The following is a 69,486-nucleotide window of genomic DNA, read 5'->3' on the forward strand; positions in this document are numbered from 1 at the left end:
CAACAGAATTTATCAATAAATTTCATCTGCCGCATTTGTTGTGGTCGGTACATTTTTTTTTTTTACTTCGTATGTTCCAGGGGAAATTATGAAATAAAAAATACTGGCGACAAATGAGGTAAGTATTGGAGATAATGCATTTAGCAAAACAACTCTAGGTCATCATCCATGGATTTTATAGACTTTATGGAACAAGCCCCATGCAATAACTGAACGCTTTAAAAGGATCTAAGGCTTCCTGCGATTTAGTTTGATGATATGAACCGTCTTCCTGTTCAATGACACCTTCATGCCTATTTAGTTATTACTTCATGCTCGGAGACAAGGCCATAGATTTCCTGTAGCAACCAACAACAGTTTATCTTTGTTGACCTGTGGGAGTTTAAAAATCGCCCCCGTAGAGTTTTCTATTGAGAATTTCAACTTTTTTTCGTTGATAGCCAATGAAAAAAATAAGTTTTGACAAAGCACTTTTCAATGCATTATTCTCAGCTGTGATTGGATTGCGTTACCCTTCGTAACGCAATCCAAACGATTAGGATATAACCAAGCTCTGCCGCTCGAGAGACGAAGACTCGTGCTGATGGAACTGCGATTTGTGGCCTATGATGGCCTACGGCAGGACCTGCTAGAGCGCCGTCTAATCCATGGCGAATGTTTTCGGTTGCTAATCCAGTTATGATCTTGAATACAACTGGAATAGTGACAGGAGACGCGACGACTACGTGGCTAAGAAAAATTAATATTAAGACTACAGTTCATAAGTAAATGCTTCATAAGCCCCTTTATTTTTGAACGAGGACATGGACGAAGTGCGTAAAACTTGATTATAAAAAATAGGCTTAACACTAAATGCACTATAAGCGCAAATTACCTGTAGTGTAAACCCAGCTTTTTCAGATTAGCAAACGCGAATTGTTAATAAAATCTCTCGAATTCCATTGGTTCTTGTTAATTAGCGAAGGCCCACCTAAAGAAGTGCACGGATCGATCACGACTTTGATGACAGCCTGGCTGCCAAATCGTCTCATTTGGAATGCCCTGATAGTTTATTGATCGTTATTTCAATACACATTTTTTCTTCGCCATCCACAATCTAGATTATTTGTTACATTCGCCAAACTTTAAGCAAACAGAGCCAAAAACAGGCGGGGTACGTAAATAGCAATTATGTATCCCGAGAGGAACGCTGTATCTCCTTCAAGATAATGAACTAACACGGCACTGACCACTTCCTGTGGTTTAATCCAATTTCCTTTGAGGAAAATTCTACTCGCGTTTCCTGTGATTGATTGCAGAAGTTATGCCCACCTTAATGACGATTTGCACTAGAAATTTAAAATATTTCAAACAGGCTTTGTTTACCTAAAAAAGTAACATATCGAATTTGAATATTCAAAGTCGCCGGTTGAAAGAGAACTTTTTAGATTAACAAATTACTCTTTGAAATGAAGCCAGAAAAATAAATGCAAAGTTGCACACTAATAAAAGTTACATCACCTTTTTCACTGCAGCTTTGGAAAACGACCTTCGATGGGAAGCTGATGCGAAGGAAAAACCCAGCCTAGTAGAACTCCTCCGACCCACGTTTCCCTCCTTCCCTTTCATTCTTCTGCTAACCTTCTTGTCGATCAAGCCCTTGTCCTTGCTCCATTTTCGTTTTCCCGGTTTTTTCTCATTAACGATACATATCATAACTTCTCTTGTTTTAAACCGACAAGGTACATTATCTCACCGAAATCAATCAAAAATAACATTTTAACAGAGGATGAACTTGAAACACAACGAAGAAATAAGTCAGAGAACAAACAATTCAAGGTGTGAGCACTGTTTCCTGCAAAAACTTCCCTTGCCGCCGTTCTTCGTTGCGTTACGAGACCAAACAATGCTGTACAGAAGACCAGGGGCCCGTTTCTCGAAATTCCCGGTAACTTAACGGGCCAGTAAAGCTGTTCTGTTTTGACTCAAGATGGGGATTTCAAAAGTGTTGAAAATGATACAATAAACCTATCAGCTAAAGAAACAAAAAGGATCGGTTTGGGTGCCAGAACCTGCTATCCTTTCCTTTAAATTTTGACTTTGAAACATGGTTTCGGGTGCGTTAAGTTACCAAGACTTTCGAGAAACGGGCCCCTATCTCCTTAGTAAGGACATTTGTCCCACAATCCACAGCCGGGTGAAGCGCGGGAGACTGGTCTCCCACTGGCGCGCGGGAACAATAGGGGTATCGAATGGTCCAATTCAATTTAAAAGTGCTCGCAAAATTTGGCCTTTGCTCGAATTGCTCGCAAAAATTACACGGGTGCTCGCTTGCTCGTGCTAACAAAATTTTTGCAACTGCTCGCATGCTCGCATTCTCGTTGACATGTGCTCGATTGCTCGAAATTTCGTCGGATCCTGCTTTGTAGTTATTTTTTATACATATATAAACGATAATTCAGTTATGGTATGGTTAAAACAAAAAGGTTGAAACATCCCTACCTCTGGCTTCAGTCTTTCTTCAACAGTTCAGCCTGTAACTGTTTTGGAGGCACGGTATGTATTATTCGGTCTAACAAGCATTCCGGGCTTCAGTTTCGATGATTGACTGAAAAAGATTCAACGCAATGGAGCTTTATTTATTTGGAGGCGTCTAGAATCTAACCAGTGAAAGCCGTACAGATGTGACAAGCTCTAGTAGTAGCTCTGAAGGTCAAATAGTACTGGTAATAATATTATTTCTCTAGATTACTTTCTACCTTCGCGGGTGCCTTTCGAGAAGAGTTCTTTCGTGTTTCCGCGAGATATGGAGACATAGTTTAGAGATATGTCTTTCGTTTGGCTTGGCCTTTAGTTTCTGATCAAAACAATTTCAGCAACATTTCACCGGAGAATTTCCCTATGCCGGTGAAACCCAAACGATCGAGGGTTGTTATTAATACGTATGATGCACGTTCCTCGCAGCAGATAGCGCTATTTATGCAATAGCAAAAATCAGACCTGAAAAAAATCAGGCCTGTACGGGATTCGAACCGCTGACCTCTGCGATACTAGTGCAGCGCTCTACCAATTGAGCTAACAAGCCAACTGGGAGCAGGCCGTTAAGTTGATTCGTAATAAACCCGTGAAAGTGATAAATCAGATACAATGAATATATGAAGTTCATATATTTTGAACTGCGGTATTAGATACGTATGATGCACGATCCTCTCAGTAGCGCTATCTACTGCGAGGATCGTGCATGATACGTATCTAATACCGCAGTTCAAAATATATGAACTTCATATATTCATTGTATCTGTTGTTATTAATGTTGTTTTGTTTAATCGGGTTTCATATGCCACCGTTTGGCATCAGATTATAATAGTTATTACTACTACTTAGGGTCCATTTTATTTCTGACTGCTCACTGGAAAATCCATCCTATCAACAAACCCTGATAATTTACTCAAATAAATGGGAATTCACTGGATCAACAAAGGTTCGCAAGTAATGTTGTCTCCACAGGGAATTATGCCACCTTCCGTCATATCGAACTTCCTCTTAACTATATCAGAGTTTTAATGTTTGAAATGCGGAACTGTACCTCTATTAATATTATTACCAGTACTATTTGACCTTCGGAGCTACTACTAGAGCTTGTCACATCTGTACGGCTTTCACTGGTTAGATTCTAGACGCCTCCAAATAAATAAAGCTCCATTGCGTTGAATCTTTTTCAGTCAATCATCGAAACTGAAGCCCGGAATGCTTGTTAGACCGAATTCCACGTTATTTACATTTTATAAGAACCATACGACCGAAAAAAAAAAAAAAACAAACCTTCCATTTTAGCGTCGGGTTAGAAAGAGATGGAAACTTACATCTTCTTGAGAGCTCTTGAAGTTCTTGAGCGTCCCTCTTGACTGACCCACGTGAAGCTACACGACGTAATTTGGCATCAAGCAGGGCACAGTTGGCTGTAAGATGCTGGGACTGGTTGAACCGCCTTAGCTTTGCACCTATAGTTCTGTTTTGTAGTTAGCTGTTACTTGGCGCAAAACAACGTATCTTATTAATAGAAGAGAGACTCCGGCTAGCGGAAAATTTACGAAGTACTCGAAGTGCTCGCTGCTCGCCATCTGTATTTTCTAAAGTTCTCGCTACTCGCAAGAAAAATTTGACAACTGCTCGTGCTCGCAAAACTGAAACGCACTGCTCGCAAGCTCGTAAATACTCGCAAATGCTTGCAAAGACCATTCGATACCGCTAACAATGGTTCCTCAGAGCACAGGAAGACTGATTCAACAGTGGCATGTAGGAATCTGGACCTAAAGGGACTTAGATTATTTATCTCATTACGATTTGAGACAAATACGCGATGCTGGTCACTATTTGCAGATAAAAGAACCCTAACTTAAAACACCAATTAAGCTATATCTCAGCTGGAATAATGAAGTCCTTATGGCCTCACATGATAAAATTCTGTATTCGGAAATTTGAAATAAATTGTGTTACAGGAAGTTCTTCAAATAAATCCCACACTTAACGTTTATGATGTTAAGGGATTGCGCTTCCCTAAGGCTGCATGCAAAACGGACGTTCCCTGTTTTTCTTCAGAATCCGGTTTCCAAAAAGGAATTGAAAGATACCACTCCCACTGGCTAGAATTCCATCCGAAAAACCACGGGTTCCGATTAACAACAGAGCAATGTTTTTTGCTTTTGTCGAAGACAAAAAAAAAATTGTCAAAAGATTATGAACAGGTTGAATTCTCTTGCTAGTGTTTAACGTTTGAAGATCTTTTTTTATTTTGAAAAAAGTACGGAACCTATACGACTTCTTGGGAAATTCACGCATAAAATTCAAACTAACTTTGATTTTACTTAATGTGCATCAAGAACACTCCTACACTTGTTTAAGCAGTAGTTTCTCCGAAAGAAAAGAAAAAAGAATAAGTCGCAAATCGTATAGCAGCTTATAGCATATAATTACACTGGTGTTTTAATTCGATCTAAATCTATATTGAGATAAAATGAAATATATGAAGCTCATATATTTTGAACTGCGGTATTAGATACATATGATGTACGATCCTCGCAGTAGATAGCGCTATTTAAATAATAGCGCAAATCAGACCTGAAAAAAATCAGGCCTGTACGGGATTCGAACCACTGACCTCTGCGATACTAGTGCAGCGCTCTACCAATTGAGCTAACAAGCCAACTGGGAGCCGGCCGTTAAGTTGATTCGTAATAAACCCGTGAAAGTGATAAATGAGATACAATGAAATATATGAAGCTCACATATTTTGAACTGCGGTATTAGATACATATGATGTACGATCCTCGCAGTAGATAGCGCTATTTAAATAATAGCGAAAATCAGACCTGAAAAAAATCAGGCCTGTACGGGATTCGAACCACTGACCTCTGCGATACTAGTGCAGCGCTCTACCAATTGAGCAGTTCAAAATATACGAGCTTCATATATTTCATTGTATCTCATTTATCACTTTCACGGGTTTATTACGAATCAACTAAACGGCCGGCTCCCAGTTGGCTTGTTAGCTCAATTGGTAGAGCGCTGCATTAGTATCGCAGAGGTCAGTGGTTCGAATCCCGTACAGGCCTGATTTTTTTCAGGTCTGATTTGCGCTATTATTTAAATAGCGCTATCTACCGCGAGGATCGTACATCATATGTAAATCTATATTGTACAACAATATCCTTCTTTAATCAAATAGTAAATGAATGAAACACACACACACACACAAATAAAAGCTGAATAAAGGCCGTTGAAAGCCAAACGACACTTTCAGTTACGTTCCTGCCGGCGGTGACGAAAACATCCAATGATGATCCTTGCCATCTGATTGGCTCTCATCGGACCGATTAACTCACCGATCGCACCATTTGATGCTCTACATTGCATTTTTTTCCTCAGCCAATGAGACAGCTCTACTAAAGCACATTAACCAATCAGATTACAAGGCTTGTTTTAAAAACCCTGTTTGTGATTTTCAATTAGAAGCAATAAAGTAGTAATTGACCTCGGGTTGGGCAATTTTGGTCTCAAATCATACTTGCGAAATTTCTGCTTCTGACGAGATGACCTCTGGTTTTAATGCTGATGTAAAATCGTTCACAACGTTCAGGCAAGGGAGTCGTAGTGTTTTTTTTTTTTTTTTTTCCGAATTTGTTTTCTTTCCATAGTTTAACTTTTTAAAAATTTTGCAAAAATTGGCAAACTACCAACACTGCGCATGCGTAACCTGTTGCCAACTTCTTTGTGACAGAAGAAGGGGTCGTTCCTGAGCTTTGAAAATGAAGCTTTCGTATCAATTGCTCCAATAATGATTTATGGGAAAGTTTCAGAAGATAAAGAGTTGGAATGACTCTTTTTTGCCATTGAGTTCCCCTTTCATGTGGCTTCTTATCTTACAAGTCCTGCAGTCAGCTGGTGCCAAAATCATTCTCTTGTTTGGGAGTATGACAAAAGTTAAACCAGGAATGAAAAAGTTTCAATCTACGTCAAGTTCCTTTAGGTCTGGCACTATTACGTACTCATTCGGCTGTACAACATAGGTCGGTCGAAGTGAACGGATGTTGTGTCGGCTTTGCATCGTTGCGGACGAGCTCGCTCGGGATTTCTTCACCTGCCAATAACAGAGACCGCAAGCTATGATCAACAGAACGATCACACCCACTGACACTGCGATTACAGCCGCCGGGTACCGAATCTTACTAGTCCAACCCATTTACTTTTGTACAACTGTATCACCTTCAGAACTGATGGATGTCGGGTTAAAAGTAAAACCTATAAAAGAATGAGCCAAATATTTTATCTCTCTATCTTGACTGAATTCCCTTCAAGCCCCTCCCACTCACTACCACCTCAAAAAACATATTTAAACCTCCTTCTTAAATTAAAGATAAATAATTGGCCCCAGAAACGACTAGAAAATGTCGAAATAGACTTTACAACCCGACTGCAATTAAAGTCAACGCACAAATGGAAGTCTCAATATTTCAGGGTTCGACGTACCAAATACAGGCTACTGCTGAGCAACTGAACTACAATTCGGGAGGGGTACGAATTTTGATAGCTTCGTTGTTTAACGTAAAGGATTCTGACCACCAATAGTAGATTTGAAATAACTAAAAGTTTGATATAAGGGGGACGAGAGAGCAAATAACGAATGGATCACCACAGGTTATTGGTAATTGAAGTCATTACAACAAAATAGAGTGATTTGAAGTAATATCGGTGTTGTCTGTCATTTTGGGGAAAGACACCCTTTCGATACTTCTTTGATACTTCTTTCTTCTGTTCAGTCAGAAAAATACTAACGAGAAGGTGTCTTGATAGCATCCCAATCATGAGTTTAGATAACAGTTTCCATTGCATGTTAAAATGGAGAAAATCTGTTCACGTTTGGAATTTTTTCTTTGGTGTTGCTTTGTCTGTTTGGCCGGAAAGCAGGAAAGAATCCCTGAAGGAAGAAATCCTTAAGTACAAGGTGAATCCAACGAAAATAATGTCACCCTTAATTGCAGCAGCCATCAGTCAAGATCAGTCAAGGATCTTTTCTACTTAGTGCGCGCGTAATGTATCGCGTGGCGTGTGCATAATTAACACATGGCACACTTTGTAAAAATACGAACCTAGAAAGTAAGAAAGAAAGAAAGTCTTAAGCCCTCTAAACAACAAACGTGTCTAGTTACAATGATAAGGTTGAGATCGAACGTCAGCATTATCAGGCGCCTCTGGCAGCCGCTTCAGTCCATGTAACGATCTCACCTTCCCTCCCATCCCACCCCAGGGGAGGACATCCACCACACAGTAATCTCGTGCGTGGGAAGTTAACGTCTCCTACCCCTAACCCTGCAGGAGACAAGGCCTACGGTTAATTCGTCCTTATCCGAGAAGACTAGAATATCTATCCATTTCTTGATATTATAGAAAGGTAGAAAATTCTCTTCACTTATTTTAAGACCATGAGTATTGGTCGGCCGGGGCTCGAACCCTCGACCTCCCGCACAACACAATCCGGCGTTCTAACCAATTGAGCTAACCGGGAGGGCGTTAAACCTGTAATGGGCAAGAAGGTGCATCATTTATTTCTGATATTGAAAAATACGAAATAACATTTTGAAAAATGAATCATACCAGTTTTTGCAGTTATGCTTACCATGTGTGGCACTTTCGATGTTCTGAGGTTCAGTTGGTTTTTCTTCATCTGCACGAAACAAAATATTGAGTTAGACTCTGATGGAAACAATTTTTTTTAGCCAATGATCATCAATCATAAAGCAGTCATTTTCTTAATCGCCGGTGTTTTATCTATGAACACCCAAATGGAAATAACTGAATAGCGACACATGCACTATAACTGACTGCTGTCAAAACCAAATCAAAGCAAACGGAACGACCACAGGCCACTCAGTGGTGCTAGCTTTTTCAAGCAAACAGCAACGCAGTCAAGAAAAAATCAACCCTCTGTGATTTCCCGGGACAAAGGAGACTATCAAGAAAAGAAAGCTGTTTCATTACCGGGGATTCACTGACGGTGAATCACACATAACAGATTAACGGATCGATTTCATATTGCCAAGCGTGTGTTCAGTAAGAGATGACAGATGACGTCAAATGTAGTAAGTGTAAAAAAGTGGCCGGAAAAAAAGCGTCACTCACTGATGTTCCCATTACACTTTAACGTCTACTGTGATCTTGATCTGTTAGTGAAGAGACCCATGGCAACATGGAATCTATTAGTTTGAAGTACCAAATGAAAGAAACAATTGTCAATGGTGACGTCTTCTATGCATGCGCATGTCCTCCAATACATCATAAGTAAGAACCGATGGAGTCTATTATGTGTTTACTAGAAAGACGCAAGAAAAAACGCCTTGGAAATAGGAACCTTAAACTCTCGGAAAAATTTGATGATAACAATAATGATAATAATATTAATAATAATAATAATAATGATAATCACTATAGTATCAGTAGAGGTAATACCAAATTTGATAATTATAAGGATGAAGATAGAAACTGCTCGGAAAAACTTACGAAGTACAGTCGAACCTAGATTATCCGGATTTCTCGATTATCCGCACTGTCTCGCCGGTCCCAATTTTGTCGTGAATATTTATTAGTGACGAGCAAGATCCGCAGCCATATTCTTTACAGACTACAGCGTTGAAAAGTGGAGTAAGGGCGAGCTTGTTTCGCTTTAAAGCAAAAGCAGCGCTCGCACGCGTCGTTACTAATGAAGAACATTCGAATGAGGTCTGATTGGACAAGAGTTGTATTGTTGCTGAGTAAGATTCCACGCTACACAGTAACTGCTCGAGTGAGAAAGATGAAACCAGTGACAGTGATTACTGTGGGTATGCATGGGGTAGAAAGAACAGACACTGAGAGGTAAAAGATGAAATGTCATGAAATACAGGAATTCTAGAAAACAACTGCTATAAGATGATTGCACAGTCACCAAAAGTTCTTAATAATCCCATAATAGAGAGATTTACCTCCGCTTATACGTGGGTGAAACGGCAAACATGAGCATGCCCTTTCACCTTTCACGTAAAATAGCGTGAACTTTACTGCCTAAGTTTCGCGAGAATTCGCGTCATGGTGAATTTGAAGGCACCCTTGTATGATATACAGGGAATAGTTTTCGTGCACTTTTTCCGGCAATTAACTTCTACTCAGTGAGAGAAAAAGTGAAGAAAATCTTACGTACACGGCAAATGTGAAACAGGTTACTTTCATGTAGAAAGGGCAAAGCGCAACCGGCAAACGTGAAATAATGCCGGGAGAAACAAGGTTATGTGGTCACTCTTGCCATTCACTTTTCACGTAAAACGTGATTGTAAATCTCTCTATTTATAATGTTTATGAAAACAAAACTTATTAAGGAATAATACTCTAATTATGGTTTCACCTACCGATGTTTTGGACAGTGATGTATGCATGTTCGACTGCGTAGCCATCAGCATTTCTCACAATGCAAGTGTATTTTCCCTCGTCCTTCTTTGTGGCATTCACCAAAGTCAACTTCACAGCGTGGAAATCAGTCATTTTGCCTTTACTTTCAGGCACAATTACATGTTGCTCTGTTTTGTCTTCATTCACGATTTCGTAGTGTACACTTTCAATTGAACCCTTGGCTAAACTGTTCGCCGAACCGTTGGTACGCATGGGAAACCACCTTAACCACTGGAAATGTGGCACGGAATCACTTAGGGCTCTGCACGTTAAGCTGGCATTATCTCTTTGATTAACTGTGACGCTTTCCATGTGTAGAACCACTGGTTTGCCACGAAATCGCTCTAAAAAAATAGAATACCGTCAATACTGTTAATGTAATACGAAAACATCCATCGTTTCGTTACTTGCAATGTTTATTTTAATTTTGATAAAAGAGGTTTACATTGACCACAAGAGTTTGAAGATTCTCTATCTGAGATAAAGAAGACCGTGAGTACTCTTTAGAGCCTGCATTAGCAAAAAAGGATATGAAGGAATTCAGTTTCTTCTCACCTTGAACGACTACTTTGTAGGTATGATTAATCCATCCGTATGAGTTGCTCACATTACACATGTAAGATCCAGCGTCAGAGGGAAACAAATCCTTCAGGCTCAACACGGTTGTCCATCGACTCAAATAGTGCTTATAGCCACCTTTCCTTTCCTGAAACAATTTTCCGTCTTTCGGTACTATCTCACGGTAGGACGAAAGTGTCCATCGGCGGAACAGTCCAGCTTTACAGAGTTGCCAGCGGGTACTGTTAGATGGTTGTGCCTCATCTTGTCTTGCGAATGTGAATTTTGGAGCAACTATAAAGAATAGAGCAGCAACTGCATTTTAGTAATGATCTCTTCGACAACTTCCCCATCTCGCCTGTAACCCATCTTAAGCTAGGTGTGCATTCAACACCACCAAATTCTTGAATTCCGCTTGCTGGCTTGCCCTCACTTCTTCTCTTAGGGGCCACAGATCAAAACGCACAAAAACCTCAATTTAGGCTACAGTTACAGAAGAAGTCTTCACATTATTTCATTCTAAGAGTTCAACAGTATAGACTTTACAGTGATGTTCCAGTGTTTATCAAAACCAAGATCATCACGTACTCAATTGTTTGTCATACCTGATGTTACATTTTGATCGAGGTCTAATACTGGTCCTTTGGGAGAAGAAACAAATGACTTAAATTCAAATATCAAGCGAGAGACCGTTATTTAGATTAGATTTTGTCCATTCATTAATCAATAATTTCTGGAGATACCACAAATCAAGCGTGGATCAAACAAGGATTTTTAGGGAGGGGGGTGAGGGGGTGAGGGGGTAAGGGATGGTGGATACTGTAGTCACGGCGCCTCACCTTCGTTTTGCATTCATGTCCTTTGTACATTGTTTTCCGTTTTCAGTTGTTCCCCGTATATCCGTATATTTGTTATTTTATTAGGTTTGCCAGTCATTTCGGTTACGTCACATTTCATATTTTTGTGTTCATTTTTTATGCATTGTTTCTATTGTTTGGTATACCTTCTTCTGCCGTAGTTTTCTTGTCGTCGTTGTTATTATGTTTTAGTCGTCGTAGTCGCCACATAATCTTGTAAGTTTCGTTATTTTGTCTGTCATTTTGCCTGTTTTATTTGTATTTCATTATTTTGTCTGTCATTTTGCCTGTTTTATTTGTATTTCATTTTGCTTTCCTGTTCTGAATATTTAACTCGTTTATGTACATTTGCCTTTAGCGAATCGCTAGTAAAAGTGCGAATCTCGTTTGGTTGTGGATTTCGACTACAGATACTTACGGCATCAACGAGAGTAATCAAGGAAACAATAAATCCGACTATTTCCCGTGGTTCCGAACAATACTCTCAGATCTAGTTGTAGTTTTTATATATATGGAGAAGCAAAATGACCTTGCGTCGAATGCTACAGCAACCAGCGGAAATGACAACTTCCGTTGGATTCAGACTTTGGCTGATGACCAAGCCCTTAAGGGCAAACATAATGTCAGTACTTCAAATCCAATTGCCAGATCATGAACATATTTGTGACCATGATCAAAACTTGCGAGTTTACATCAAAGTCAAAATTTGGGAGACAGTCAGTCGTGAACGATATTCACGATATATATATCTATATAATTATTACGAACTGGTTCAAGACTTCAGAGGTAGTTCATCGTTTTATTACGACAGCTCTGTTTCGTATGGTCGAAAATGACCACACTCATCAGGTAATTTCGACGATTGACCTGATGAGTGTGGTCATTTTCGACCATACGAAACAGAGCTGTCGTAATAAAACGATGAACTACCTCTGAAGTCTTGAACCAGTTCGTAATAATTATTAATACTCCTCTAAGAGTTGAGCGCTCTTCGAAATACATTAGAATCAAGTCCAAGACTGTATAAAAAAAAAATATATATATATATATATACATATCAATAAAAATAAGCAATTAGCCTACATATATGGTACGCCTAACTTGTGGCGCAATGGGCTGATTTGTCTTTGAAGCCTCGGTGTTTTGTACGAATAACTATTTGGTGCCAGCGAAATATTTGATGTTTGTATCTTCTCTCGGTGGACCAACGTTTAATTTCAAAAGATGGAGTTCAAATGGACATCTGTGACCTGTTTCTCTGAAAATACGAGAACGTTCTCTTTAGAGCACATAGAGTCTTTCGGCTCTCGTCCTTCATACAGTAGTATCAGTCGTAGAGTTTCTGCAAGTCACAGATGTCATGCTCTGCGGTTAAATAAATTCTTTTATTCTATTAACGTGACATACAATCAAGCATGATTTTAATGGACTCCGTCTAGGAACGTTAAACACTTAACTAAGAAAAAAAACATAACAAAACAGGAACAAGCCGAAAACAGAGTCAGTCAAGTTTGACATGCAACTAAATTAGTCCGCAGGCTTAAAGTACTAATTAAATATAAGGGTCACAAAATACCTCTCATACATGCACTTTATTCGTAGGAATGTGCCTGTCCTGGTGTTCCTCCTGGGGAAGCCTGTGCTGAGTGTTTCCCAAAGAGCAAAGCAAATATGGGGGGGTAGGTACAACACTGCATTTCTGTATTGACTGCATAAAAAAGTCCAGCTTGCAGTATGGTACCTCACTTTCTATTGGAATACATGTCTGTGAATCTCACTTTGGGATAATTAGTTTGACAGACAGTTACCAGCAGAAATATGGTAGGTTTGGATTATGAAGGTGGAAACTAAATTCACTGTTTTTTTTTTTTCTGTCTGTTTTAGATGGAAGGGGTTAAGAGATGACTCGCTCTTTCTCCTTGAAGAGGAGCTATGTGAAGTTGATTTATGTGCTCTGCATGCAATGTATAACATTTGAATTTTTAAATAGTGTGCACCCACTGTAGTATGCCACAGTCAACATTGTTTTATTTTAAAGAAATCTATTTTCTTGAAGTTTAATCCTGTAATAATATTCTTTTGGTTAGTGTTGCCTGATCACTTCTGAGATATATATTTATTTTTCATATTTCTTAGATTAATATAGCATTCAGCATAATGCCTGAGTGCTTCTGGGATATATAGCAAACTTAGTTTTTCATTCATGGTCAATATAGGGAAGTGTTGTCTATCCTTTCTGGTTCACCCAGGCTGAAGTCCTGGCATTCAGTGTAATGCCTGAGCGCTTCTGGGATATATAACATACTTAGTTTCTCATTAATGGTTAATATAGGAAAGTGTTGTCTATCTTTTCTGGTTCACCCAGGCTGAAGTCCTGGCATTCAGAGTATTGCTTCAGCACTTCTGGGATATATGACATTGTTTTTCATTCATGGTTAATATAGAGAATTGTCTTCTAATGATCCTTTCTGGTTCACCCGGGCTGAAGTCCTGGCATTTAGCGTAATGCCTGAGCACTTCTGGGATATTTAACTTACTTAGCTTTTCATTCATGGTTAATATAGGGAAGTGTTGTCTATCCTTTCTGTTTCATCCAGGCTGAAGTCCTGGCATTCGCTGTAATACCTGAGTGCTTCTGGGATAATTATAACATACTTAGCTTTTCATTCATGGTTAAAGGATCCCTTCCAACCACAATACATTGCGCGCGCGATATGTGAAATCCGCCATTTTCTCTGCCATCCGGTATTGGACAAGTCGTGAAGTGGAAAGAAATCCTCGTTCATCCGAGTACATTTGCCTCACTGAGGTCTTGAATTTCCTCAATCGCGTTCCAAATTTATTGTTCTTTCTATTTGACTAGTTATTTCTTAATTATTTTTTCTGTTTGGGCGCGCAGGGTATTGTGGTTGGGAGGGATCCTTTAATATAGGGAAGTGTTGTCTATCCTTTCTGGTTCATCCAGGCTGAAGTCCTGGCATTCATTGTAATACCTGAGTGCTTCTGGGATAATTATAACATACTTAGCTTTTCATTTATGGTCAATATAGGGAAGTGTTGTCTATCCTTTCTAGTTCACCCAAGCTGAAGTCCTGGCATTCAATGTAATGCCTGAGCGCTTCTGAGATATATGACATGCTTAGGTTTTCATTCATGGTTAACATAGGGAAGTGTTGTCTGTCCTTTCTGGTTCACCCAGGCTGAAGTCCTGACCTTCAGTGTAATGCCTGAACGCTTCTGGGATATATAATATGCTTAGCTTTACATTCATGGTCAATATAGGGAAGCCGGTTGTCTATCTTTTCTGGTTCACACAGGCTGAAGTCCTGGCATTCAGTGTAATGCCTGAGCGCTTCTGGGATATATGACAAGCTTAGTTTTTCATTCACGGTTAATAATGGGAAGTGTTGTCTATCCTTTCTGGTTCACCCAGGCTGAAGTCCTGGCATTCAGTGTAATGCCTGAGCGCTTCTGGGATATATGACATGCATAGTTTTTCATTCATGGTTAACATATGGAGGTGTTGTCTATCCTTTCTGGTTCCCCCAGGCTGAAGTCCTGTCATTCAGAGTAATGCTTGAGCGCTTCTGGGATATATAACGTGAAGAAATTCTTGTGACTGAAACTTTTCTGCTCTTTGAGCTCTTCCCCTACCTACGGCAGAGCGACAGGAATCAATGGTCGTTTGAGACAAAAAATATGAAAAACAGCTTCATTTACTGCTAGAGGTCGCCCTGCAAACTGCGACGGGAAGAGAACATCAAAACACAAGATGCTGCCAAAAAAAAATCAATAAATAAAACAAGGCAAAGCAACAGCTGGTACATTTCTTTGCGAAGCTATATCGTGACATTTCCGATGCGACGTTTTTGTAGGACGTAAACACACGACGATGACTGATTTCTTGACAAACTGGGCACTATGAGATAATGTAAAATATGAAAAACACGAAATAACGCGCACTGACAGCCTCAAGTTGATCGAAATACCGTATTTCCTTTAATAGGCGCTTACCCCCTCGGCCATCCAAACTTGTAGCTCTGAATAAGGGCGACAGAGGAACCCTTTCTTTTTCAGCTTTCATAACATTTTAAACTTTGACTACTTTAGATGAATAAGTTAGGAGAGGTTCTTGCTTGAAGAGTTATATTACGCCGTTGTATTACCTTGCCTTTTTATATTGCTGGCTTCGCAAGCGGCGCAAGATGCAGCGAATTCTGTGAGCTGATTGACTGTTAGCCCTTTCTTTTCGTTTTCGTTTTCGGCGGTGGCCAGTATCGCAGCCATTTTGTCCTTGTGTAACCTGCAGGCGAGCTCTGTCTTGGCTCTCAACGCTTGGCTCAGGTTCGAGTCCTCATGCTTAGCCAATAACGCATTACTAGATCTACTACCTCGCCCCATGTTAATTTCCAAAACGACCCTGGCGCACAACGCTTGACTTATTTACAGTTGGTTTTTGGGAAAAGTTAACGTTCCACCCCTCTCAAGGAAGCTTTAAGAAAATAGATATTCAAGGACTTTCCAAGGATTTATTGAATTCATTGGCGGACTTCCTCTGAAATTCACGGACTTGTTCGTACCGCGTCGTGAAACGAAAGTTGCTCTTTGTCTGTTTAAACTAATTTCTCCTTCCTCCTCTTTCGCATTTTTCAGCTACACATTGCATGCCTAATAATTTTCACTTCGTAAGCTTTGTCAGTTTGTTCAACGTCTATCACGATTTTAATCATCGTTGCCGAGTAGGTAGTGCAAAAGATTTTAACACCAGTGCCTTATAATGTCTGAAATCTCTCGCAACTATATTGAGGATTCCGGCACCAATATAGATCATCTGAAGGCAAGTGACAAAGAATCCTTTGAGCACTGTATGAATATAGTTTTAAAAAAAATGGAACAGTGTGTAAACTATAAATGCGACATAAAATATCAGTGAGACAGAGCCGCCATGTATTGTGGACTCTCGTTAAACAGCAAAAGAAAATATAGGTTGTAATAAGCCGCGTTCATTCCCAATAACTAGTATCATGATGCTCAAAAATTACAGCACCGAGTGTCAGCCGTCAAAGATTCCAAACACAACGGAAAAAAACCGTCGGAGACAATTTTACGTGCTCGAAAAAAGGCACGCGAAAATAATTTGAAAACCAGTGCGACAAATGTTACATAGTGTTCTAATGTGGTTTTGAATGACTCTGGAGCTGACCTGCAAAAAGAAAAAAAAAAAAAAAAAAACTTACATGCAAGCATGCGCACCAAAGCTTTGACAATGATTTCTGACTGGCCCAGAACTTCCAAAGAGGCGCCCAATTAATAGACTGAGGTAAAATTCACGCTAAATAGTAGAGGTACTTGTTTTGGAAGTAGTTGTTTCGATACGGAAAGGAAAGAATCCAACGCGAAAAAGTTTCAGTCCACATAGCAGTAATATCAACAATATACTACCATTAGAATTTGATCAAGTGCAAAATAAATGAAACCAAAAAAAAAAAAAAAGATTGAAATAAAAGCCTTTAAGGGAAAAACCAACCAGAACAGAGTATTCGGTTCTTGAAAAATTAAGCACAGATGACTTAACCCAACTCTATTGAAGCAAAATTACAGAACATATAAACTAACAATTTAAAGATGATTCGATTCACTTCTAGGTCGAGTTTTGTTTGAAATCCTTGAGGTCTTTGTGAAGTCACCAGAAACATTCAGGTACTTGGTCGTAGTGTTATTTTGTTAATTCACTTTTTCTTCCTAACCTTATTTAAAGCTGTGGAGCATCATTGTTTCCAGAAAAATCAAAGTATATAAAAAGAAAATCAGAAATATCGCATGGCGATCAACTGCATGACGAAGTCTTAGACGAAACTAGTTTTGTAAATCACTAGTGTTGAAAGTAAACTCGAATTAGGATTCTCCTGAATAAGACCATGTGTAGAAATATTTTCTCGGCTTCTTCATTCGCTCCGACGAAGGGCTAACGCTCGAAACGTCAGCTTTTGTAATCGTTACAGTGGCCAATTTACCATTTCAACTTTGTTGATATATCCAAATTATTTCGATGAGCAAAGCTTGCAAGCTACTAAACACTAAGTAACCTATTGCCAAAGTCTCTGCCTCAAAAGAAAATGGTTGCTCCAAGCTTCGTGGGCGAAGCTATGATGATGTAAAGGAAGTTTCAGAGGTTAGAGAGCTGGAAGAACTCTTTTTCTCAATATACGTAAAGTCTCTTTAGGTCTGGCACTATTACGTACTCATTCGGCTGAGCTACGTTCTTCGTTCGAAGTGATCCGATGTTGTGCTGCCTTTGCATCGTTGTGGACGAGCTTGCTCGAGATTTCTTTACCTGCCAATAGCAGAGACCGAAAGCTATGATCAACAGAACGACCACGCCCACTGACACTGCGATTACAGCTGCCGGGTACCGAATTCTATCAGTCCAACCTCTTGAAGTCTGTACAACTGCTTCACTTTCAGAGCTGACGGATGTCGGGCTAACAGTGAAATCTACAAAATAATAAAGAGGTCTGAATACCCGAAGCTTCGATGGGGCCTTCCTAATACACACTGAATGCTATTACATACAATGCTATTACATACAATGCTATTACATACAATGCTATTACATACAATGCTATTACATACTGAGCTACGAAGTCACGAGTTGAACCTGACCACAAGTAAAAAAATGGAATGAAAGGTAGTTTCATTTGAGGATGATGAGACTGCAAAGGACAAATGTACCTGTATTTCCACACGTTATTAGTAATTAAAGTCTTTGTAACAAAAAAAAAGGGTAAAAAATCTGGCTTTGACCGGGATTGAGACCGTTCTTACTAAATGCGATTAGAGGGCTATACCCTTAGCGAATCCCTCAAAAATTCTTTGAAGAAGGCGGTGTGCTATTACAGGGAAACAAAACGTTTGATAATTCCGTTTGATACTAGAGTCACTCCCTCAGGCCAAAATTAAGCTCCTGTTTAGTTAGCAGAATACTAACAAAAAGGCTTCTTGATCCATGTCTAGTACCACCATAAAGTGTTTTATCTACTTGGCAAGGTGGAAAGAATCATGAAAGTAAGAGATCCAAAATACAAGACACTTGCAACGAAAGTATGGTGATCCTTATTTCCAGAAGCCATCAGTCAAGATTATCACGAGCCTTTCTTATACTTAGTGAGCACGTAATGTATTAAGTGGTGTACCTGCTTAACAAATGGCACACCTAAGAGACCAGTTGTTATGTATGGCCTGGAAGGGTGGCGGACTATAGGTGCGGATTACATGATTCTGAGAAAGAACGGAGGTACAACAGTCATCACCATCATCATGAGCAGAAAGGAGGAGGACTACAGAAATTTGAATTGCTAATTGACTACAGATCAAGGGAGTAGGGAATAAATCGGGTAAACTTCATCGTGACACAACCAAAATTCTCCAGCTCCCCCCTCCATTTATCTCTAAGATAGAAAGATTAGTTATGACATTAAAAAAGTGAATCATATCCGTTTTTCACGGTTACGCTTATCATCTGTGGTGCCTTCATTTTTATGAAGCTCGGTTGGTTTCGCTTTATCTGCACAAGTGAAAAAAAAATTGAGTTATACTCTAATGGAAACAATTCTCAGCAAATGATCATCTATCATACCGTAGTCACTTTTTTTTGGTCTGCATGCCTTTGATTTATTAACTCCAAAGTGGCACTGAACAGAATCACGACAAATAGACGTAACTGAGTGCTGTAAAACCAATTCAAAGTAATCTGAACGGCCACAGGCCACTTGGTGGCAAACTCAACCAATATCAGCACATAGTCAGCACGTAGTCAAGCAAACATCGATCCTTCATGACTCCCGAAGCAAAGGAGATTCTCCAGAAAAGAAAGCTGTTTACCAGGCATTCATGGACAGGGAATTACGCCTCACAGATTAACAAATACTTTCCATGTTGCCGTGCGTCTGTTCAGTAATAGATCACGGATGACATCAAAATATGCTAGGTAAAACAACTGCTATGGGCACATCGCAGGAAGCTCCTAAGACTCTGATAATAGTAAAGTTGATGATGACAAAAATTGTTAAGAAATAGTAATCTAATTATGGTTTCACCCACCGATGTTTTGGACAGTGATGTATGCATGTTCGACTGCGTAGCCAACAGCAGTTCCCACAATGCAAGTGTATTTTCCCACGTCCTTCTTTGTGACATTCATCAAAGTGAACTTCACACCATGGAGTTCAAACCATTTGCCGTTACTTGGTGGCACAATTACAAGTTCGTCTGTTAAATCTTCATTCAAGATTTCGTAGTGTGGACTCTCGATAGAATCGTCTGCTGAACTGTTGACCGAACCGTTGGTACGCATGGGAAACCACCTTAACCACTGGAAATGAGGCATGGAATCACTTAATACTTTGCACGTTAAGCTGGCATTTTCTCCTCTATTAACAGTGACATTTTCCATGGGTAGAACCACTGGTTCAGCACGAGCTCGTTCTAAAAAAGTTACAAAGAGAATACTGTCAATGTAATGCAAAAGCATCCAACGTTTCGTTACTTGCAATGTTAATTTCAATTTGGCTTTTTAGAAGGGATTAACATTGGTTTTTGTGCCTATCATGTACGTCCACTTTGTAGGTATGATTAATCCACCCGTATAAGTTGCTCACATTACACATGTATGACCCAGTGTCAGAGGGAACCAAGTCCTTCAGACTCAACGAGGTTGTCCATTGACTCAGAGAGAGTTTCCTGCCACCTTTCCTTTCCTTAAACAATTTTCCGTCTTTGTACCATTCTACTGTAGGACGAGGGTTTCCATCGGCAGAACAAGTTAGCTTTACAGAGTTGCCAACGGGTATCGCAATACGGTTACGCCTCATTCTGTGGTACGCCGTGAATATTGGAGCAGCTGTGAAGCACAACAGCCACCAGATTTGAGTAACAATGTTTTCGACAGCTGCCCCTTATCTGGCCCTTACTAAGACATGTTAGGTTTCAGCTACAGATGAAGTCTCAACATTATTTCACTCTAAGTGTTCTACAGTACTGATTATACGGTGATGCTTCATAGTTTAATCAAAACCAGTGGACCGCTACACGGAGAGAGATTTTCATATATTTGCATTGGAGAAAGAGCGTTTGTGTTCTTTTCTTTTAATCTTCTAGCCAGATTAAGGTATTTAAAAAAAAGAAAAAAAAAAAGAAAAGAAAAAAGAAGATGAAGAAAGGATTCGCTTTAGGATTCGCTGCTTGATGACGAATATCATCGTTTAGCCAATCATTTGACATACCTGCTGTTGCATTTTCATTGAGATCTAATACTGGTCCTTTGAGAGAAGAAATAAATGACTTCAATTCAAATATCAAGTGAGAGACCGTTATTTAGATTAGATTTTAGATTAGTTTAGAAGCTTTGTGTGTGTATGCGTGTGCTGGGTGAACTGTACTGAAGAAGGAAGGAGGGGTCGGTGGGGGAGTAATCCAACCAACCAAAACACCCCTTCCTTAAGGTGCCTCTCCTGATCCATCGCTAAAATCTTCATTAATCGAAATTTATCGCAATATTACCGCTGGGAAGAGGTACCAGTAATCCTATTAAAATTACTAATCAATTTTTTTTTACTAGCAGCTAGCTCATTAGACAAGCTAACGCGAAAACAACTACTAGGAAACCGATGGAAAAAGCTTTTCTCGTGTAATCCCCTAAAATAATCCTAGGGCAGAAAATGAAGTAACCGTTATGGCATAATGCTCTGACGCATCTCAGCTGACTGCACCACTTTCCATTGCCAATACTATCATAGTTATACACTGACTACAGGTTACATTTCAGAACATAAGTTGTGAAGTTCATACTTTCTAAACAACGGTAGTCTGCATTGTGTGATTTTTTCCGCAGTCGTTCACTGCAATACAGGTAGCTATCAACTGAAACTTTGACAATGCTTGTAAAAATAACTTATGAAGTTTTGAAGTTTACATATCTCCGACAATGAGCTGCATTGTATAACGATTTTTGCCGCAGTCGTTCACCACAACACAGGTGTAAAAACCGGCATCCTCATTCTTCACCCGTCTTATCTTTAGGTATCTGTAGGGTTTTAACCTCATACGTTGATGAACTGATGGAATAAGCGTCTGATTGTCTTTGAGCCAGTAATACCCTGGTTTTGGGATGTGACCTGTATTTCTGATCTGGCAAATCAGTTTTAGATCTTTCCCGCTGTTCACTTTTATGACCTTTGCTTCGTATCCACTCTTTTCACGGATGTAAGGCACTGCATGAAGGAGGTGAGATATTTCAGTAAATTCCAGTTCTCCAATGAAAAGAATCTTAAAAGTCCTTTTAAACTCCTATAGTTCGTTTACATCTAAGTGCGCCCTAATCTTTATTTTTGGTACTCGATCAATCTTTGAATAGCAGTTCTTTAGCCCATGAGCGCGTGCAAGGAGGATGAGCACTATTTATAACAATAGCTATCGAAGAGTCGATGGTATATGACTTGAACTTATTTCACCCACTGTAACCAGCTAACTATCCACGTGGCATCACTAAATAAATTTGCAAAGGTTCCCACCTTGATATCCCTGAAATGCCTAACATTGGGAACGGTCACTATTATTCGCGGGAGATGGGGGTCAGGGAATTTTAGTGGTGTCACTGATTCCCCTTCCCCCCCCCCCCCCCACTACTCCGTTCCCCCTGACAAACCGCTCAAAAAGATCCCTCCTAAATCCTCTCAATCCCATTCTTCCTTCGCCTTCCGGGCGATATGTACAATGACTGGTCCCAGGGGAAAATAATGGTTCCATTTTTTCTCCCTGCTCCCTGACAGAACTCGGTTTTTTGGGGCAATTGGTAAATGTGTTGCTTGTTCTCCTCTCAGTCGTTCGGTTCGTAATTGGCTCTTGGGTTTTTTTGTTTTTTTTGTTTTTTAAGTGGATGATAAGGCGGAAAAACTCAATGTTCGGTCTGAATAGATGAAAATTTATTGATGGTCCAGCGGAGCTGCCGCGATGTTCAGCATGAGGTGGAAGGAAAAGGGGTGGAAGCGTGTTGTTTTCATTACCTTCCACCACCCTTTTAAGATTCATAAACATTGTTTCTCATTAATGTTGTTTAAATTTCTGTTTAGCTTAGGATGTGAATCCGGCAGAACTTGATTAACGAAATATATATATCCATTACTGATAAATATCCAGTTTCATCTATGGCGCAACATTAAGGGATTGTTTACTCAAATCAACAATTCGTAAATGTGAATTCATTCGTCCACATCCGGTTTCTCCCAATTTCATCATGTTTGGGAAAATGTCTGCAATTCAGTCAGTTTCATTAATGCAGCTTGGATAGGAAGAGTGAAAGTGACCCCACATGGCTGGTCTTTGGATTTTTAGCTAGAATTTATAGCTTGAATTCCTACAAATGAGGCAGAGATGAAATTTTGGGCAGTCATTTTGTATTTTTATGATATGATGGCTCTGTTGCCAAGCAAGTTGGATGAATATTTTTAGTCGGGATACCAAAAAGGTCATGATAGACTTATGTAGTTTTAGATTATCAACGTTCAATAATAAAGAATCACTCGAACTCTTAAGATTTTGTTTCACCTGGGAGAATATTGAAGAGTCTTATTATCGTAAACTTATATCATGAAATGTCTGAGTTAAAGCTCAAAATAAATGTAAACCTACCTCACTTGCTGTGTATTGTCATTTCCGTGGCTCTAAATGGCGAATTTGAGCGATTTGGTGGGTTTTGCGTCGACTGTTACTACACGTTATAAGAAGGAGACTCGTATGATGCACGATCCTTCGCAGTAGATAGCGCTATTTATGCAATAGCGAAAATCAGACCTGAAAAAAATCAGGCCTGTACGGGACTCGAACCACTGACCTCTGCGATACTAGTGCAGCGCTCTACCAATTGAGCTAACAAGCCAACTGGGAGCAGGCCGTTAAGTTGATTCGTAATAAACCCGTGAAAGTGATAAATCAGATACAATGAATATATGAAGTTCATATATTTTGAACTGCGGTATTAGATACGTATGATGCACGATCCTCGCAGTAGAAAGCGCTATCTACTGCGAGGATCGTGCATCATACGTATCTAATACCGCAGTTCAAAATATATGAACTTCATATATTCATTGTATCTCAAGAAGGAGACTATAACGTATAGTAACAGTCGACGCAAAACGCACCAAATCGCTCAAATTCGCCATTTAGAGCGACGGAAACGACAATACACAGCAAGTGAGGTGGGTTTACATTTATTTTGAGCTTTAACTCCTACATTTCATGATATAAGTTTACGATAATAAGACTCTTCAATATTCTCCCATACATTCCTTAATATTTCGAATAAACAACCAGACTCGTAGCTTGTCTGGGCCCCCTGTGTAAATACATGGTCACGTACCATGAAATAACTATCGTTTTCAGATGGAGTTCATAATCAGGTGAGATTATAATGAGGTTCGCTTAACAGCAGAAAAGGTTTATCGCGGATTCACACAAACCTGAACATGCATCGGCGTGATGATTATCCAGAAAGCCCAGGACAGCAAAAAGAATCGTTTCTAACAGAAGCGAAGTGTGCAACATGGCGATGAAATGATAACCTCCTTTGGCTGATTCCACTTCGGCGAACAGCTTTAGTTGTAACCCCGTCTAGAGCCTGTTAAGATCGCTAAGGAAAAAGAGATCATTGACCGTCGAAGATTTTAGAAAACCGACCTACTGACAGATTAACTATGCTACTTGTTCATGGAGAAACAAATTAACTTTGCGCCGGATGCTGCAGCAACCAGCGGAAGTGACAACTTCCGTTGGATTCAGACTTTGGCTGATGACCAAGACCCTAAGGGCAAACATAATGTCAGTGCTTCAAGGTTAATTGCTAGATCATGCACATATTTATACCGTGATCAAAACATGAGAGTTTACATCAAAGTCAAAACTTGGCAGACAGTCAGTCGTGGACAAGGTCCTAACAACTCTCTCCTATTTATAATATTCACGATATATCACGAAGAAAAAAAGCAAATTAGCAAATGTAATTCCTATCTCGTGACGTATTGGGCTGATCCGTCGTAAAGTCTTGGGGTTCTGTACAAAAGACTATTTTGGTGCAAGCAAAATATTTGATATTTGTATTTTCTCTCAATGATGAATATTAAATCTCGAAAGATGGAGTTTAAAATGCCCATCTGGGACCTGTTTCTCTGAACATACGGAGAACGTTCTTTTTGACATATACAGTATTTCGGCTCTCGTCCTTCATACAGCAATATAAGTCGTAGAGTCTCTGCAGGCCACAGATGACATGTTCTGCGGTTAAAATTAAATGTTTATTTCATCAATGTGATATACAATCAAGCATAATTTGGATAGTCTCCATCTAGTAGCGTTAAATACTTCACTAATAATAATGATAATAATAATAATAATAATAATAATAATAATAATAAAAACATAACATAACGGGATAGCGACCAGATTCAATCAAGTTTCAATCATCAATCAAGTTTGACACGCAACTGAATTACTCCACAGGGACAGCAGCTTGTCAAACCGAGACCAAAACTTCGGCGCAGCAAAACAAGTTTCCGATGCTGAGAAAACCAAAACACCAGAAGAAAACGCAGGAAAACTGATATTTAACAAGCTTAAAGTACTGATTAAACGAAAGGGTCACAAAATACCTCTCAAGGCTGTGACACAACGTCCTTTTGATCCTGAGGAGGATTTGCCAAAGATACGAAACCAAGATGACAGATTTGTCTACTCACACAAAGCAAAGCTTCCTGCTCAATATTCATCGACCAGAGTCGGGTATTGTGCATGTTATCAATCACTTACAAAAGACAACAAAGCGAGGCGGAAGTCTTAAAATACCTGCATGCATATCTGCGTGTACTCAGAAGAAAAAAATCCTTCTACCGTTTTCACACTTGGTAGAAGGCGCGTGAAAATAATTTGAAAAGTAGAGCGAAAAACGTCATCGCCGTTACACAACGTTTTTAGGTAAATCCTTAGAGCTAACACAAAAATTGGAAGCAAGCATATGCACTTGGCCCTAACTTCCAAAGAAGCACCCAATTAACAAAGGTAAAATTCACACTAACTTCATATTTTTATCTAGTCTGTAGACCTGCAAGAACACTCTAGACCCACCAACAGTAGAGGTACTTGTTTCGGAAGTAGTTGCATGAGAAGACACACGGGGCTTGCTCTGTAAGTATCCCAGAGAGCTCCATATAATTCCTTATAATTTAGTATGGAGCTTTTTCAGTGTTAGTCAAGGCGCGGCGGGTGTTGTCACGTATGATCCTTGCGAGGTGTTTTTCCCGACGCTCTTCTGACAGAAGAATGTCACATAACGAGAGCAAGTCAGAAACGATTGAGGAGCAATTCCGGCTCGCACATGTCATCAAGTTCATTAAAACGAGCTTTGAATTTCCTGCACATCAACAGGCATTTGTTTTGTATTATTACACCGATCTCGAGCTCATTTGTGTTTCGAAAATAGATCAGTTAGCTACATAATTACGACGGAATTTGTGAAGGATTTTGAAGGTGAAGAAAAGCGAAAAGAGCGAGTTATCAAAATACGGAAAAACACTCCAGAAGAAAGAAACAGAAGGAGAAAAGAATGGAGAAAGAGGAAACAAGGGAAGCAAATGCCTAATTCAACGAACAAAAATGTTGAACTAAAATCATTCAACCGCCAACCAAATGACTTGCTGCCATGTACTTCTGAGGCTAAGGAAAAGAAGCCGCGTCCTTTGGACCAATTCAATGCCTTGAGCCAGAAAATGTCAAGAAACCCCGTCTCTTCGCGCTTAAACCAGGTAGTAGAGAGAAGAAAGTGGACTTGGGGGTTGCTCAAGAGCTGCTAAGATGATTCAAATGGCCGTTGGTGCCGATGCAATTAGAGAGATTAAGCACCACGTATTTTTTCCCGCGAACGGCAGAGAGGGTCACGTGACCTTACATTTCCCGCGTTCGCCGTTTGCCTGCCGCTGTTTCTACTAGAGGAGGACATTTTTCCCGTTTGTAGGGAACGCGAAAACGTGAGTATTTGCAGCCCATTTTTACCGACTATTTCTACATTTTGATCGCTTGCTTTTATAGCTAAGCTTCGTTTATCATCTCACTTCTATATGAACTGCTTGTAAAGCTAATAGAGTTCAAATTTAAGCGGAAAATACATTACTTCTTTGTATCCATTATTTCTAGTCACAGTAAATGGTGACCGAGAACATTTGCCTTTGGACAATTAAGAAATATGGGCCTTGCCTGTACTGAATTGTATTTCAGTTAATATTTCTTCTAATTACTTCTAATAATTACTTCTAATATTCAGTTATTGTATAGGCGCCAACATAGCTGCCAGTGCTCGAATTGCTCTGGGTTTACTTTCAATTTATGTTTGGTTTGCTTTGGAAACCACGCAGGATCATTCGTTGAGTGACATGCTTTCTCTTGTTGTTCTGCGAATCAGGATTCCTGATTGCGATGTCAATTTTTTGGCCGTTGTTCGATTTCAGCGTGGTTTAACACGATTGTTGCTTACGCCGAATGGTCATCACAAATTGCGAGATGCTGCTGTAAATTGGGGGAAGCGTGGAATTACGACTCTTGCTGTTCCTGGTCATGATCCTCCAGTTGAGATCACTATTTTTATTGATGTTGAAATTAATCCGGGACCAGATTCAAGTCAGTATGATTGTGGTGAGCGATCTTATGTTGGGTATTACTTGATGGCTGACTTGCCGAGACCAACGTTAACTTTACAGTATTCTCGTCGTCGACTTCTAGAGTATCGGCAGCATTATTGTTTCCCTGAGTTTACAACCCTCTTTATTTTCAAGCAATGTGGCATTTTTAAATTTAGAGGTCGGAGAGGAGGTCGGAATCGAAGAATCCAACGCTATGCAAAATCATTCTTCCCTTATTGTTCACGCCCGTTGTCTTGTCGAGGTGTGAATCTACATGATTTAACCTATGTTGAAAGGAGAAATGACACTGCTGTTGTTCAAGAATCTTCATTTTCACCTCTGGTGTTATATTCAATGAATGTTCGCTCGGTAAAATCGAGGTCGGCTGACCTTTTGGATTATATCTATACATCAGGGACTGATCTGTTTGCTTTCACCGAGACATGGCTTACTGCTAGTGACACTGCGGAAGGACTGGAGTTTACTCCACCTCAAGCATACAAGTGTCTACACCATAATCGGTCTGGCCGCAAGGGTGGTGGTACGGTTTTGCTGTTCAAAGAAAACATCGATGTGTCGAAAATTGATGCGACTGAGAACACCTTTTTTGAGTCCTCGGAATGGAGCTTAAATGCTAACTCGTTTCGCGCTAGGCTGTCAATTATCTATCGTCCACCCTACTCTACTCTGCATCCGGTGTCTCTGAAAACATTTTTTGATAACTTTGCTTCATACATGAAGAGTATTATTCTAACACCGAAACCGCTTATCATTACGGGTGGTTTTAATATCCACGTTAATGATGTGAACGATTCTGATGCTTGTGAATTTTTGGATCTGCTGGCGTCGCTCGGCCTAAAACAACATGTCGTTGGTCCTACCCACGAGGGCGGCCACACCCTGGACTTGGTCATCACCAGGCAATGTGATCAGGTTATTAAGTCTGCCCCGATGATTGATCACTTTATCTCTGACCATGCTGCAGTACTGTGTAAATTTTGATTCAGTGAAACCCTGTACAGCTGTTGAGGAGATCAGTTACAGGCTGCTAAAATCTATTGACATGGATCAGAGCTGATCTAACGACGTGTGAATTGTGTACCAATGGTTTAACGGATTTGTATATGATGGTCTCCTGCTACAACTCCACACTGTCGTTGTTACTTGACAAATGTGCCCCCCTGAGAACTAACACTGTTGCTAATAGGAAGCGTGTGCCTTGGTTTCACCACCAAATTAAGGATGCTATTAAGGCTAGGCGGAGAGATGAGAGGAAATGGCGCTCTTCTAAATCTGCACAGGATCTAAGTGTTTTCAAAAAGGAGAAAAACCATGCAATATACTTGTTGAACCAAGCTCGCTGTGATTATTACACCAATCATATCCAGCAAAATAGTTCTGATCAGAGAAAACTGTTTAAAGTTACAAAGTCCCTGTTGTGTGACACCAACACTGCATCGTTTCCTCATGTTGACACTATTCAGCTTGCAAATGATTTTGGAAATTTCTTTGCGCAAAAGATTGAGAATATAAACACGTCTTTGGCTAAATTATCTACACCATTCGTACCATCTCTACCTGCTACTGCTACTGACCTTACTTGCCTGAAAGAACGGTTTACCGGTTTCAAGACCCTCTCTCAAGAACAAGTGCGCATGATGATTAGTAGAGCATCTTGTCAACTCGACCCCATTCCCACTCCGATTGTTCTCAAGTTGCTAGATGTTCTATTTAACAATTATTCCACGAGCGCGCGTTGGATATGAGATGATAGATAGCCAACGAGGCGCGCCTCGTTGGCTATCTATCATCTCATATCCAACGCGCGCTCGTGGAATAATTGTTTTATTAAAAACGCCCCAAGAAATTATTATTTTGTAAGAAGAAACCGGTTTTTTTAGCTCCCTTTTGATTTTAAGCTGACGCGTACGCTTACCATATTTGTAGATTATGGTATATTGGCTCATATACCATAATGGCCAAGCCAATAAAAAGTCTTGAATTGCATTATCCAATGATCCAGTTTTTAATAATACCAGTTATCCCTTGCTGATTAATCTCTCTTTTGACACCGGTCGATTTTCTAAGGCCTGGAAAGAGGCGCTTGTGTTACCGTCTCTCAAGAAGCCTGGCTTGGACTTGGCGTTAAAAAATTTTCGTCCAGTCAGTAACCTCTCTTATATTTCTAAATTGTCGGAGAGGGCTGCGGCTGAGCAGTTTATAGAGCATCTGACTGCTAACAACTTGCATTCTCTGCTCCAGTCGGCGTATAAAAAGCAACACAGCACGGAGACGGCCTTACTTAAAGTTAAAAATGATATCTTGATGTCTATGGATGACCAACATGTCACCTTGCTTGTATTATTAGATTTGAGTGCAGCTTTTGACACGATACATCATGATAAGCTGATTGGTCGTCTTGAGTCTGATTTGGGAATTTCTGACAATGCGCTTGTCTGGTCCGGTTTAAATCGTATCTATCTGATCGGACCCAGCGTGTTTCTGTAAATGTTAGTCTCTCAGATCAGTTTCCTTTAAAACAAGGTGTTCCTCAAGGATCATGCTTGGGCCCTGTGCTTTTCACTATCTACACGCGCAAACTGTTTCAGATTGTTGAACGCCATCTTCCACAAGTTCACTGCTACGCGGATGACACACAGTTGTGTGTATCATTCAGCCCTAATCGATCCGTGGATGCTGATTTTGCCATCAAGTCCATGACTGCCTGTATCAGTGACATTGGGAGTTGGATGATTTCAGATAATCTTATGTTAAACGATAACAAAACAGAATTTTTAATTATAGGTACCAGGAAGCAGCTGGCCAAGGTTAACATCAATTGCGTTAGGGTTGGGTCGATTGATGTTTGTCCGGTAACAGTAGCTAGAAACGTAGGCTCATGGTTTAATGAGCGGCTTACTATGTTAACTCATGTTAGCAAGTTATGTGGTGCTGCCTTTTATCATTTACCTAATATCAAACGCATTCGCAAGTATTTGTCTCGAGAATCAACAGAAATGCTTGTCCATGCATTTATTAATAATTTGGATTTATCAACAAAGTTGAAATAGTAAATTGGCCACCGTAACGATTACAAAAGGTGACGTTTCGAGCGTTAGCCCTTCGTCGAAGCGAATAGAGGAATTGTGGGTTGTGTGTGCTTTCAAAGGCATAAAATGGAGCTACGTTATTGGTGGGAACATGGCAACGAGAAAAACAAGAATAAATTAGTGGAATGAAAAGCGTTCGTTGATCCCTGTGAAATTTAGACTGCGGGTTTGAAAGATGAGCTTTTGTTCAAGAGTTTTACGGCTTTCCGTGCTACCTAAGTGTAAGGAAAGTCCGCAGATTGCCATATGTTGCTTAGAATGATTAGGTAACTTAAAATGCCTAGCGACTGGTTTCGATGTGTCCTTGTCATTCCTTTCCACGTCTCGAAGGTGTTCTCGGAATCGGTCACCTAGTCTTCTGCCTGTTTCGCCGATGTATATCTTTTTGCAATAAGTGCAAGTTATGCAATAGATTACATTGGCAGAAGTGCACGTGAAGTGATCGGTGATCTTAATGGGTCGTTTGGGTCCCGATATCCTATCAGTGTTGTGAATGAAAGGACACGTTTTGCATCGTGCACGAGCGCATTTAAAAGTGCCTGGTTGGTCATTAGTCTGAAAAGAACTTCTGACCAAAAAATTGCCTATGTTTTTGTCGAGTTTGAATGAAATGAGCAGAGACTGTAAAAAGATAGTGCTTGTCTCTGGATCGTTTTGAAGTGATTTAAAGTTTTTAAGAATGATGGATTTAACTGAGTGGTTGTGAGGGTGAAACGTGAGAGTAAATGGAATGCGGTCGGAATCTTCCTTATGCGGCGTTTGTAGTGCTGAATGTCGATCAATAAGTTGGGCGCGGTGGTAACCCGCTTGAACGACAGAGACAGGGTAACCACGATTATCGAAAAACTGGCACATTGATCCCACAGGGATCAACGAACGCTTTTCATTCCGCTAATTTATTCCTATTTTTCTCGTTGCCATGTTCCCACCAATAACGTAGCTCCATTTTCTGCCTTTAAAAGAACACACAACCCACAATTCCTCTATTCGCTCCGACGAAGGGCTAACGCTCGAAACGTCAGCTTTTGTAATCGTTACGGTGGCCACTTTACCATTTCAACTTTGTTGATATATCCATGCATTTATTACATCTCGTGTTGATTATTGTAACAGTGTTTTGTATGGACTGCCCAACTACCAGCCTAACAAATTGCTGAGAGTTTTTAATGCCTTAGCCAGGCTAGTTTTTAATGCATCTAGGTTTTGTCATGTCTCACCCCTTCTTCGCGGTCTGCATTGGCTTCCTGTTAAAGCCCGGATAGAATTTAAGAATCTGCTTATTACATTCAAAGCAATTCACGGCCTTGCTCCTAAATATCTTTAGTATAATTTCAGAGTTGAGCAAAGAGTTTCCAGCAATCTGATTGGTCGAGCGGTTCCTTATATGACGCTATATAAACCGCTCCACGCGGTTTATATAAAATGTTAAAATAAAAGTTAATAAATGTTATTAAAATGTTATGATTTTAGAAATTTCTCCATTTTTCAGCTCTGAAATTATACTAAAACAATTACTCGCCTAGGGTTCGGTGAATATTGTCGAATAATCCCCTCGACTTCGTCTCGGGGATTATTCGACGATATTCACCGAGCCTGAGGCGAATAATTGTTAAATATGATTTACTAACATTTAAATCGTCCTTATATAACCTTAGATCTTCCGATAGTATATTACTTTCTATGCCAGCTACTCGATCCAAGACGTTAGGTGATCGAGCTTTTATGGTAGCAGCGCCAAGGCTCTGGAACTCTCTTCCAAAAGGACGTCGCGCGATTACTAATGTGAACAGTTTCAAGGCGGATATTAAGACTTATCTTTTTAAAACTTTTTATCGGTGAGCAACTTTATATTCAGTTCTATTCTCAGTTTGACATATTATATTGTTTAAGTTAATTTTTAATTTAATGAAAAGTGTAATGCGCTTTTGATCATTGTATGTAAAAAGCGCACTATAATTTGATAAATTATTATTATTATTATTATTTTTAACAATAAGTTGGAAAAGTTTCTTTTTGAACGAACATTTAGTTAATACCTAATTAATTTCAATTTTTTTCTGCTGTGTCGTCGGGAAGTTTAAACATACGAACATCGCGGACGGAACGGTAAACGACAAACGGCTAGCCGACGTTCAGCGTTCGCCGTTTTCGCGGTGCTTAATCTAACTATTGTCTTGCAGAAACCTCGCGAGAAACGTCATCAAACCTTTTTAATTGCAAAAAACCCACAGCGAGCAATGGATCAAATTTGAACCAGAGAGCTTAGCCAGAAAACAATGAATACTTGTCTAAAAATCCAATTGATAGTGGAAGCTTTGGACAGTGTTTCATCGGGTGCTATCGAGGCATCGAGGTTATTGTCAAGTAAATGACACACAATGAAACGTCAGAGGATAAAGAACGAGCAAGGAGAGATTTACTCCACGAAACAAAGGCTGCTTCTGCTTTGGGGGACAATCCGATCTACCCAAGATTTTTGGTTTTGTTACAAAGGCCTCACCATTATGCCTTGTGACTCAATTTCATTTCTAAAGTGCAGCCTGTGTTAGTTATCTTTACCTAAATAAAACACTGGGTTACACTGCACCCATGGGTGTGCCACCTAAAGTGCAGCCTAGATTAGTTATCTTTAACTAAATAAAACACTAGCTTACACTGCACCCATGGGCGTGCGTCCTAAAGAGCGGCCTATGTTAGTTATCTTTAACTAAATAAAACACTGGGTTACACTGCACCCACGGGCGTGCCACGTAAAGTGCAGCCTAGGTTAGTTACCTTTAACTAAATAAAACACTGGGTTACACTGCACCCATGGGTGTGCCACCTAAAGTACAGCCCAGGTTAGTTATCTTTAACTAGATAAAACACAGGGTTACACTGCACCCATGGGTGTGCCACCTAAAGTGCAGCCTATGTTAGTTACCTTTCACTAAATAAAACACTGGGTTGCACTGCAACCATGGGTGTGCCACCTAAAGTGCAGCCTAGGTTAGTTATCTTAAACTAAATGAAGCACTGGGTTACACTGCACCCATGGGTGTGCCACCTAAAGTACAGCCTAGGTTAGTTATCTTTAACTAAATAAAACACTGGGTTACACTGCACCCATGGGTGTGCCACTTAAAGTACAGCCTAGGTTTGTTATCTTGAACTAAATAAAACACTGGGTTACACTGCACCCATGGGTGTGCCACCTAAAGTACAGCCTAGGTTAGTTATCTTTAACTAAATGAAACACTGGGTTACACTGCACCCATGGGTGTGCCACCTAAAGTACAGCCTAGGTTAGTTATCTTGAACCATAGTTAATCGAGGGGACTGGTTAGGAAGTCCGGCGAACTTCAAAGGACCGGCTTAATGTTTACGATTTTTGGTTGAATTGCACCGTGACGTCATGATACGTCACGAGTACCGTGCATCGCCATCGTTGTCACAGTAAACAAACATGGTGTCTGGCATCGAAGACACTAGCGACTAAATACAGGAATGGCTCCGACCTGTAATTGGATGATAAAAATAGTAATAGTTATTAAGTTACATCTTAACTCCTTGCACGTGAGTATTGTTTAACCGTGTGTCTCCAAGCGGAACAATGAAATAACAATGCGAGCGAAAACATCGATGTGTCAAACAAGAAATGGTTACTTACATAACGAGGGGAGGGCCTTTCTTGTTCTACGAGGTAGTTCAACGGTGATCCGGCGATGACTAAGTTATCCGCTGACAAATTCCTCTGACTAAATTCAATTGGTCAGTCTGGGCTCAGTTCAGGCGAACGATCAGAGACCGGAGCCATTCCTGTATTTAGTCGCTCCAATTGGAGCGACTAAACACAGGAATGGCTGCGACCTGTAATTGGACGATAAAAATAGTAAAAGTTAATAAGTTATATCTCAACTTCTTGCACGTGAGTATTTCCTTTTTTCAAGTATAGTCGAGTTGTTAAAAATTGCCAAGCGAAATTAAAATAATCCGCGACTTTCTTCCTTTCGGTGTTGTGCAAAAATAGATGAGGAGCCCGATGAATGGATTTGTCTTTCATGTGAACAATTTTCCCAGAAAGTCAATGGGGAAAGAGTACCATGTAACCCTAGCATTAATTATGCATTCCACTTCTTTGTCTTTCACGACAAAACTTTTAAAAACAAAGTCTACTGGTCTGAATGCATAATTAATGTAAGGGGTGATATGGTACTCTTGCCAGTCAATAGGGAGCTTAAGCAACCACGACGACGAACGGAGGACGACGACCGGAAGTAGCAAGAACGTCACTGCGCTAGCGCGAACCTAGAATTCCGTCGTCGTCTTCTAGTCGACGACTTGAGAAGGACCTGTTTCACGTCGTCGTGAACTGCCGAACTTCAAAGCAGTTTTTCTCATCAAAAGGTGCGGGTTTATTGTCAGTTTTTAGACAGTCTATGGCCGGTTGGAGTTTGTATTCGTTTCTTCGTTTGATTTAAACCAACCCGTTCGGTTTTCTAAGCAAATAAAATTCGAAAACCCACCAACTCATATTCCTTCCTCCGCACCGTGACAGATGTTCAGTCAAGCGGTGAAAGCGACCACGTTAGGTTCAAATTTATTTGAGTATATTTTATGAAAGAGTGCTGCTTATCATTTTTATTGAATGAAAAGTTTTAAATGGCAGTGTAATACACCTCTGCGTTCGGTCAAAAGCTGTGTATGGAACTGCCGGATTATCGCTACTTAAAAATTTTGCGTGTTGCTGTTCTTCAATCGAGACGCTTTAAACAACAAAGAATTCTTCAGATCGGTGTGTTAACATGATCTTAAATACCTGTCAGGTTTTCCGAATCTATTTTCAAAATGTTTGATATAGATTTACAGCCATAAAAAATTATTCCGACAAAATCACACGGGAAAAAATAGTATTCTTGGGTGAAGCACGATGACTGCTATCTGTGCCGATCGCTAGCTAGCATTGATTAAATTGACAGACTTACGTCGTTTGCTCGCCTAAGGAAGGAGCATCAAAGGTAGAACATATCAGGCTAAAGCACAGGCAGCCCAAGCTCACTTCTAGAAAAGCGGACGTGACTCTTAACGTGTTGCGCAACGTTTTATATTTATAAAGGTTTGTATGGGATGTTACCGGTTTGCCTTAAAAGAGAGAAAAAAATGTCTTGTTTTGAAATAAAATGGGCTTACCTCATTGCTTTGTTGTTTTCTTTGTTGATTCCGAACGTCTCAGGCCATTTTGAAGCGTTTTTGGCGAGTTAGCGCTATGTTGGTGTTCAACTACTAAAAGAAAGACAAGGCCGGAAACCTATTTTAGAAGTGTCCGTCGCCCGAAGCAAATAATCCCGCCAAAAAATTACCACCAGTCTCGATTCCTCCAGAAAATCAAAGCAGAGATGTTGCAATTTCATTTCCATTCACTCGACTCCCAATTCCTCCCACGGATCTTTCACTAGCGATGCTTTTATCTCCAGATCGATCGGCTTTCCAATTTCGAATTTGGCTGCTTGAAACATTTGCGGCCCGTTGGCCGATCGCACAGTATGTTGGGTAACAAAAATAAGCCCAGCGGGGGTAGCCAGCGATCTGCAGTCGACAAACAAACCAGTTAGCTCCCCTGGTCCCCTCGAGAGGTTTTGTCGAGACCGCATCGTTTTGATCGACCAATCAACATCGAATGGAAATGTGTGATCAAAACAGTTGAACACCAACATAGCGCTAACTCGCCGAAAACGCTTCAAAATGGCCTGAGACGCTCGAAATCAACAAAGAAAACAACAAAGCAATAAGGTAAGCCCATTTTATTTCAAAACAAGACATTTTTTTCTCTCTTTTAAGGCAAACCGATAACATCCCATACAAACCTTTATAAATATAAAACGTTGCGCAACACGTTAAGAGTCACGTACGCTTTTCTGGTAGTGAGCTTGGGTTGCCTGTGGCTAAGGCATGTTGAAAATCAGACAAACCTTGTGCAAAATAGGTTTGTTTATATCAGCAACACTTAGAACTGAGTTTAAATCTCAAACAACTTGCGTAAAATTTAATATTTTAAACTTTTGCGATGCGTAAATTATTGTAAATAAAGCTAAAGCTTAATAATTCCTTGAACTGTTGATGTTCAAGAATTGAATAACCTACTCTCGAACTTTCGATATATATGTGGAAATTTGATCCATGAGTGAGAAGAAGAAGGTTTGGACGTCTATGAACGATGTCATTTCTTAAACTGACGAAGCGAGAATGAACAAGATTTCAGACGTCGTCGTCCTTGAGCAACTTCACTGCTTAAGTTTCATTTTCCCGCTAAAAACGACGTCCTCGTTCCAGACCCTCCGCGATTACTTGACGTCGTCGTCGTCCCTTTTGTCGTGGTTGTTTAAGTTCCCTAATGTTCCACGAAGAAAACTCCCTCGATTGCGGCCAAGCCACACTTCTCCAGCAGAGCATACTGTAAATTAAAAATATCGGTCGGAGCGTCACGTAACATTGCGTGATTATCGAAACGTGACATGCAGTTGCTGCATTAAACTTTAGACATCACATGGCCTTGTATTAATTTATGAGGGCTCCATTCACAAGCATTGTAATGTTCAACTTAAGAGGAACTTAATAAAAAGCTCTTTCGATTTTATTTCAGTTAAAATTTATTTCGCCAAAAAGAAAAAAAAAAGAAAATTAATAAATCCATTAGTCGGAGCTATTCCTGCTATCGGTGAAATACAGGAATGGCTCCAGTCTCTAGTCGTCCACCTGAACTGAGTCTGCACTGACTAAATGAGTTTAGTCAGCGGAGCGATTCAGCAGATGACTTAGTCCTCTCCGGAATATCGCTGAACTAGAAAGGTCTTCTCTTCGTTATGTAAGTAACCATCTCTTGTTTGACACATCGGAGTTTTCAGTCGCATTGATATTTCCCTGTTCCGCTTGGAGACACACGGTTAAACAATACTCACGTGCAAGAAGTTAAGATGTCACTTATCAACTTTTACAAACTTTTACTATTTTTATCATCCAATTACAGGTCGGAGCCATTCCTGTATTTAGTCGCTAGTATCGAAGACTTTATATCCGAAGAAGATTTCGATGCTATTATGGCAGTTTTAGAAGAAGATGAAAATTCGGAAGAACAGCTTCGTGAAGCTGTACAGGAGGTGCGTGTTTAAAGCTAAAAGCTAGTCCTATTTAGTCATTTTATTCGCGGTTTGTTGCTATGAAAGGCTAAGAGTAGTTGGCTCGAGATCGATCAATGTTTGGTATGTATCTGTTTCCAGAGCTCCAGAACAAAAATTAGATTTCTTTCGGATTCTTTTAGATTCGCTTAAGCTTTAAGAAGAGTTATAGTAGCAATATTGGTATAAACTGATTTCAAACTGTTGGCGATTTTATCAAGTTTGATCAACTAAATGTCTGCTATATTCTAGGTCCAAAGGCAAGACATAGCTTGTAGTATATGTCAAAAAGTTTGTAAAAGTAAACGAGGTCTAAGCAGACACACGACTATTAAACACAAAGATAACAACCAAGATCCCGAAAAAGATGTACAAGAAGAAGAATCAGGGCAAAGAATAACATTTACAAGCGATGTCTTGAACGATCTAGTGAACAACGTGAAAACGACAATAAGCAAAAGAAAAGTGTTTACAAAAGCAATGCGAGACGAAATATCATCATTCCAGTTTAACACTTGCATAGGATCGAAAGAGTTTGAAGAGATACGGACTATTTTTGACGGCTTTACTTTCTACATAATACTTCCCGAGTCTGTCCAGTAATTCAGCAACATTGTTATCAACTAAACTTGCTGATCGACTCCTGGCCTACTACCAAGAATCTCTTTCTCCTGTAAATGATAACGAAGTTGAAAAAGCTTTAAAGGAAAAAGAGATTGCTGGTCTACAATATCTAGGAGGCTATGTCTTGCAAAATCTGCACAATAAACACGGAGCATCTAAGAATCGGAAAGAGCAATTAGCACAAGACACATTGTCAATGTACATGTACACGTTACATTTTTAAAACATACCAGAAGCATATAACTGGCTAATATGCTTCAATCTGTATATACATAATGAAATAAAAAGTTCACACAAGTGCCACACCTTAATCCATCTGAGGCCAGCCTCTTTAGGGGATATGCTGTTAATACCCCATTATTGTTATCATAAAGAAATTATTAACGTCTAAGTATTCAAGAACCCTTTTAATGATTCTGATACTTCCCATAAGGCAGTATGCTGATTTTGATTTTGACTGAGTGGATCATGTGTACTAATTGTATACTTGGTCAAGTGTCAATTGATACCTTTGATCCACATTCGATCACTTGTTGCCAGTGGTAACATTTCAGTTTTAAGTTCACAAGCTACCTTAATGACCTCAAATTAATGCATTACAGATATTACTGTGACTTTCATACCAAACACTGGATTTTCGTTGGCTTTGATTTAATGCAATTGGCACATCTGCCTGATCAACTAAACTAAGGATTGAGATGGTCAGGATTTTAGAACATTGAATGTCAGGTTCTCCAGAAAATAACCAGAATACCAAACACAGAAGAGAGTGGTGTTTGCAACCCCTCCCTACCCCATCCTTGTAGAAATTCCTGTGTTCAAAGAACTGGTTGGCTTCTGGCTCTCCCACCTATGTACCTCATTTTTTGGCTCATCTTCCATCAGGCAGTAAATAGATATTATCTGGAAGTGTTGGGTTACCAAATAAGCTATCTAAATAGCAATTTACAATTTCTCTTCCCAGGTGGTATGTATGGGTGCAGATTGGCCAGGGGGAATATTAATTTCACATATATCATTATAAATTTGTTTATTCTAATAATATTACACGAACGCAGGACGCTTCATTTCCGATCCTTACCCGGTATTCAAGGATCACACACTACTGTGTTGGATGTGTCTTTTTTTTGTTTTTATACTTCTCCCAGTCAAAGGTTTTTATTTTAATTTCAGTGCCACATCCTTTGCACCACTTATTTGCATTTGCATCAAATCCACCACATGAAGTACATTTCTGAAGTAAAATAAATAGTCAAACAAATAAATTTAAAGGCAGCGATAATGTGGACTGTATGTACTGTATACACATCTATGTATACATATCTTGTTTGAATAAGATTCATGCTATTATATATTATCATTATTATTATATATTATTATATTATTTATATTATAGATAAAAAACCAACACTTCAATTTCATTGATCACAATGTATGAGTTTGGACTCAATGATAGACTTTCAAAGTGGAAGTAACTCAGTTTATCTGCAAGAACTACTGATGATGTTTTTTAAAAAATGAATTGGGGTTAATTTTTATGGTCAAGAAGAGCCAGAGATAAAAATAGAAACCAAAAAGGGAGCCAGTTATTACAATAATAATACTTTTCTGGTTTAGTAGCTACCTTGTATTAGAAATATATCATTTGTTGTTGGATCAAGAAGACTGCACAAACTGTGACAGACAATTATTTGAGGTACATGTAACAGCTAGGAATCTCAAAATTATTTGCAACCAAAGGAAACAAGTGAATAAAGGCTGATAGTTTCGAAAGAAACTGTTTGGGGCTGCGTCGGTGGGAGTAGCGAAATAATTTGGATATATCAACAAAGTTGAAATGGTAAATTGGCCACCGTAATGATTACAAAAGCTGACGTTTCGAGCGTTAGCCCTTCGTCGGAGCGAATAGAGGAATTGTGGGTTGTGTGTGCTTTTAAAGGCAGAAAATGGAGCTACGTTATTGGTGGGTGCATGGCAACGAGAAAAACACGAATAAATTAGTGGAATGAAAAGCGTCCATTGATCCCTGTGGGATTTAGACTGCCGGTTTGAAAGATGAGCTTTTGTTCAAGATTTTTACGGCTTTCCGTGCCACCTAAGTGCAAGGAAAGACCGCAGATTGCCATATGTTGCTTAGAATGATTAGGTAAACAACAACAAACATATGAAACATATGTATGAACTGCGGTTATGAAACGTATATGTGCACGATCCTTCGCAGTAAAGCACTATTTGAGCAATAGTGAAAATCAGACCTGAAAAAAATTTCAGGCCTGTACGGGATTCGAACCACTGACCTCTGCGATACTAGTGCAGCGCTCTACCAATTGAGCTAACAAGCCAACTGGGAGCAGGTCATCAAATTAATTCGACATAAACCCGTAGATGATAAATCAAACAACAACAAACATATGAAACATATGTATGAACTGCGGTTATGAAGGATCGTGCACATATACGTTTCATAACCGCAGTTCATACATATGTTTCATATGTTTGTTGTTGTTTGATTTATCATCTACGGGTTTATGTCGAATTAATTTGATGACCTGCTCCCAGTTGGCTTGTTAGCTCAATTGGTAGAGCGCTGCACTAGTATCGCAGAGGTCAGTGGTTCGAATCCCGTACAGGCCTGAAATTTTTTTCAGGTCTGATTTTCACTATTGCTCAAATAGTGCTTTACTGCGAAGGATCGTGCACATATACGTTTCATAACCGCAGTTCATACATATGTTTCATATGTTTGTTGTTGTTTGATTTATCATCTACGGGTTTATGTCGAATTAATTTGATGACCTGCTCCCAGTTGGCTTGTTAGCTCAATTGGTAGAGCGCTGCACTAGTATCGCAGAGGTCAGTGGTTCGAATCCCGTACAGGCCTGAAATTTTTTTCAGGTCTGATTTTCACTATTGCTCAAATAGTGCTTTACTGCGAAGGATCGTGCACATATACGTTTCATAACCGCAGTTCATACATATGTTTCATATGTTTGTTGTTGTTTGATTTATCATCTACGGGTTTATGTCGAATTAATTTGATGACCTGCTCCCAGTTGGCTTGTTAGCTCAATTGGTAGAGCGCTGCACTAGTATCGCAGAGGTCAGTGGTTCGAATCCCGTACAGGCCTGAAATTTTTTTCAGGTCTGATTTTCACTATTGCTCAAATAGTGCTTTACTGCGAAGGATCGTGCACATATACGAATGATTAGGTAAATTAAAATGTCTAACGACTGGTTTCGATGTGTCCTTGTCATTCCTTTCCACGTCTCGAAGGTGTTCTCGGAATCGGTCACCTAGTCTTCTGCCTGTTTCGCCGATGTATATCTTTTTGCAATAAGTGCAAGTTATGTAACAGATGACATTAGCGGAGGTGCACGTGAAGTGATCGGTGATCTTAATGGATCGTTTAGGTCCCGATATTTTATCAGTGTTGTGAATGAAAGGACACGTTTTGCATCGTGCACGAGCGCATTTAAAAGTGCCTGGTTGGTCATTAGTCTGAAAAGAACTTCTGACCAAAAAATTGCCTAAGTTTTTGTCGCGTTTAAATGAAATGAGCGGAGGCTGCGAAAAGATAGTGCTTGTCTCTGGATCGTTTTGAAGTAATTTGAAGTTTTTAAGAATGATGGATTTAACTGAGTGGTTGTGAGGGTGAAACGTGAGAGTAAATGGAATGCGGTCGGAATCTTCCTTATGCGACGTTTGTAGTGCTGAATGTCGATCAATAAGTTGAGCGCGGTGGTAACCCGCTTGAACGACGGAAACAGGGTAACCACGTTTATCGAAGAACTGGCACATTGACTCTGATTTGTGGTGAAAATCAGAGTCATTACTACATAAACGACGAAGTCTTAGAAACTGAGAAAAAAGAATGGAATTCTTAACGTGAGATGGATGAGAAGACGAATATAACAAGTAATTATGCGAGTCTGTAGGTTTGTAATACACACTAGTGCATAAACCGTTACCTTCAATTGAAACTTTGACGTCTAAAAAGGATAAAGAATTGTCAGAAATTTCCCAAGTATATTTCAGAGCCGGGTGAAAAGAATTGACTGCAGTTATGAATTGAGTGAGCTCCTCTCTGGTAGAGGAGGTAGCGCCGATACAGTCGTCGATGTAGCGACCGTAGAGTTCCGGTTTGGACCCGTTGTATTGGCTGAAAAATTGATGTTCGACAAAACCTACAAAAAGATTCGCATAGCTAGGTCCCATTTTGGTGCCCATGGCTACACCATTGGTTTGTTTGAAGAAGTTGTTTCCGAATGAAAAACAATTGAGTGTGAGCACTAGTTCGGCTAAGCGTAGTAGTGTTTCAGATTTAGGTTCCTTAACAGTACGTTGATCAAAAAAATGTTTAAGGGCCAGAAGGCCTTCGCCATTAGGAATGACAGTGTAAAGAGACGTAATGTCCATGGTGAAAAGAAGTTTGTTTTGGCCAAGGAAATTAAAGTCTCGAAAAATTTGAAGGGCGTGTTGGCTGTCTTTAATATGTGAAACAATCACAAGGTAAGGGAACTAGTGAAATACACCCATTAAATTATGTAATACCTTCTGTTTTCCTTTCTTTGAGCTTAATTGCCTTTCTTCACCCACTGAAATGCCAACATGTACTAACAGCAATTAATCCCAATTAAATTTCAAATTTAAACAACCGAGAAAAACCGTACCACTAGTTTGAGACACAATGTATAAAAGTTGTCTATTATAGTGACATGAATTAATAATTCATGTAAGTAGTACTGTACTACAATATCCACATGGAGCATTAAAAAATAAAGAAAAATAAATTGAAAAGACTGAAATGTAGACAATATACTCCTATTTTCATCATCAAATAACTGGATCACATCAATCCCTGTCATTCTAGTTTCTTTATAGATAGGTACTTGTAGGTACTAAATAATTGTCTAAAGGACTCTAGCCCTTGGCACTTTACTGCCGGCACTTAACTACAGTTTCTGAAGCATGTAGTGACTACGAGTATTTATAGGATGCTTATCAATCAGAGAGGGCAACCCTCAGAATTACATTTGCCTATAGACCAATTTCATAAATGGCTGCCGGATTAATATTCTTTTGTTTAAAATTAAATTAGCCCTTCTGGTCTCGTTCTCCAGTACAAAATTAAAAGGAATAGATTATCTCAAGCGAGGCTAGAAAGGCTAATCCTGCAGCCGTTTACAAAAGTGGTCTATACCCATTTATACACATGGGCAGTGAGAGACATTGTGAGAACACTGTGTCCTACCCAAGAACACAACCATTATATGCGCTAATCATTACAGCCACCACATCTCGCACTTCATGAAAAATTAATACTGTAATGCTAAAAGTATGATATACAAATGTAGTTCAATAGGAGTGTGATAAAAGCATTGCTGCCAAAACGTTAGGTTTTTAAAAATGTTATTCAATCAATTTTTTAATAATGGATACAAACATAATTTAAAAACCTCACCAAGTCTTCAATGATCAAAATTTAAACTGAAATATACTTGCTCACTGAGATAGTGGATGTTTTCAATTTTTTTCATGCCCTGCAATGGTATGGTTACTGTAATTTTGCTGACTGAAATCAATGTACAGTACTGTAGTTATATGTGCATGGACATAAAGATGAAACACTTGGTAACCAACAGAAAATAAACAATACAAAATTTCATTAAATATATTACACCACCCTTGAACTGAAGTATGCAAAATACCACTCTAAAGCTGAACCCGGTAACATTAAAATATTATACTATAAATACATTTATTATTATTAAAAACTGGATCATTGGATAATGCAATTCAAGACTTTTTATTGGCTTAGCCATTATGGTATATGAGCCAATATACCATAATCTACAAATATGGTAAGCGTACGCGTTAGCTTAAAATCAAAAGGGCGCTAAAAAATCCGGGTTTTTCTTACAAAATGATAATTTCTTGGGGGCGTTTTTAATAAAACAATTATTCCACTCACGCTTGTTGGATATGTGATGATTATAGCCAACTCGGCGCTACGCGCCTCGTTGGCTATCTATCATCTCATATCCAACGCACGCTCGTGGAATAATTGTTAATTATAATATCCCACCACCCTATGTAAGGTAAATAGGAATTCTATAACCAGAGGCTTCTGTTACAAAGCTGGACTAAATGACAGAAAAGTCAATGACAGGGAAGGAGATTTTACAACTAAATAGAGTAAAGCCAAGGCAATTATGTAACTCTGATCAACTACTGTTCTGGTATAATACTCCAAACAAAAATAGATTAAACTGAAGACAATCTGTTCAATTGGTAATTGGTATTCACAAATATCGAATCAGAGAAGGGAAGTGAACTGCCAACAGAACTGTCATTATTTCAAACTATATTAGCCTTTAAAGTTCATAGCTAGAGAATGTTAACATTGAAGTCTCCAAAACTGCCTAACCGGCCCAGTAAGAGGGCAAGAGGTTCTCACCAGATGGTCACTGGTTATCAACATCATCACCCCAACAAGTTTTTGGCACACTGGGGTCTCAAGCCTGTAAATTTCTACGTTTATTTAACCTATATTTAAGAACTAGGGGTAAATAAAACATGCAGCAGATGATAAATGCAATGTCAAACCAATTTTTGGTAAAATAAATAAAATTTTTCAGTGAATTAAAAAATCATATTTCAGTTGTAAAGTTACTTAAAAACTCAGATCGACAGTATTTTCCCTTCATTTTGGAAATCATTTGATGGGGAGATTATGGAGTAGCTCCACAAACGAAACGCTATTAACTTTTAAGGTGCCATATAAACATATCGATGTACATGTACAAGGTATCAAAACAGAAATAAAGAATTGGTCATGTTTGCTTCATTGCAGTGAGTTTTCTTCAAAGTCAATTTTCTACCCTGAAGCTTATGTAAGATCTGCTACATGTTTAAGCTCAAGCTTAATTTAAAAGGTGCAGTGGTTCAAGATGTTTTCTGTTTTCTAAATCTTGTATGTAGGCCACAATGAATACCGCCTCAATGAGCATATATTAGACAACGGCGAAAACCAATACCTTTGGCAGCGATGAACGAGAAAATCACTTGTTCTCAGTTCTCTCCTTCGTTTCGAAGCCGCGACTGCGTTTTCATGTTGGCAGAAGAGCAGAAGTAACAATAATAGAAAACCTCTGAGACTTGCTTGCGTCACTTTTCATTTTACGCTAGTTACAACAAAGCTCATGAATTTACAATTCCTTATAGTATGCAAATAATGTTGGAGGTTAATTAGCAATTATTCCACGAGCGCGCATTGGATATGAGATGATAGATAGCCAACGGGGCGCGTAGCACCGATTTGGCTATAATCATCTCATATCCAACAAGCGCGAGTGGAATAATTGTTTTATCGAAAAAAAAAAACCCTCCCAAGGTATTAGACAAATCTTCTTGACTTTATTTTGTAAGAAGAAACCGAATGTTTCCGTTTACGGATATGAGATTATGGTATATTGGCTCATATACCATAATGGCTAAGCCAATGAAACGTCTTAAATTGCATTATCCAATGATCCAGTTTTTAATAATAATGAATATTCAAAACCGATTGTCAAGGGCTTTCATATGTACATGAAAAAATCACTTCAATCTTACCTTCTTGCGGATTCGAACCCATGATAACAGCTGTGAGCCACTATACGAACAGGAGAGGAACCAAAGATTGAACCAAGAGTAAATCGAAGAGATCGATCGCAGCTGAATTCGAAAGACGCGCGAAGGCGGGTCCATGTCCAGGAAATCACGGTCATTGAAGAATTATACTTCATTTGTGCGTATATGACAAGTGATGATTATACTTCATTTGAGTAGGAGATCGTGTTGACGATGCAAGAGTACTTTCCTTCTTTCTTCTTTGTGACATTCCCCAAAGTCAACTTTGGGGAATGTCAAACATTTTGCCATCACTTTGTGGCACAATTACATGTTGCTCTGTCTTTATTCACGATTTCGTACTCTGGACTTTCAATTGAACCGTTGGCTGAACTGATGGCCGAACCGTTGGAGCGCATGGGAAACCACCTTAACTACTAGAAATGAGGCATAGAATCACTTAGGGCTCTAAACGATAAGCTGACATTTTCTCCTTGATAAACTGGGACGTTTTCCATGGGGAGATGACAAAACGCGGAGCCCTACTCCATGGAGTACCCTATGGAGTACCTGGATGGAGTACCCCTAAAAGTCATGTATTGGTCAAATAAAATACTTTATGAGCATGGTGAATCGTTTCGATGTACATATCCTGATATATATTGAGCTTGTCAGCTCTCCGACTGTCGCAGTTCGATGTAGTACACGAATTAACCGCCATCTTGAAATTAACATTAAACTGCTGACCACTTCCAACGGAAAGCTTTAATGTTGCTAAGCAACTCAAAATCCCAAAACACTCCCTTCTGAATAGTCAGCTCATGATCTACCCCAGAGATCCTTATAAATCGAAAACGGGAGGTGTTGTATTCCGTCAGTAACTACGTCTCTTTAATCACATTTAAGATAACTAACAACAAACGAATTCAATCGACATTCCTCGCTCCTCGCTCCACGTGTCATTACCCCCCTCAGGTCATGTGACCGACACAACATCCCTTCTTTTCTCAACAAAAAAAGAAAAACTTAATCTTAAACTAGATCATAAGATCAACGCAACTGCAACTATATCCAGAGTTATTTTTTTTAGCTTTACACGGCTAATGTCCTTATCTCCATTGTTCGCACTGTTTCGCTTTTTTTTTCTTTTTTTTTTTTGTAAGAGGCTACTATCATGTCAGTTTTCTTTCTGGGTTACTCCCATTCACCATAGCGATCTGGAGGATGCCTATCCCGTTGCGGCCTCTGCTCTAATTCATTGTCCACTTGTAACTCAAACTGATGAGCACAGTCAACACATTGTTCATCTCTGGGGGTAAACTTGTTTACTTCTGTGACGTTCCTCTGGTATTGAACTTTCTCAGATGACTGTATCACAACACTATTGCCCTTCTTTTCAATGATTTCGTAAGGCTCACTTTCAAATTTGGCTGACAACTTGTCTGACTTTTTCTTCTTTAGAAGCACTTGGTCACCAGTCTGAAGGTCATTTGGTTGAGCACCCCTTCGTTCATCTGCATATGTCTTCGCTTTTATTTTCTTTTCCCAGTCACGATCTCGTAGCTGATCGTCATTTATGGTAGTTTCGCGCAACTCAGGCATCTTCGTGCGGATCTTCCTACCAAATAATAACTCAGCAGGGGAAACTCCTGTGACGGTGTGCAGCGTTGTTCTGTATGTAGCGAGGTAATGAACGAGCTCTTTCCTCCAATTTTTTCCTTCTGCTTGTGCAATTCTCATGCTCTTGAGTAGGCTTCGGTTTTGACACTCTACTTCGCCATTTGCCTGTGCCCATTGTGACGTAACCTTGCGGTGTAAGATACCATTATCAACAAGAAAATGCTCAAACTCTTCAGACCGGAATTGTGGTCCGTTGTCGCTCGTTATGGTTACTGGCATGCCACGAACAGCGAATATCGTCCCGAGGCGTGAGATAACCTGGGATGCAGTAACTGACTTCAAGATCTCCACTTCATAGTATCTAGAATAATAGTCAATGACAACAAGCAGGTACTCTCCTGTTGACAACGGTCCCAAGAGATCCAAGGATAAGTCCTGCCATTTTCCAAACGGCAGCTCGGTAGGCATCAAAGGCTCCGGTGGAGTTGCTTGTCCAACTAATTGACATCCATGACACGACCTTACATATTGTTCAGCGTCTTTGTCGATACCGGGCCACCACACTTTAGTTCTCAGTCTCAGTTTCGTAGAAACAATTCCAACATGTCCTTCGTGTGCAATAGCTAGTACTTGCTGTCTCAGAGTTTGGGGAATAACAATGCGAGTTCCACGCAAAACGACTTTGCCGAAGGCACACAGTTCGTCTTTTACTGGAATATATTTGACACATTCTTTGTTGTTCCAGACACCTTCACGAATGCATCGCCTTACTTCACTCAGTTCAGCATCACGGTGGGAATGTTCCTCTACTTCTCGTGTTGTCATGGCTTTTGGGGTGGCTGTCTGGGCTATAAACCGTACATATTCTTCTGCAACTTTCCTCGTTTTCTCCTCGTCCAGACTGTGGTAACAGCTCAGTCGAGACAGGGAATCTGCTATGTTCTCGCTACCAGGCTTGTATTCAATGGTGTAGTCAAAAACTTGCATACGCAGTACCCAGCGCTCAATGCGGGCAGGGGGTCTCGACTTCTTTGAGTACAAACATTCCAAAGGCTTGTGATCGGTTACAAGGTGAAACTTGATCCCATATAGGTAAGTGTGGAACCGTTCACAAGCCCATACAATCGCCAGTGCCTCGCGCTCTGTCTGGCTGTATCTGTGTTCTGCATCCGTTAGACTTCGACTAGCATACATAATGACCCTGAACCGATTCCATGACAATTTGTCCCTCGCTTAGTGCAAAGCTTGGTTTGGGGTGAATGAGAGGCTCTAGTTCGAGGCGCAGAGTTCCTTCTGATATATCAAACCATGCTCAATAATATATCGCCATATGATGCATTGATTGGCTTTGGACTTCTATAAATTTATTATCTTGGAAGGAAGGATTTAAGGAGATAGGCACAACATGGGTTTGTTTACTTTCTTTTTTCTGGTTAAATCTAGATGTTAATCTTTTCCCGATGGGAGTGAACATTCTGGTCTGACCAGACAACATACAGGCTTACGTTAAATTTATCATTACGCATCAGCCACGCTCTATAATATTTCACCATATAATGCATTGATGGCTTTGGACCCGACCATATTTGAGGGGGATAGATCACTACTTGGCTACCTTCTTGGGCAAGAATACTAAATAACTAACTAGTTGAGTTGATTTTTCAAAGCCACTGTTTCCAAAATGCAAGTATTTAATGTTGGTATACCGACTCGCACTCGAGTCTGCTGTGTCAGCTGGTGCAATGATTACTCGAAGCGCTTCTTGAGTTCCGAGATACGTAGAAATGGTTTTATTTCCAGATGTGAGCTTTTTTCGGACCGCTGCCGGGAAAAGGTGGGTGTGAAAAATGTGAACGTGCTACGTGGGTCGTAGTCTTACTACCGGCACGAGTAACTTAACAAGGCACAGTAGCCTCTGGAGAAGTAGTATAAATATAAAGCTGTTGAAAGTTGGTTTTTACAAACATTTCAGCGAAAGTTGTGGTTTTCCAGGTTTGACCCTTATAAAACTTCCTTTAAATAAACAAATATTCAAACACTACACTTTTCTTTGTCGCAAATCTGCAGTGATGTATGATGAGCTATGCCCTTGGCAGATCTTTCGCTCTTTTTTTGTCCTAAAATGAGCTTTATCCCCCGAAGTACCATGAAACATTTAATTATGATACATTAAATTATGACCGGAGTTAGATAATTGTTTGCTCCTGTTTCGTATATGTAACACACGACCTTAGTTCCTGTAGCCACGTGCTTTATAGTGCAATGTTTTATTTTTGCGTTTTATCTCAGTAGACCGGCCTTTTGAATTGATTAGCGTTATTCTGCACGCGAGAAACATATTTTTGAACTAGCAACATTCCGCTTACATTTGGTTCACGGTTCGGTTGTAGACTTATAATTAAACAAAGATCTCTTACGCAAAGTATTTCAACGAAGTGGGAATAGAGAAACCCCGAGATACACTTTGTAAACAATCTTTATCAGGAGGTGTTGACTATCCTGCCAAGTTCTATTGCTATTGAGGGAGCAATGCAACAATTTTAGGACTGCAATCCCCTTTTGTGATACAGCAATATGGACGGTAAGATGATATTATGTTAAATAAGCTGTAGATTGAATGTAAAATGCGAAACAATTGATTTTGTGTGTGAATGTGAACATTTTCGAACAACTCACGGCACTGTGAAATAAGCTCATTTTATCCAACTTTAAAATTTTATTGAATCGCACTGAATCATTTCCCCAAAAAATCCTTCAGAGATCGAAAAGAACCACACTTCGCCTTCCAAAAGCCAGATTTTCAGTCGATTATTTTGTATAGCACATAGTTAAATAACGGGTTACTTTCCCCCTTTTTTTAATCTTGTTGGAAGAAGGTCGGTTAAATTCAATTAGATTGTGTAAATAAACGTTCAAGGATGTTACTAAAACTAGTAACGGAGAATGGGGAACGGGTAAAGGGAGAACGGGGAACGGGAAAGGTAGAACGAGGAACGGGGAACGGGGAACGGGGAACGGGGAACGGGGAACGGGGAGCGGGGAGCGGGGAGCGGGGAGCGGGGAGCGGGGAGCGGGGAGCGGGGAACATGTTTACAGTGGTAACCCGCCTGAGAATTCAAAGTGGCGGAGTAAAAGGAACTAAAAGGGTCTGGCTACTAGTTTTGAGTATGTGCTCTTCGAACGCGATCGTCGGAGCAAACAGCATGGACAGTAAGTGTAGGTTTTATTGAAGGATTTTACTTTGAAATGTCGAGTGCCTCACAAATTTAGTTTTTGTCTGGCATACATTGCAGGTTGCATAGAAATCAAATCCTCGGAGAGATGAGTATCTTACAATTCATGCACAACATTTGAACAATCAACTCAGAACTACAAGCTCGCGGCATTTATACTTATATTCATAGAGTAATTGTACTGCAAGGTAATGAGGTTTACCTCCAATATCTTCACCGTTACAGCCTAGCAATGTCAATAATGTTGTAAAGGAAACAGCTGAATGACTTTTATGCCCATTATGGGAATCACTTTCTCTTGAATATGATCAATGCAGTGTAAATATTATTAAGCATTAGCATGAATGTGAATTCATACACCTACATTCTTCAAGACATAACTGATGTTTTCCTGTTAAATTAAATGTTATTAAAAATTTCTGTCAATGTTTGATTTCTCTATTGTTTACATGGAAGTTTATGGGTCGATAAAAAGATATGTTCCTGATGTTATTTTGCGGTAAGGTAAGCATGTAGTAATTTCAATAACTAGGCTGGTTATTACGTTTCCTACCTCATTTCTGTTAATCTAAGATATTTCCTCCTTGCTACTTATCTGCAAAAAATGCTTTTGGGCAATGCAAACAACTAACATACCCAAACTCTGCCAAAAGATGCAGATTCAGGAAGGAAAAACAGAGACGTCAGAACAAATGGTGGCAGCCATTGCAGAAACGTTGACTTCGAATTCTCGCCTCGGAATACTAGGCTTCATGGCTTCGCCTGGGCAATAGTTAAATAAAAGCGAGTCGTCTAATTTCGCTGCAAGCGGCGACCTAGCGATAAAATCAGTGTTTGTAAACATCGTTTACTCCGCCATTTTGAATTCTCAGGTGGGTTACCGCTGTACACCCGTTCCCCGTTCCCCGTTCCCCGTTCCCCGTTCCTCGTTATCAGTTTTAGTAACATCCGATCAAGAATTGCTCAAATTGCTGTCAACATATGTATTGATGTTGTTTTTCAATATTTTTATCGGTCCAAGTGTTTTCAATTCGTGGCGCGACGCTCCGAGATTTGTCTGAAATTTTGAGCTTCAAAAGCGGCATTTGGTCGAAATTCAGTTATTATCGATTTTCTCGAAAATAAATCGATATTCAGCCAAACGAAGTATGCAGCGCTTTGTTTCACCATAAGGCCTATCTAACTTGAGAATATGAGCCGAATCGAATTTTTGGCTGTTGCCACCACATGTTTGACCGTTTGTAACATTCGCTCTTAATCTTGTTTGGTTCTTTAAGGTCGCAATATCTTGAGTCTTTTCTTCTCGTAAAATCGCGTAAAATTACTCTGAGAAAAAAAAAAAAAACTAAACGTGATAAGTAGGTGATCATAACAAGTAACTCTGATACATTTATTAACTGAATCTTTGACAAATCATAAAAAAAAAAACTTATTAAGTTGGGAAGTTTACATACCTCCGACAATGAGCAGCATTGTATAACGATTTTTGCCGCAGTCGTTATTAACCACAACACAGGTGTAAAAGCCGGCGTCCTCTTTCTTCACCCGTTTTATCTTTAGGTATCTGTAGGGTTTTAACCTCATACGTTGATGAACTGATGGAGTAAGCGTCTGATTGTCTTTGAGCCAGTAATACCCTGGTCTTGGGGTCTGACCTGTGGATCTGATCTGGCAAATAAGTTTTACATCTTTCTGCTGTCCACTTTGATGACCTGTGCTCTGTTTTAACTCTTTTCACGGATGTAAGGGACTGAAGAAGGAGTGGTATTTCTGTAAATTCCAGTTCTCCAACGAGAAGACATTGAAAAGTCCTTTTAAATTCCTATACGGTTCGCTTAAAACTTAATGCGCCTTGATCTTTTTTGGGTACTCCATCAATCATTTGAATAGCAGTGGTTTAACCAATGAGAGCGTGCAAAGAGGCTAAGCAATATTTCTAATAATAGCTATCGAAGAGTCGATGATAAGTGACTTGAACTTATTTCACCCACTTTAACCCGCTCACTATTCACATGGCTTCATTGATTAAATAAAGTTGAAACGGTTCCCAGCTTCATATTCCTGAAATGCCTAACAAAGGGACCGGTCACCATTATTCGAAGGGGATGGGAGTCGAGGAATTTTAGTAGTGTCACTGATCCCCCTGAGGCTTTGTTGTATTTTAATCAGCCCTTCACTCAAATTTCTATTCTCACCCTTTTTTGCACTTTTAGCGACGATTTATATCTCCTCCGTTCCCCCTGAAAAACCATCCAAAAATATGCCTCCAAAACCCTCCGAATCCCCTTCTTCCTTTGCCTCCTAGGCGATATATATAATGACTGTTCCCAGGAGGAAATAACTGTTCCATTTTTTCCCCCTACTCCCTGACAGACCTCAGTTTTTTGGGGCAATAAGTAAATGTTTTGCTTGCTTTTCTCTCAGTCGTTCAGTGAGTAATCTCGTTTTTTTTTGGTTTTTATTTTTTTTTGGTGAATAGGGCGGAAAAACTTACTGTCCGGTTGGAATGGATGAAAATTTGTTGATGGTCCAGCGAAGTTGTCGCGATGTTCAGCATGAGGTGAAAGAAAAAGGGGTGGAAGCGTGCTGTTTTCATTACCTCCCACCACCCTTTAACGACTTATAGACATTATTTCGCATTAATGTTGTTTAAATTTCTGTTTAGTTTAGGATATGAATCCGGCAGAACTTGATTAACGAAATATCTATCACTGATAAATGTCCGGTTTCATCTATGGAGTACCGAAAGCAACAATTTGTAAATGTGATTTCATTCACCCGTATCCGGCTACTTCCAGGTATAACTAGACCTGTACTGTGGACATCGAAATCACCAAACACATTCAGGTACTAGGTTGTAGCGTTATTTTGTTTATTCACTTATTATTCTATACCTTATTTAAAGCTGTGGAGCATCATCTTTTTCAGGAAAATCAAAATATATAAAAAAAAATCAGAAATATCGCATGGCGATCAACTGCGTGACGATGTCTTGGACGAAACTAGTTTTATAAATCGCTCAGCTAAAAACTAGCGTGTTGAATGTAGACTTGAATTAGGATTCTCCTGAATAAAACCATGTTTAGAAATATTTTCTCGGCTTTGATGTGCAAAGCTTGCTAGCTACTAAACACTGAATAACCTATTGCTTAAGTCTCTGCCTCAAAAGAAAATGGTTGTTCCAAGCTTCGTTGGCGAAGCTATCATGACGTAAAGGAAATTTCAGAGGACAGAGAGCTGGAAGAACTTTTTTTCTCAATCTATGTAAAGTCTCTTTAGGTCTGGCACTATTACATACTCATTCGGCTGCGCTACGTACGTCGTTCGAAGTAATGCGATGTTGTGTCGGCTTTGCATCGTTGTGGACGAACTTGCTCGAAATTTCTTTACGTGCCAATAACAGACACCGAAAGCTATGATCAACAGAACGACCACGCCCACTGACACTGCGATTACAGCTTCCGGGTACCGAATTCTATCAGTCCAACCTCTTGACGTCTGTACAACTGCTTCACTTTCAGAACTGACGGATGTCGGGCTAACAGTGAAATCTACAAAATAATAAAGAAGTCTGAATACTTGAAGCTTTGGTGTGACATCCGCCAGTTCGATTTAAGGATGATACGACTACAAAAGACGATTGTACATGTATTTCCATACATTATTAGTAATTAAAGTCATTGTAACAAAAATAGAGTAAAATATGTGGTTTTGACCGGGATTGAGCCCTAGCCCGTTCTTACTAAATGCGACATGAGTGCTACACCCTCAAAAATTCTTTGAAGCAGGCGTTGTGTGCTATTACAGGGAAATAAAACGATAATTCCGTTTGATACTAAAGTCACGCCCTCACACCAAAACTAAGCTCCTGTTTAGTTGGAAGAATACTAACAAAAAGGCTTCTTGATCCATGTCTAGTATCGCCATAAAGTGTTTTATCTGCTTGGCAAGGTGGAAAGAATCGTGTAAGTAAGAGATCCACAAATACAAGGCGCATTCAACGAAAATATGGTGATCCTTATTTGCAGCAGCCATCAGTCAAGATTATCACGAGCGCGCCTTTCTTAAACTTAGTCAGCGCGTTATGTATTAAGTGGTGTGTACCTGCTTAACAAATGGCACACCTAAGGGACCAGTTATTATATATCGCTTGGAGTGGCGGAGGACTATGGGTGCGGATTACATGACTTTGAGAAGGAACGGAGGTACAACAGTCGTCGCCATCATAGTGTAAAGGGGTACCACACAAAATTGAATTGCTAATTAACTGCAAATCGTGGTGGGAAGGGGGGGGGGGGGGAAAGGGAAGAGGAAAAATCAAGTAGACTTTATCGTGACACAACCAAAATCCTCCAGCTGCCCTCTCCATTTATTTCTAAGATAGTAGAATTAGTTGTGACATTAAATAAATTAATCATATCTGTTTTTCACGGTTACGCTTACCATCTGTGCTGCTTTCAGTTTTCTGAAGCTCGGTTGGTTTTGCTTCATCTGCATAAATAAAAAAAAAATGTTGAGTTATGCTCTGATGGGAACAATTTTCAGAAAATGATCATCTACCATAAAGCAGTCACTTTTTTCGGTCTGCATGTGTTTGATTTGTTAACTCTCAAGTGGCACTGAACAGAATCACGACAAATGGACGTAACTGAGTGCTGTAAACCAATGCAAAGTAATCTGAACGGCCACAGGCCACTTGGTGGCGTTATCTTTTCAGTCAACCAAACTCAGCACGTAGTCAAGCAAACATCGACCCTTCGTGACTCCCGAAGCAGAGGAGACTCAAGAAAAGAAAGCTGTTTAGCAGGGATCCATGGACGAGGAATAACACCAAATAGAGTTACAAATACATTCAATGTTGCCGTACATCTGTTCAGTAATAGATCACAGATGACGTCAAAATATGCTAGGTAAAACAACTGCTATGGGCTCATCGCAGGAAGCTCCTAAGACTGATAATAGCAAAATCTATGATAACAAAAATCATTAAGAATTGGTAATCTAATTATGGTTCACCCACCGATGTTTTGGACGATGATGTATGCATGTTCGACTACGTAACCAACAGCATTTCCCACAAGGCAAGAGTACTTTCCTTCTTCCTTCTTTGTGACATTCAGCAAAGTCAACTTCACACCGTGGATTTCAATCTTTTTGCCGTTACTTGGTGGCACAATTACAAGTTCGTCTGTTAAATCTTCATTCAAGATTTCGTAGTGTGGACTCTCGATAGAATCGTCTGCTGAACTGTTGACCGAACCGTTGGTACGCATGGGAAACCACCTTAACCACTGGAAATGAGGCATGGAATCACTTAATACTTTGCACGTTAAGCTAGCATTTTCTCCTCTATTAACAGTGACATTTTCCATGGGTAGAACCACTGGTTCAGCACGAGCTCGTTCTAAAAAAGTTACAAAGAGAATACTGTCAATGTAATGCAAAAGCATCCAACGTTTCGTTACTTGCAATGTTAATTTCAATTTGGCTTTTTAGAAGGGGTTTACATTGGTTTTTGTGCCTACCATGAACGTCCACTTTGTAGGTATGATTAATCCACCCGTATAAGTTGCTCACATTACACATGTATGACCCAGTGTCAGAGGGAACCAAGTCCTTCAGACTCAACGAGGTTGTCCATTGACTCAGAGATAGTTTCCTGCCACCTTTCCTTTCCTTAAACAATTTTCCGTCTTTGTACCATTCTACTGTAGGACGAGGGTTTCCATCGGCAGAACAATCCAGCTTTACAGAATTGCCAACGGGTGCCGCAAGAAAGTTGCGCCTCATCTTGTATTGCGACAACGTGAATATTGGAGCAGCTGTGATCTTTTCTTTTAATCTTCTAGCTAGATTAAGGTATTTTAAAACCACAAAAACAAAAAACAAAAGAAGAAGAAGAGGAAAGGATTCGCTTTAGGATTCGCTGTTCGATGATTAGTCATACTTGCTGTTGCATTTTCATTGAGGTCTAAGAAGATGGTGTCAATCCAGTCATTTAAAGCTATGACTTTATCTTGGCAAATGATAGGCTATTAGAAAGGTTTTCGATTTTATCCATACAGTAATCTTTGGAAATATATACCACACAGGGGATCGAGATTTCACAGGGGAAGGCTTACCAACAAGAGTAATTTAGGTCACAGAATTTCCCTTCATTTCCTCTTAGAACCAAACAATATAACTTAGTTGAACTTATTTGACGAGCTGGAACCAGCTCACTTCCTGAATGAAATTGTTTTATTTGCTCTTCGTTAGATTATATATCACTAGGAAGTGTATCTCCACAAGTTCCCAGCGTGGTGGTCCTGGAATTCCTCTCGGCTAACAAGTTGATGTTTTTGGGTAAACAATGATAAATTCTGTTTTGTTTTCCTCTCAACCTTCTCGACAGAAGTAGGTAATAGCAGTACATAACCATTTAGTGGTTATGTACTGCTATTTTAGTCTGACACTTAAATAAAGGTATTCATTCATCGGCTCTTCCGTTTCTTTTATTGTCTTGTTTTGTGAATAAGTCGGAATATCTTGGTCAGACCGTTTTATTGAGGGTCTAATCGGGAGTTTGGGATCTAACCTCATACCAACCCCGCCTCTTTCGGAGAATTCTAAAATTTGTTAGTAATGTTGTTTTCTGTAAAGTTTAGGCCGGATGCGATCCACAGTATAGAACTTAATAATGCGTGTAACATGCGTGGTAGCGTTTCTGCTATTAATTTATTTCTAGTTTAGTCTATAAGCTTTGTGTTTGTATGTGTGCGCTGGGTGAACTGCACTGAAGAAGGAAGGAGGGGTTGGAGGGGGGGAAGGGAGGGTAATCCGACCATCCATCCCCCTCCTTAAGATGCCTCTCCTGATTCATCTCAAAACTCCACACTAATCGAAATTAATCGCGATATTACCGTTGGGAAGAGGTACCGGTAATCCTATTAACATTACTTATCAACTTGTTTTTACTAACTGCTTGCTCTTTAGGCAAACAAAGGCGGAAACAAATACTGGGAAAACGATGGAAATACTATTACCTTTTTCTCGTGTAATCCCCTAAAATTACCCTTGGGCAGAAAATGAAGTAACCGTTATGACATGAGGCTCTGACGCATCTCAGCTGACTGCACCACTTTCCATCGACAATTCTAGCATATTTCTACACTGAATACAGGATACGTTTCAGAACATGAGTTGTGAAGTTCACATACTTCCTTAAACAACGGTAATCTGCATTGTATGATTTTTTCTGCAGTCGTTCACTGCAATACAGGTAGCTATCAACTAAATCTTTGACAATTCAAGTAAAAAATAACTTATGAAGTTGTGAAGTTTACATACCTCCGACAATGAGCTGCACTGTATAACGATTTTTTCCGCAGTCGTTCACAACAACACAGGTGTAAAAGCCGGCGTCCTCTTTCCTCACCCGTCTTATCTTAAGGTGTCTGTAGGGTCTTAAACTCATACCTTGATGATCTGATAGAGTAAGCGTCTGATTGTCTTTGAGCCAGTAATACCCTGGTTTTGGGATCTGAACTGTGGATCTGATCTGGCACATCAGTTTTACATCTTTTTCGCTGTTCACTTTGATGACCGTTGCTTCGTTTCCACTCTTTTGACGGATGTAAGGCACTGAAGAATGTGATATATTTCAGTAAATTCCAGTTCTCAAATGATAAGATATTTAAAAGTCCTTTTAAATTCCTATTGTTCGTTTACATCTAAGTGCGTCTTAATCTTCATTTTGGGTACTCGATCAATCTTTGAATAACAGTGGTTTAGCCCATGAGCGCGGGCAAGGAGAATGAGCAATATTAATAACAATAGCTATCGAATAGTCGATGGTATACGACTTGCACTCTTTACCAGCTGTAACCAGCTCACTATCCACGACATCACTAAATAAATTTGCAAAGGTTTCCAGCTTCATATCCCTGGAATGCCTGGCACGGGAACCGGTCACTATTATTCGCGGGAGATGGGGGTCGAGGAATTTTAGTTGTGTCACTAATCCCCCCCCCCCCCAAGGCTCTGTTGTGTTTTTTTTATTGATCCATTCCAGTGGCAGTCAGATTTTTATTCTCCGCCTCTTTACACTTTAATCGACGATTTATATCTCCTCCATTCCCCCTAAAAAACCACCCAAAAAGATCCCTTCAAAATCCTCAGTCTGAATCCCCTTCTTCCTTCGCTTCGCAGGCAATATATATAATGACCGGTCCTAGGAGAAAATAATGGTTCCATTTTTTCATCTTGCTCCCTGACAGAACTCAGGTGTTTGGGGCAATTGGTAAATGTGTTGCTTGTTCTCCTCTCAGTCGTTCAGTGGGTAATCGATCGGGTCTCTTGTATTTTGTTTTTTATTTTTTTGGTAAAGAAGCCGGAAAAACTTGCTGTCCGGTTTAAATACATGAAATTTATTGATGGTCCAGAGGAAGTGTCGCGATATCGATGTTCAACACGAGAAGGAAGGAAAATGGGTGGAAGCGTGCTGTTTTCATTACCTTCCACCACCCTTTTAATATTTATAAACATTGTTTCGCACTAATGTTGTTCAAATTTCTGTTTAGCTTAGGATATGAATCCAGAACTTGATTAACCAAATTTCTATCACTGATAAATGTCTAGTTGCATCTATGGCGCAACATCAAGAGATTGCCGGTTTACCCAAAGCAACAATTTGTAAATGTGATTTCATTCGTCCACATCCGGTTTTCCAATTTTACCACGTTTGGGAAAATGTCTACAATGCATTCAGTTTCATCTCTGCAGCTTGAATAGGAAGAGTTAAAGTGACCCCACATGGCGGGTCTTCAGATTTTTAACTAGAATTTATGGCTTGAATTCCTAGAAATGATGCAGAGATGAAAATTTGGGCAGCCATTTTATATTTTTGTGATATAATGGTTCTGTTGTCAAGCAAGTTAGGTGAATTTTTTTTCAGACGGGCTACCTAAGAGGCCATGATAGAGTTATGTATTTTGAGATTTAATTAACCACGTCCAACAATACAGAATCAATCGAACTCTTAAGATTTTGTTTCACCTTCGTGTATATACATGGTCCTGCACCATGAAATAACTACGATTTCATAGATGGCGTTCAAAATCAGAAGAGATTTTAATGAGGTTCCCGTAACAACAGGTAACAAAATAAACTTATTCCTGACAGCAGAAGAGGTTTATCGCGGATTCAAACCAACCTGAACATGCTTCCGTGTGATTATTATCCAGAAAGCCCAAGAAGGCAACAAGAATCGTTTTGAACAGAAGCGAAGTGAGCAACATGGCGATGAAATGATAACCTCCTTTGGCTGATTCCACTCCGGCGAATTGCTTCAGTTGTACCCTCTTCTAAAGCCTGTTGAGACCGCAAAGGAAAAAGAGATCATTGACCGTCGAAGATTTTAGAAAACCAAGCCACTGAGGGAGCAGAATTTGGGGCAAGATTACAAAGAAAGAAAATTCTATTTGCTTACCTGTTGTTCATGGAGAAACAAAATAACTTTGCACCGGATGCTACAGCAGCCAGCGGAAGTGACAACTTCCGATGGATTTAGGGTTTGGGTGATGACCAAGACCCTAAGGGCAAACATAATGTCAGTACTTCAAGGTTAATTGCTAGATTATGCACATATTTATACCATATGCAAGTTTACATCAAAGTCAAAACTTGGTCGACAGTCAGTCGTGGACAAGGTCCCAACAACTCTTTCCTATTTATAAGAAAAAAAGCAAATTAGCAAATGTAATTCCTAACTTGTGGAGTAATAGGCTGATCTGTCGGTAAAGTCTTGGGGTTTTGAACAAAAGACTATTTTGGTGCAAGCAAAATATTTGATATTTGTATCTTCTCTCAATGATTAATATTAAATCTCAAAAGATGGAGTTTAAAATGCACATCTGTGACCTGTTTCTCTGAACATACGGAGAACGTTCTTTTTGACACATACACAAGCTGTGACACAACTTCCTTTTGCCAGAGTTACGAAACCAAGATGACAGATTTGTTTTCTCGCACAAAGCAAAGCTTCCTGCTAATATTCATCGACCAGAGTCGGGTATTGTGCATGTTATCAATCACTAACAAAAGACAACAACACGAGCCGGAAGTCTTAAAATACCTACATGCATATCTGCGTGTACTCTGTAGTAAAAAATCCTTCTACTGTTTTCTCTCATGGTAGAAGGCACGTGAAAATAATTTGAAAAGTAAACCGAAAAATGTCTGTTACACAATGTTTTCAGATAGCATGACCCTAAATTTTCGATAAAAAATTCGACCTTAAGAAACTGTTTTTATTCGCTACAACTTATGATCAAGTTGATGGAGTAACGATGGGTTCTCCGTTTAGCACCCATCCTAGCTAATCTTGTTAATTTTTTAATTTTTTAATCTTTTTTTAATTTTTTCTTACCGGTTAAACAGGTTTTCTTGCATCGTGCAAGCGAAGAATTGGATTGTAGTTACGAAAAAAAAAAAAGTGGGGGAGAATTTGAATGATATTTCCGATGACGAAGAGTCAGAATGGCTGGAAAATATAGATTCAATTTTATTAGATGAATCGAACGAAGAAAAACAGATTGGCGACCAGAAATTTTCTTCATTTTATGAAGAAAATTGAAACAGTAACACAACGCGCCAATTCCGTTCTGCTTCGCATACTTCTGTCACGCACTCCTCGTAAACTGAAATATCCACGAAATTCGCCCGCACTGAAATAACAGTTTGGCGTGTTGGATAATAAATGACTTATTAGACGTTTTGTTGTGTAGTATCGCGGAGTATTTTTACTCGTTATTTGTATTTTGACTCGTCCTACGGGCTCGTCAAAATACGGCACAACTCGAAAAAAATACTCAGCGATACTACACAACAAAACGTCTAATAAGATATATTTATTTTACATCTCTTCTGTCGACTAATAGCAAAATAGGTAAATTTTGACCAAATAATTAAGAATTACGCTATTTTGAAAATACCACACAAACAGCGCTTTTCAAATTTTAGCGAGTGTGCTGTTGTTCCAAGATGCTTTTCTCAAAAGGCATATGGTAAGTCGAAGACTGGACTGGACTAGACTAGACTGGACTAGTGAAACGCGGACTAGTAAAACGAGGACTTGTAAAAGGAGGACTAGTAAAACGCGGACCAGTAAAACGCGGACTAGTAAAACGCGGACTAGTAAAACGCTCATTAGTAAAACGCAGACTAAACAACAACAACAACAACAAAAAACAATTTCATATGAAGGCAATCACAAGACTTAATGTTGAGCCAATTCAGTGAGTGACAATCACTGTTTGACCTTTAAGCTACAAATGAGTTTGACATGCGCCAGATACAAACGATTTTTATAAGTTTAGGCTAACAAAGAAAGAATTTTATTTAGCAGCAGTTCAAAATCTTAAAATACACTTTCGTCGTAAATTTCACCGCAGAAACGCAGGAATTCGATGAATAAAAGTCGCATTAAATCTCCTTGTGTCTAGGTAGAAAGAGTCTCATTGACTTCAGCTTTACGGTGGAAGAAAAACCGATTTACACACGCCATTACAGAAAACAAACAAGCAGACTGACAACTCCAAAACACATATTTGCATTCACTTACAATTTGACTTTCCGTGACATTTTAAAACGGAACAGAGGTAAATCTTCGAAGATATTCGTCGTTGGAAATAAAAAATGCCTTCTCAAAAGTATAAAAGAATCTGGAGTCCTAACCACTATCTGTGTTTAGAATTAGGGCTGGTGTACCAAAAACAACAAAAAAATTCTTGGAAACTACTCTTTTCGAGCTACAGAAGCTCGATGAACTTTACTAATTTTCAACGATCATAGTGTATTCTTGGGTTTCACCCACCTGACCAATAGCTTAGCAACGGTTACTATCCGCCATCTTGGTGTCCCTCGAGTGTAAACAAACCGTATCTAACGAATAGTTCATGTGATAAAAGAAGGGATGGTTTTATGCATTGTTGTTGGCTGTTCGAGCAAAAGTGGAAAGCATAAAGACTAAGGATTTTTTCGTATAATTTAATAATTTAATTATTTTTATAGCGCAAAATTCATTAGATATATGATCTAATGCGCTATACCTAAGATCAAGGGGAAGAACAGGAAGAACTAGAAGTTGTTGTATGGTTGGAGGCTTGCGGCTGTTGTAGATCCTCGATTTTTTGGTCGAGCTTTTCTTTGAGCTTCTTAGCCGATGAGACATCGATGTCTTTAGCCCTCGCATACGGCACTTCATTGACATATGTCGGCAAAATCCATGAGCATTTTACCTGAGTGCAAGCAAGCTTGGGGTGTCACGAAAACTCACACCCCGAAAACTCAGACCTCAGACCTCAGACCTCAGACCCCGAAAACTCAGACCCCTTGAAAATTCAAGGGATAAACTCGACTCATGATCACTCCTGGTAATGCCGCGTGTATGTTGACCTTTTGGGTCTTGATCCAACTGAAGCAGCAAAAACAAGGCCGCAAGTTGCACGTTTCGCAAAATCGTCCCATCGTTGAGAATTAAAACATTTTAGAGTGACACAAGACTTCATTTAGCTTAGATTTCCTCCATTTTTCCCGTTAATTTTGAGCTTTTCATTCACAGTTAACTGGATCAAATGCGCTCGCTCCAACACCAAAGTATTAAAATGTGGCGTGATTTTGACGAGCCGAAAGGGACGTTTGTTAACTGTTTTGTACTTCGTCGCACAGATCCTTGTTGTCGCTCTGTTAAAATTCTTAAATATTTCGCGATAATAATGGATACAAACAGAGACTCGGCCCACCACTCCTAAAACGAAGACAATTTTGCGACCCTTGGGCTAGAGGTCCTAAATGAGGCAGAAAGAGAAAAACAACGGGAAAGAAGACTCGGCATCTCCTGAGCGCCGTCACGATTCGCTTCACTGAAGAATCACTCTTGATATTATCCGTCTTTCGCGTCGGTTTGTTGCATTATTCCACCGGTTATGTTATAAAACAATTGGTTCATGCTTTATGCTATGCACTATCGAATTTTATTAAAATCTAGATCATTGGATAATGCAATTCAAGACTTTTTATTGGCTTAGCCATTATGGTATATGAGCCAATATACCATGATCTAACATCTGTACATTGTAACGTCCGGTTTCTTCTTACAAAAATAAAGTCGAGATTTGTCTAATATCTTGGAGGCGTTTTTTTTTTTTTAATAAAACAATTATTCCACTCGCGCTTGTTGAATATGAGATGATTATAGCCAACCCGGCGCTACGCGCCTCGTTGGCTATCTATCATCTCATATCCAACGCGCGCTCGTGGAATAATTGTTAAATGGAGCACTTCGGAAGCTTGGAGAACACTTCGAGGGGTCTGAGTTTTCGTGACACCCAGCGAGCTTGCCATGAATTCGAGTAGTTGCCTCTAACATAAAATAAAACACCCGCGATATGTGAGCATGACTCAGCCAGTCCAGCTTTGCATCCCAAGCAATGGGCTTACAAGATAGTCCCATCGTTTTCGGAAATGACCCAAATGTTCACTAAAGGATCGTTCATATGCTGTGAATGCCAAACTCGTGCTCTCACGACATACTTGCCGGCGATTACTTTGCCTACAACTGAGGTTACAAATCCCGACGCCATTTGATTAAACGCCTCTAGACTCTTAAAGTGCACCTACACCCAAAAAATTTTTTTCGCTTAACGAAGTAAGCTTATTTTTTTGAGTATTTCTGCGCAAAATTTTTTTTATTTGCTCAAATCTTCAATTTTCTATGCCCAGTCAAAATACGGAAAATCGGCCGCCATCTTGCCCCACGACCGAGTTTAAAGAGGAATGGCTCTAGTGGGTAATGTGACGTCAAATCGAGAACACGAAAGTCTGCTTTTCACACATTTTCACTTGTTTGGGAAGGTTGTAGTCGATAATTGTCCGAAAATATGCCGACTAAGTGTGTTGTAGAATGATGTAGCAACTTGCGAAATTTGCAAGAGGGTATCGCCCTCCATACAATCTTCATACAACACACCTAGTCGGCATATTTCGGACGATATCGACGACAATCTTCCCAAACAAGTGAAAATGTGTGAGATGCAGACTTTCGTGTTCTCGATTTGACGTCACATTACCCGCTAGAGCCATTCTTCTTTAAACTCGGTCGTGGGGCAAGATGGCGGCCGATTTTCCGTATTTTGACTGGGCATAGAAAATTGAAGATTTGAGCAAATAAAAAAAAATTTGCGCAGAAATACTCAAAAAAATAAGCTTACTTCGTGAAGCGAAAAAAATTTTTTGGGTGTAGGTGCACTTTAAACGCCTTGAACTGCTTCTTGGTGTAGAAGCTGGTCTCAAGAACGAGGTAACTCAGCAAGTCCGACACTTCTACAGGAGGCAAGCATTTTGGACTGAACTTCTCGGCTGGTATGTTTGCAGGGTCAACCCCGATGACCGAGATCTTTTGCAAACATCTTTCCTTCCAACTCTCTAAGCTTTCGGCAAATTCAGAGAGCACTGGGATACCTTAAGATGAATGCGAGATACTTTTAACGCTTTTTTCTTTCTGGATATTCATGTAGTTGGCGAAATAATACGGCGATAAGAGAGAGGGCTTCACTCTAGAAATCGACTAATTATTCATAAATTTGACACCCGAGGGACACCAACATGGCGGACATTAATTTCAGCAAAGCCTGTGACGTCACCTGAAACCCAAGAATATGACTTAATTTATGCATATTTGTGGTTACTCCATTTCTCGCTCAAAATCAGCATTTGAGGCAGTGCTTATAGACCGGTTCACGCTCTTGAGTGCATGCTGGGTAATTAGGGCAAGCAAATCCAAAATGGCGGATACGAACAACACTCTTTTGCTCGATCTGAATACTTATAGTTCAATATAGAAGTCACAGCTACATTTTGAGCTCTTTATGTTATTGCCATCTCGCTCAAAAGTCGTTGACAGTTCAATATCCCAACAACATGATCATGGCCCCGCACCTCGAAGATTTTTTGGAACTTTCATGTGGGGAATTGCAGTTTTATCTTAAACAGCGAGGTTTGCCCTCTGGAGGGACACACTCGGATCTTGCTGCTCGTGCTTTGGTAGCTTTTGAACATAAAACGCCTATTCGAGATTCGGCCGAAAGCCAAGCCAAGTCACTACAAAATGAACATGTAGAACTACTACGCACATGCGGTATAAAGGATCCGTTATCCATGGTCGATTGGGAGGACTGTGTAACAAAGTGGCCGCATACAAACATTGGTCAAATATTCTCGTTTATACTTGGAAAAAAAGCTTTCGACACTGACTATATTGGTCAATATAAAATCAGAAAAGCGTATTCATACTTTAAAAGTGGTTTTGTGCACACTGTATACTCAAAAACAATTCATGGACAAGACAAAGTTCTGTTGTTTGCATCTGTCACTCCATCTCAAAGAATTCGCGAAGAACCTCATAAAGTGTGGATAATTTGTAAATCTCCCGGTGAAATTCTTGGGGCATATTGTAGCTGTACAGCTGGATACAGTCAGTGCTGTAATCATGTCATAGCCCTTTTATATAAAGTTGAGTTTGCCAACCAGAAAGGTTTCACAGATCCTTCCTGCACAGATAAGGCATGTGTGTGGAATAATACTAGCAAGAAAGACATCCAACCCATGAAATTAAAGGACATGGTGTTCCAAAGCCACAAGGTAGTCAAAGAAAACCCAAGTTATGCTATTAATAGCAAGGAAAAACAGAACTTTGATCCTCGGCCAGAATCCTTGAGGGTTGTTACCGAAGAAAGCAAGCAAAAGTTTCTAGCTTCTCTTCGAAACATAAATCCTGATGCTGTCATCCATATTTCATATGCACCACCAACTTCTGATGATGTTCCCCCATCACTACAAATTATAGCTGATGATATATCCTCTAAAAACAATGGTGTAGATGCTGATGAATTAGTGAGACAATTTCTGGAACAATTATCTTTCAATGACAGTAGCATTAAAGAATTAGAAAAGGCCACAAGGGATCAGGCTAACTCCAGTATATGGAAAGAGCAAAGAAAAGGTAGAATAACTGCATCTCATTTTCATGAAGTATACACAAAGACAAAAACAATTCTTAGAAAAAGAAAGCCAAATTGCAAAGTAACACCTCTTCTTGAGCGAATTTTAGATTGTACCGATCTGTCAATGATACCTGCCATTAAATGGGGAAGAGAACATGAGAGAGATGCTGCTGCATCATTCTTTGCACAAGAATCCAAAAAACACAAAAATGCAAAGCTTCAGACTTGTGGCTTGTTTATATCTAAAACTTACCCTTTTGTGGGAGCTACCCCAGATGGTATTTTTCACTGCGATTGCTGTGGTCATTCTTGTATTGAGTATAAATGTCCATACTCATTTGCAGACATGAAATTTGATGAGCATTGGAACAATACAACTTATCTAGAATTAGTGAATGGGAATATCATGCTCAAGAGAACCCACAGTTATTATTACCAGATACAAGGACAAATGGCCCTAACAGGATGTCCTAAAACCTTTTTTGTTGTTTGGACTCCACTTAGTGGTGCTCATATTGAAATTATTGAGTTTGATTTAAAACTGTGGCAAGATATCATACCAAATCTAACAATTTTTTTCAAGACTTATGTTGCTAGGGTGTTGCTAGGTACTAGGCCTATTTATTATTGTGCTGTCTGTGAAAAACCCTGTCTTGAGCCAGATGAAATTGAATGTGATGATGAAAACAGTGTTCAGTGTGAATGTTGTATGCTATGGTTTCACTGGGCCTGCTCAAATTTTGAACAAGAATCAACATTCATTTGCAGATTTTGCAATGAACAAGCAATAGATAATGATTAAAATTATAGAGTGGAAGCAATATGACCTCAACAAACTACTAAATAGTACAAAATAGTGCGGATGAAACCAAAACATTATAGTATTTAGTATTACTAAAGTTTCAAAGTTATTGTTTGAACATTGTTGTAGCTATATACAAACATGTTTGTGTAATTCCATAAAGGAATTGTATTCTAGAAGATGTGTAAATAAACTTGACTACCATAGCTTATAACCTGTGAGAAAATTGAATGGGAACATTTTGGACTGGTACAAAATGCAAACATAATTGATGAAATGAAATCTATGTACTCAAAGGCTTTTTCATATTACATATTGCTGCACAAATGATGATTATGTCATCCAAATGGGAAAGAATGCTAATGGGAATTTCTTGCTTTAACATAGCAAAGTCTTTAATTCGCTTGATAGCCTGCTCGACATAAATCCGTACATTAGCAATAAGTGATGTGTTCCTAACATCAGCACCTGACATCTGGAGATTGGAATGCTTGGAGGGTGGAATTGTTAGAGAACATTGGTAGTATGCTAACAGGTCATGAATCTTGAATCCCCTGTCTGCCATAACTTGGTCATGTGGCTGAAGATAGTTTAAGAAACCACTGTTTTCTACAATAAAAACATCAGATGACCTCCCACTGAAGGTCTCAGAGACAAATGATATGTGGCCATTTGGTGTTATCCCTATCAAAAACTTTAACGTGTAGTGTTGTTTGTAATTTGACCAACACATTGCCGCATTCTCTAAGCTTGATGGGGTTTCAGAGAATAGTTCTGTGCAGTCAATGATGACTCTACACTTTCTGTAATATCGTCGAAACATATCAGGCATATTTCTTTGAATTAAATACCTATCTGGCCAGGAAATCATCCACTTTAATTCTTTAGACATCAGCTTAACCCAAGTGGTAAAGACAGAGCTGACAGTCGCCTCGGAAACTTTGAACCTTAAAGCCAGATCAAATACAAAGAGTCCTAGCTTGATTCGCATCATGGTTAGCAAAAACTCTTGCTCCAAGGTTAGAGCTCTCTGTACATTATTTGACCTGGGCTTGGTGGTGTCCTTCAAAGCACTTTCTTTGTCTCCTTTCCAGTAGTGCATACACATGGCTTTTTCAAAGAGTGTATTAAACATCAATTGAAATGTTTCTACGTTAGGGAATCCAGTGAAACGCTGGACATCTTGCTCTGTTGTTAAATCAGCAAACTTCATACTTCCGTATGTTAGCGGATTTATTATCAAGCATTGAGTTCCTTCTTCTTTGAAGCTTGAGTTATTGGATGCCTCAGCAGTAGAGACAACTTCGTGTCTTGCCACAAGCTTTCTTTTCTTGGGTGAAGGTTTGTTAGAGTCACTTGGCACCATATACAAAGTTGGAGTTGGTGAGGAGTACGTTGGCTTTCCATATTGAAAGTGATTCGAACAAACAGTCTTGTAGTTGCCGGGTTCGAATCCAACAAGTCCTTTGGATATGCTGGCAATCCATTGGGCTCTTTTCTTTGGATCCTTCGGAATAAAATGCCAGCGAAGATTTTCGACATGTGACCGTTTCACTATCTTTTTTGGATATCTTGAGTCGTTGTTACAACCTCCAACACAACATCGGTAGTTAACCATTATATATCTTATTTTTTGACGCATTAAAATCGAAAATACAGAGCTCAAAATGTAGCTGTGACTTTTATCTTGAACTGTCAATACTAAAAATTGCGACCAGTTCTGAAACAAAGCCGATATTCATTAAGTATTCAGATCAAGCAAAAGAGTGTAGCCGAGCGTGTCCGCCATTTTGGATTTGCTTGCCCTAATTACCCAGCATGCACTCAAGAGCGTGAACCGGTCTATTTTCAAAACTAGCACGGTTGTTTTGTTAAGGTGAGGATGTCCATAAATTCATCCAAATTGCCCCAAATTTAGCAATTACGAAGGTACAAATGAACATCTGTGTGACATTACGTTTAAACTGTCTCATGCGCGCTAAAACATGTTGACGAAATTCTATTGAGTTTGTCTTGACCGCTGTCTTATGCTGTAAAAAACTAAAAATTGCTGTCACTTACGGACTTAGAAACGCTCTTTCAAAATATGTCATAATGAAGAGAACTTCGTCTCTTACCAGAGCTTGAGAACATCTCCAAGAGAATGGGTTGATTCAGTCATGTGTCATGCTCTTACTGATTGAAACCTGATGATGTCACGAATCCA

General features: G+C 39.5%; 2 protein-coding genes and 1 pseudogene across 6 annotated transcripts; 1 reads left to right on the forward strand and 2 right to left on the reverse strand.

The window, feature by feature from the left end:
* Positions 1-6,481: 6,481 nt before the first annotated feature.
* Positions 6,482-25,475, reverse strand: LOC148742088 (uncharacterized; annotated as a pseudogene). The gene is made up of 13 exons (XR_015994730.1): positions 23,885-25,475; positions 21,344-21,637; positions 20,651-20,686; positions 19,974-20,268; positions 19,470-19,852; positions 17,572-17,864; positions 16,897-16,950; positions 16,515-16,572; positions 11,118-11,153; positions 10,510-10,806; positions 9,915-10,298; positions 8,153-8,200; positions 6,482-6,777 (listed from the first exon to the last, which is right to left on the reverse strand). The product of XR_015994730.1 is annotated as an uncharacterized LOC148742088 (transcript).
* On the forward strand, positions 24,132-29,098 carry LOC148742089 (uncharacterized). Its single transcript, XM_088743473.1, has 5 exons — positions 24,132-24,256; positions 24,921-25,199; positions 25,897-26,218; positions 26,342-26,440; positions 26,918-29,098. The coding sequence occupies exons 1-5, from the start codon at positions 24,132-24,134 to the stop codon at positions 28,088-28,090; spliced, it is 1,998 nt and encodes a 665-aa protein (XP_088599599.1). The 3' UTR covers positions 28,091-29,098.
* Positions 29,099-53,288: 24,190 nt separating this feature from the next.
* Positions 53,289-60,022, reverse strand: LOC148742090 (fibroblast growth factor receptor-like 1). 4 transcript variants are annotated; one of them, XM_088749796.1, is made up of 7 exons: positions 59,908-60,022; positions 59,632-59,789; positions 57,768-58,061; positions 55,964-56,287; positions 55,459-55,842; positions 54,882-54,929; positions 53,289-53,989 (listed from the first exon to the last, which is right to left on the reverse strand). In XM_088749796.1, the coding sequence occupies exons 2-7, from the start codon at positions 59,714-59,716 to the stop codon at positions 53,694-53,696; spliced, it is 1,431 nt and encodes a 476-aa protein (XP_088605922.1). In that variant the 5' UTR covers positions 59,717-59,789; positions 59,908-60,022; the 3' UTR covers positions 53,289-53,693. The 4 variants fall into 4 exon arrangements, with proteins under 4 accessions (XP_088605922.1, XP_088605915.1, XP_088605931.1 ...); XM_088749789.1 differs by lacking the exon at positions 59,908-60,022 and having other exon boundaries at positions 59,632-59,867; XM_088749802.1 differs by lacking the exons at positions 53,289-53,989; positions 59,908-60,022 and adding an exon at positions 54,153-54,377 and having other exon boundaries at positions 59,632-59,873.
* Positions 60,023-69,486: the final 9,464 nt, after the last annotated feature.

This window comes from Stylophora pistillata, chromosome 1, assembly GCF_964205215.1.
Source record: "Stylophora pistillata chromosome 1, jaStyPist1.2, whole genome shotgun sequence".
Lineage (NCBI taxonomy): Eukaryota > Metazoa > Cnidaria > Anthozoa > Scleractinia > Pocilloporidae > Stylophora > Stylophora pistillata.

Bases quoted from the DNA above. Each gene is read 5' to 3' on its own strand.
- LOC148742089 (XM_088743473.1), top strand. From the start codon at position 24,132: ATGGAGAAACAAATTAACTTTGCGCCGGATGCTGCAGCAACCAGCGGA. The intron at 24,257-24,920 runs GTTAATTGCTAG...ATTACTCCACAG, and splicing joins CATAATGTCAGTGCTTCAAG to GGACAGCAGCTTGTCAAACC. The intron at 26,219-26,341 runs GTAGTAGAGAGA...CGCGAACGGCAG, and splicing joins TCTCTTCGCGCTTAAACCAG to AGAGGGTCACGTGACCTTAC.
- LOC148742090 (XM_088749796.1), bottom strand. From the start codon at position 59,716: ATGTTGCTCACTTCGCTTCTGTTCAAAACGATTCTTGTTGCCTTCTTG. The intron at 58,062-59,631 runs GTTGGTTTGAAT...CACATTCTTCAG, and splicing joins TCACACGGAAGCATGTTCAG to TGCCTTACATCCGTCAAAAG. The intron at 56,288-57,767 runs GTATGTAAACTT...ACCTTAATCTAG, and splicing joins AGTGCAGCTCATTGTCGGAG to CTAGAAGATTAAAAGAAAAG.